This window comes from Mobula birostris, chromosome 19, assembly GCF_030028105.1.
Source record: "Mobula birostris isolate sMobBir1 chromosome 19, sMobBir1.hap1, whole genome shotgun sequence".
NCBI classification, from domain to species: domain Eukaryota; kingdom Metazoa; phylum Chordata; class Chondrichthyes; order Myliobatiformes; family Myliobatidae; genus Mobula; species Mobula birostris.
Genome location: NC_092388.1, coordinates 58148942 through 58221030, shown reverse-complemented (window position 1 = coordinate 58221030; position 72089 = coordinate 58148942).

Sequence of the window (72089 nt, the reverse complement as noted above, 5' to 3'; positions counted from 1 at the left end):
GAAGATACAAGTAAAGGAGCCGCCATTAGGTGCCATCGTTCTATAAGCTCCTCTTTCTCCCTTGGAAATAAATTTAACATTCTATTTCATCACAGTTGTCCTTTTCTGAGGGATTTTGTTTTCAGATTCTTCTGCAATTTTTCTGCTGAACCTATCTGGAAAAGAGCATCACATAATCCAAAGTAATTATAATCAGAACTCACATATTTTTGACATCTTAAACCTCACTTCTGTCCCATTTGTTTCTGCTTTCATGAAAGGTGCGGATGTGGGAATCAAAGTATGATAGGGTTGAGGTGGTAGATCGGTGAGGGAAGAGAGATTGGATGTCAGATTAGGAAAGGGGAGAAGTAGACAAACCAGAAGCCCTGGATGAACCAAGAGAGCCACAATCTGCTGAGGGACAGATCGATGGTGTTCAGGTCTGATGACCAAGTATAATATGAGAGGTCCAGGTCTGACCTCGGAAAGCCTCCTCGCATGTGAAGTGGCAATTCCAGACTAACCCTGGATCACTGAACGATGCCCAACAGCTATAGCCGGGCTTGAATGCTTTCAATCCTACAAAGTGAAACCAAGCAACATAGGTGACAACAAGGTTTCACTCCTAGATGAGTTTAATTACCTTTAATGCTCACTTTGACCATCAAAACATGAAGGCACCATGAACTTCCAGAGCACCCAAAGACCCTACGATTTTAAAATCAGAACCAAGTTTAATATCAAAACCACATGTCATGAAATTTGTCAACCTTATGGCAGCAGTACAATAAAAATATGATAAATAAATATAGAGAAAAAACTGATTTGCATTAAGTATATATATTCTAGTAAATAGATTATTAAAATAAGCAATGCAAAAACAGGAATAAAAATGTACTGGGGTAGAGTTCATGGGTTCAATGTCCATTTAGAAATCAGATGGCAGAGGGGAAGAAACTGTTCCTGAATCACTGAGTGTGTGTCTTCAGGCTTCTGTACCTTCTTCCCAGTGGGGGTGTGAAGAGGGCATGTCTGGGTAGTGGGGATCCTTAATGATTGACACCGTAAGGCACAGCTCCTTGAAGGCTATGGATACTATGGAGGCTAGTATCCATGATGGAGCTGACTAGTTTTACAAGTTTCTGCAACTTACTTCATCTTGTGCAACACACATCAAAGTTGCTGGTGAACGCAGCAGGCCAGGCAGCATCTGTAGGAAGAGGTGCAGTCGACATTTCAGGCCGAGACCCTTCGTCAGGACTAACTGAAGGAAGAGTGAGTAAGGGATTTGAAAGTTGGAGGGGGAGGGGGAGATCCAAAATGATAGGAGAAAACAAGAGGGGGAGGGATGGAGCCAAGAGCTGGACAGGTGATAGGCAAAAGGGATACGAGAGGATCATGGGACAGGAGGTCCGTGAAGAAAGGGGGGGGGAACCCAGAGGATGGGCAAGAGGTATATTCAGGGAGACAGAGGGAGAAAAAGGAGAGTGAGAGAAAGAATGTGTGTATAAAAATAAGTAACAGATGGGGTACGAGGGGGAGGTGGGGCCTAGCGGAAGTTAGAGAAGTCGATGTTCATGCCATCAGGTTGGAGGCTACCCAGACGGAATATAAGGTGTTGTTCCTCCAACCTGAGTGTGGCTTCATCTTTATAGTAGAGGAGGCTGTGGATAGACATGTGAGAATGGGAATGGGATGTGGAATTAAAATGTGTGGCCACTGGGAGATCCTGCTTTCTCTGGCGGACAGAGCGTAGATGTTCAGCAAAGCGGTCTCCCAGTCTGCGTCGGGTCTCGCCAATATATAAAAGGCCGCATCGGGAGCACCGGACGCAGTATATCACCCCAGTCGACTCACAGGTGAAGTGTTGCCTCACCTGGAAGGACTGTTTGGGGCCCTGAATGGTGGTAAGGGAGGAAGTGTAAGGGCATGTGTAGCACTTGTTCCGCTTACAGGGATAAGTGCCAGGAGGGAGATCAGTGGGGAGGGATGGGGGGGACGAATGGACAAGGGAGTTGCGTAGGGAGCGATCCCTGCGGAATGCAGAGAGAGGGGGTGAGGGAAAGATGTGCTTAGTGGTGGGATCCTGTAGGAGGTGGCGGAAGTTACGGAGAATAATATGTTGGACCCGGAGGTTGGTGGGGTGGTAGGTGAGGACCAGGGGAACCCTATTCCTAGTGGGGTGGCGGGAGGATGGAGTGAGAGCAGATGTACGTGAAATGGGGGAGATGCGTTTAAGAGCAGAGTTGATAGTGGAGGAAGGGAAGCCCCTTTCTTTAAAAAATGAAGACATCTCCCTCGTCCTAGAATGAAAAGCCTCATCCTGAGAGCAGATGCGGCGGAGACGGAGGAATTGCGAGAAGGGGATGGCGTTTTTGCAAGAGACAGGGTGAGAAGAGGAATAGTCCAGATAGCTGTGAGAGTCAGTAGGCATCAGTGGATAAGCTGTCTCCAGAGACAGAGACAGAAAGATCTAGAAAGGGGAAGGAAGTATCGGAAATGGACCAGGTAAACTTGAGGGCCGGGTGAAAGTTGGAGGCAAAGTTTATAAAGTCAACGAGTTCTGCATACGTGCAGGTAGCAGCGCCAATGCAGTCGTCGATGTAGCGATGTATACTCTTATTAAGAGTAAGGACTAATTCCGCTAGACGGAGCAGAGTGGTGGTAGAGGGTAACTGATTAGTTCTGGAATCCAAAAAGAAGCGTAGAGCTTTGAGACCTTCCTGATGGGGGATGGATATATATAAGGATTGGACATCCATGGTGAAAATAAAGCGGTGAGGGCCAGGGAACTTAAAATCATCGAAAAGTTTAAGAGCGTGAGAAGTGTCACGAACATAGGTCGGAAGGGATTGAACAAGGGGTGATAAAACAGTGTCGAGGTATGCAGAAATGATATTATTCTGGTATCTGTCCCCCACTTTTCCTTCGCTACATCGACGACTGCATTGGCGCTGCTTCCTGCACGCATGCTGAGCTCGTTGACTTTATAAACTTTGCCTCCAACTTTCACCCTGCCCTCAAGTTTACCTGGTCCATTTCCGACACCTCCCTCCCCTTTCTAGATCTTTCTGTCTCTGTCTCTGAAGACAGCTTATCCACTGATGTCTACTATAAGCCTACTGACTCTCACAGCTATCTGGACTATTCCTCTTCTCACCCTGTCTCTTGCAAAAACGCCATCCCCTTCTCGCAATTCCTCCGTCTCCACTGCATCTGCTCTCAGGATGAGGCTTTTCATTCTAAGACGAGGGAGATGTCTTCATTTTTTAAAGAAAGGGGCTTCCCTTCCTCCACTATCAACTCTGCTCTTAAACGCATCTCCCCCATTTCACGTACATCTGCTCTCACTCCATCCTCCTGCCACCCCACTAGGAATAGGGTTCCCCTGGTCCTCACCTACCACCCCACCAGCCTCCGGGTCCAACATATTATTCTCCGTAACTTCCGCCACCTCCAACGGGATCCCACCACTAAGCACATCTTTCCCTCCCCCTCTCTCTCTGCATTCCGCAGGGATCGCTCCCTACACAACTCCCTTGTCCATTCGTCCCCCCCATCCCTCCCCACTGATCTCCCTCCTGGCACTTATCCGTGTAAGCGGAACAAGTGCTATACATGCCCTTACACTTTCTCCCTTACCACCATTCAGGGCCCCAAACAGTCCTTCCAGGTGAGGCAACACTTCACCTGTGAGTCGACTGGGGTGATATACTGCATCCGGTGCTCCCTATGTGGCCTTTTATATATTGGCGAGACCCGACGCAGACTGGGAGACCGCTTTGCTGAACATCTACGCTTTGTCCGCCAGAGAAAGCAGGATCTTCCAGTGACCACACATTTTAATTCCACATCCCATTCCCATTCTGACATGTCTATCCACGGCCTCCTCTACTGTAAAGATGAAGCCACACCCAGGTTGGAGGAACAACACCTTATATTCCGTCTGGGTAGCCTCCAACCTGATGGCATGAACATCGACTTCTCAAACTTCCGCTAGGCCCCACCTCCCCCTCGTACCCCATCTGTTACTTATTTTTATACACACATTCTTTCTCTCAATCTCCTTTTTCTCCCTCCGTCCCCCTGAATATACCTCTTGCCCATCCTCTGGGTCCCCCCCCCTTGTCTTTCTTCCCGGACCTCCTGTCCCATGATCCTCTCGTATCCCCTTTTGCCAATCACCTGTCCAGCTCTTGGCTCCATCCCTCCTCCTCCTGTCTTCTCCTATCATTTTGGATCTCCCCCTCCCCCTCCAACTTTCAAATCCCTTACTCACTCTTCCTTCAGTTAGTCCTGACGAAGGGTCTCGGACTGAAACGTTACTGCACCTCTTCCTAGAGATGCTGCCTGGCCTGCTGCGCTCACCAGCAACTTTGATGTGTGTTGCTTGAATTTCCAGCATCTGCAGAATTCCTGTTGTTTGCGTTTAAATTCATCTTGTGCAGTTGCTGCACCCCGCCCCACATACCAAATGTTGTTGCAGTCAGTCAGATTGCTCTCTATTGAACATTTGAAGAAGTTTTTGAGTGTTTTAGCTGACAAATTTAATCTCCTCAAACTCAAAATGAAATATAGCCACTGTCTTGCCTGCTTTATAGCAGTATTGATTTGTTTCGTCCAGGTTAGGTCCTCAGAGATATTGACATCCAGGAATTTGAACTTGCTCACTCTCTCCACTTCTGATCCTTCTATAAGGATTGGTATGTGTTCCCTCATCTTACCTTTTCTGAAGTCCACAATCAGCTCTTTGGTCTTGCTGACATTGAGTGCAAGGTTGTTGCTACGATACCACTCAACTAGCTGGTACATCTCACTCCTGTACACCCTTTTGTCACCATCTAAAAATTCTGCCAACAATGGTTCTATCATTAACAAATTTATAGAAGGCATTTGAGCTATGCCTTGCCCCACATTTTTGGGTGTAGCAAGAGTATTGTCCAGGTGATCCAAGGCCGATTGGAGAGCCATTGAGATCAGGTCTGCTGTAGACCTATTGTGGTGATCGGCAAATTGCAGAGGTCCAGGTCCTTCGTCAGACAGGTGTTGATTCTAGGCATGACTGACCTCTCAAAGCATTTCATCAACAGAGGGGATAACTTCACGCAACTTCACTTACCCCAACATTGAACTGTTCCCACAACCTATGGACTCACTTTCAAGGACTCTTCATCTCATGCTCTCAATATTTATTTCTTCTTATTATTAGTTCTTTATTTTTCTTTTTGTATTTGCACAGTTTGTTTAGTTTTTTGTACATTGATTCTTTGTTAATTTTGTTGTGAGTGTTCTTTCATTGATTCTGTTGTATTTTTTATTTAGTGTAAATGTCCAAAAGTAAATGGATCTCAGGGTTGTATATGGTTACATATATGTACTTCGAATATAAATTTACTTTGAACTTTGAACCACTCCTTTGAACTAACACTTTCTAATCAGGCTATATCCTGGTGAACCTCTTTTGCACCATCTCCAAAGCCTTCACATCACTCCTGTAGTGTAGCAACCAGAACTATACACAATACTCCAAATGTGGCCTAACTCAAATTTTCTGCATCTGCAAACTGACTTCTCAACTTTTATATTCAATGCCCCAACCAATAAAGATAAGTTATGCTCTGTGCCATCTTTACCACCCTATCCACCCCTGCTGCACTTTCAGGAAGCTATAAACTTGCACCCCAAGATCCATCTGTACATCAATTCTCCTAACGCTCCTGCCATCTCATGTTAACTTATCAAAGTTAGCAAGATACAGTATGCAAAATGCTGGAGGAACTCAATAGGTCAGGCAGCATCTAAGGAAATGCATAAACAGTTGATGTTTCAGGCCAGGACCCTTATTTATCAAGGTGATAAAGAATCTTGCCGTTCCTTTAGCATTTTGTCTGTGTTTTACAAGGCCCAGTTGCTAGCTCGATGCTCAACTCAGCACAGATGGAAAGCATGGAAGAAGCCAGCTGGATTCAGAACTGGGACCACTCGCCTTGAAGTCTGGTGCTAATGCTACTACATTACTGGCCTGCTGTGTTTAAAGTAAGCAAGATGATATTTAAATTACTAGCACCCTTGGGTGCACATAGTCCTACAAGAGCGCAGTCCCTCCTCTCATGCATGGGTGGACTTTCAGTTTCTTGTTAGTTTGGACAGAAGTCAGCAGCAAGGAGTGTTTCAGATGGTGCTGGCAATTCCATGCCTTCCACAGACACTGTGTGGACAGAAATAACACATCTACAATGTAAAATTCAACTGACAAGTGCTATTGGATCACTAGATTAAATTAGATTTGATTCAACTTTATTGCCATTGTGCCGAGGACAGATACAAAGTCAATGAAATGTAGTTAGCATCTGACCAGAAATGCAAAGAATGGTGTTATTTACAAAATAACTGCGAATAAAAAGTAAGTGCTACAGCACACAAATATAGAAGTACTGAGACAGTACAATATGGATGCAATACTGCTTAGCGATGTGATGTCACTAATGATATCATTCGGTATACTTAGTTTATTTTTAGATGGGAAGTAACGGCCTAGAGATGCAACATGTAGCACAAAGGAATTTTATCAAAAGCCTACACTCTAAATGTGATTATTGTACAAAGCATCAGTGATGCACCAGCACTTTTGTTTCAGGTACACTTTGCTTAAAAATGAAGCCTAAGAGGAATCAAATGATAGGTTGACATCACTTTAACAATACTGTATTGCACAGCTTGGGTGCACAAAATGTGTATTCACCACACAGTGATGGATACCCTAACAATAGGGTTGAGTCTATTTCATCACAGTGAGGCAATGCTAAAATTATTTAAATATAAGCAGAGGCAGTAAGTATCAACTATATTAGTGGGCATAGGGTCAAAGAGAAACAAATCTTTAATGAATATCTACTATTTTGTAGGTATTGGTAATGACACTAAAATCACTTTTAAAAATCAGTATTCATTTAATTAACTTCCCCAGCAACTATAGTGGGACTAGAACATGACATTGCTGGATCAGACACTCAGAAGCATGCTGCTAATTCAGTAATGTATCCACGGTACTAACCCACTGACTTTGATCTAACATAAGGTTTTATTCTATATTCCCCAATATTACATTTTCTCTGAAATCCTCATACCAACTTAAGCAGCACAATTCTTCATCTTTTGAAATCTAAGGAGTGTAATTCAGGCCTAAACTCCACGGTATTGTGTTGTAGATGCCCACTGGATTCTTTGGATCCCAGTTCAGTCTTTCTGAGTTTTGGAACCCAGGAAGTTTCCTGCCTGATGTTTTTTTTTGCCCGTTGGTCCAGAACTTGGCTCAAGAATGCCTACACTGATATTCTGGGTGAAGTACAACCTTGGATCGATCTTGGATTGAAAACCTCAAACCTCAGGAGAAATTTTACCAGCAAAGGAAGCCGATTAACTTTGTGTTCATATAGTTTTGTTCAATTCCATCCTTTTCCAGAATTATTCATCTGGATCTTTTTTTTAAAATAACTAATGGAGATGAAATGACCTGGTTGTTGGCAGAGATCTCTACATCTGTCACTGTGTAAGTGCTGCTTTCAACAGCCTTGATGTTGTGAAAGTATGTTTGTACATTCATTTTGATCTATTTCTGTAATTGGGGATTGTTCAAAGAAATCTATATTTACATAGCTCAGGTATTTCAACAAAGTTCTTTTCTTCTTAAGGAGTTGTAGCTCTGAACTTTCTTCTTGCACAATCTGGCATGATGTTGTTCCAACTTGGCCTTTTTTCAGTAGTCCAACTCAACCATGTGCCTGTTTTAGTTATGGGGATGGGTAACATTTGAGCAACAGCTGTTTCTGGATTTAGCACTTCCACATCAGCAGAGTTCTGCTGTTTTGGCTTCACCTTGTAGAATGGCCTGTTACAAGTGACTAGGTATTTGCCAGTACAGCTGGGACTAATAAAATCACCATCCAAATGCTGGACTTTGAAGTTGAGGAACCGCAAACCGCAAATGACCGCTCTGACTTTTTCAATCCAGCCACAAAGCTCTTACCCTTCTTCTCCAGAGCTGTCTTGGCATTCCATTGTTTTCCAAGGCCAACGTAATCGATTGTGAGAAATTCAAATGTAAACAGTACATGTTCCATCAAACAACAGGAATTCTGCAGATGCTAGAAATTCAAGCAACACACAAAAAATGCTGGAGGAACTCAGCAGTCCAGGCAGCATCTATGTAAAAGAGTACAGTCAACGTTTCGGGCCGAAACCTGTCGTGCAGCATTTTGTATGTGTTGTTCATGCTAAATCCTGGCTGATTTCTATTCAACTGTATTTTCCAGCTTTGATTCCCTTAATTCTACTGATTAATTAAAATTTATCAGTCTCAACCTTCACAATCCTGGTTGACACAAAATTAACACCTTGATGGGAAGAGAACTCTGAATTCTTCCTGAAAGAATTTCCCTCTCTCTGAGTCACATTTCTAATTTTATGTCCTCTCACTTTGATTCCCTTCAGCAGAAGAAATTGCTTCTCTAATAGTGTTAACAAATAGGTACTTTTTAGAACAAGTACCACCAGGCTTAAGGACAGCTTCAACCCTGCTGTTATAGGATCCTTAAATGGACTTCTTATATAATAAAATCAAATTTTTAGAAAGCCTGCTAAAAAAAAACGCCGTCATTGACAGCATCCCAATGACTCCACTTGGAGTTAAGGGCTTTCTTCCTTCTTCTTTCCCTGTAAACTGTACCACTACGTTCTATCGTCTCTTTTTTTCCTGTGCACTACCTCAATATACTTATGTGAGGAATGATCTATTTGGATAGCATACAGACAAAAGCTATTCACAGTTCCTTGGTACATGTGACAATAATAAACCAATTACTAACATTTTAAACTGCTTGATCCTCTCAGCATCCACCTTCTCTCTGATTTAACATGGGAGTATAAACTTAGCATAACTTGCACTCTCAGCATAAATAACTAAAATTATGGGTTCCTTTGACAGACAGAAAGGTTGCCTCAAGTGATAGATAAGGCAATGAATCACAGTGAGATCAGAAGTCGAGGCTGACACTTGGGTTGTAAAGAAGATTGAAAACAGACAAAGAGAAGTTAAAAAATGGTTAATAAAATTGAGCAATGTCAGACAGGTAAAGGCTTTCTAATCCATTCAGTCTGTACCATAGTTCCTGTCGGAAAAAGAAGATACTACTTCTTTATCTGGTAGGAACTTCCCAGTGGCCAAAATTTTAATTGCGATTCCTATTCCTGTTCTGACATGTGCCGTGATGAGGCCACCCTCAGGGTGGAGGAGCAACACCTTATATTCATACTGGGTAGCCTCCAACCCTATGGCATTAATATCGATTTCTCTTTTCGGTTAAAAGATATTTTTTCTTCCTCCTTCCCTCTTCTAATCCCCACTCTGACCTTTTCTCACCTGCCTATCACTTCCCTGGATCCCTCCTCCTTCCCTTTCTCCTATGGTCTATTCTCCTCTCCTATCAGATCCCTTTACCTTTCTTGGCTTCACCTATCACCTTCTATTTATCCTCCTTCCCCTCCCCCCACCTTTTTATTCTGGCATCTTCCCTCTTCCATTTCAGTCCCGAAGAATGGTCTCAGCCCTAAATATTGAATGTTTATTCACCTCCAGCGATGCTGCCTGACCAACTGAGTTCCTCCAGCATTTTGTGTGTGATCCACTTGGTAATGTCAAGTGCAGTTGCATTCATTTATTCTGAGGATGGTGAGAGCAGGATTGGAAGTCAGACAGTCTCCTGGAGCTGTGAGGTAGGTACTACTGCTGGGGCCATATTGCAGATGAAACACTAGAAAACTCGGCCATCTTGGGAGGAGACAAATGAATGGCACAGAAAAAGGCTGAAATATCTGAATCTGGTGGAAACAATAACAGTACAATGAAGGACTTGAAATGAATCTGAACTCAAAATGGAAAATTTTAAACTCCATGTACAAATTTAATAGAAGTGGTTGGCTAGCAAGTTTAACCTTGGATACAGGCATTTGGATATGTTGGAGATAATGGTGGTCGAAGGATTGAAATCAAAATAACTGTAATATCGTAAATTTGAATATAAACAGGTACTGCTGGAAGTACTCAGCAGACCTGTCTGCATCTGCGGGAAGAAAGATATGGTTAACGATTATACAGGAGTGAAAAAGCACATCAGCTATCTGATCCCAGAGCTTTCCAGCTCATCTGCTGAATTTTCTGTTTGCTTTAGAATTATAAGTTCATATGAAGCACAGAAGGAAACCTTATATTTTTCATCTATGCAGCAGAGGGTTAGCCGCATTGGCAAGTGTGGAGTTACCTATTGACCGTAGTCCTGCACGATGAACCTTAGGTGAATCTCCTCGAAATAGCTTGCCAGGATCTTGGTGACCTTCTCCGGGATATGGTAGTGTTTCAGTGCTGTCTCGATGAGCTTGTGCGGCACTGTACCATAGTTCTGTTCGGCAGAAAGAAGGTAACACTAAGCTGAAGTTTACCTTAATGAGCATGACATGATCAGCTCTCCATCAAATCAAACATCCAACCAAAACTTCTCATGGACTGGTCCAGTCTGAGCATGTTACAGGATCAAAGATTACGATTAGAACCAAGCAGAATTTACAGAATGGACTAGAATGAAGTATTTAGTCTTCCCTGTGCCAGTGCCCAACAAGCAGTGGGACTGCCAGCATTTCAGTGTGTGGTACCATACGGGAAGAGGATCTGGTATCAGTGATGGAATCAATGGGAAACCAAACTGTGTGCATTCTTTCACAATGTTGTACTTAAATAAAGAACAATAAAAAGTAAATGGTGATCATTTAAAAGAAAACTTGCAAAATGATTGTGTTGGAGCAGGTGTGTGTACACATAAAAACAGCATGCCTTAGATCTTCTGCATATCTAAAATCACTCATAAACCTCAATGAGAACATGAAACTCTTACCCTTAAGATCATTAACCTCTGGCATCAAGCAATGAATGGAACTTGCAGTAGAGGCAGTGAACACACCTGCTCTATATAATTCACATCAGTCACATAAAGCCTCTTTGATGCAACCTTGTCAGAGTCGATGAATAAGGGATATAAGTTTCTTTTCTTTCCAGTAAACCTGAATATAATACTGTATCACTGAAACTCAACATCATTTCAATTCGCTTTAGATACAAATGCAGGTGTAACAACTTGTGTGTGTGTGATATGTTATTAAAAACTCACATCAAACAATAATCCACCCATTCACCCATGTTACGTAGCAGTTAGCACGATGCTGTTACTGCTTAGGGTGTCAGAACTTGGAGTTCAATCCCGGCATCTTCTGTAAGGACACATGAGATTTCCTCCCTATGGACTACCTGAGTTTTCACCAGGTCTTCCAATTTTCTCCCACATTCTAAAGGTGTACTGATTATTAGGTTAATTGGTCATTGTAAATTGTCACATAATTAAGTTAGGGTTAAATTAGGGGTGACTAGGCTGCACAGCTCAAAGGGCTAGAATGGCCTATTCCATACTGTATCTCTTAAACAAAAATAAATCATTGTACCCTGTACCTGCCTTGTTCCTGGGAACTGAAGATAATGCACACAGGCTCACTGAACTCAAATAATTTCTTAATATCTGCCCACTGATATACATTCAGCTCCCTGCTGCTACTGAGAAAAATTGTACAAGCTGTATCCATTTTTTTCAAAATTACTGACAAATGGCCTTCCAGCTGAAATGTTAACCCTGTTTCTCTTTCCACAGATGATGCCTGATCTGTTCAGTTGCCAGCATTTTCTGTCTTCCTCGTGACTCAGTAAATATGATCACAGCTCAGACTCTGATCATGAGAACCAACAGTCATCAGGTCATTCAGCATAGAAACAGGCCATTCATCTCATTGAATCCTTTCTGACCATCAACCACTCATTGTTATTTCCCCACCTGCACATCAACTCCTCCCAGATTCTGCCACTCATCTGCAACCATGGAGGAATTTACAGTGGCTGGATAATCTCCTGACCTGCACATCTTTGGGACTTGGGAGAAAGTGGAGCACCAGGAGAAAACCAATATAGTCACAGAATGAGTCACAGGATCACACAGTGACAGGGGGAATATGCAAACTCCCATGTAGACAATGACAGAGGTCAGGATTGCTAGGGCAGTGATCCAGCAGTTCTACGAGCTGTACCATGGTGCTGTCTATCTTTCAATATTAATACACTAATTTTAATGAAATTTCTTTCTCCACTATCTTTTGTTTTTTATTTGCTTTCTTTCAATATTAGTACTTTTACAATGGTTCCTTAAAGATGTCATAGCCATGGGAAGGGGTGGTAATGGGGATAAGCTCCCATTACCTATTAAATGCTCTCAGTGGCGTATGTCTCAAATAGTCTCTGATAACCAAGTCCAGATCCTGATCTTCACATATGACTTAACTACTTAGCTCAGTGAAACCATTTTTACTGACAGCAAAAGGGAAAAGGTTGGTTGCTGATGCCTCAAAACCAGTCACTTCAGGCAAATGGAGCTTGTTAGACGTGATTGGTAGCTCATCTAGGAGAAGAAAACTCTGATTTCAAACTCCTACTGTCTTGCAGCTATATCATTCATTGGGGAGGCTTCAGGAGTAAATCTTGTGGAAAACCCCAGAGCTGGAGTCCTAAAGGCAGTCCTACATTGAATTCAATGCCGACTGGCAATTCCTGTGGCTCCAATGGTGTCAAACTGTATCGGTCTCTGCCACTCCTTTGGATCCATCAGCTGCATAAAACAGGGGAGCCTGCTGTATGGGTAACAGTTTTCTTTGGTTTGCATATTGACTTCAACAAATAGGGTACAACAGATATGGTTGACTCTGACCAATGGAGGTCTGCCATCATCTCTTTTACAACATACCAGAAAATGGAGAATACATTTTTTGTTATTCCCCAGATATGAATGTTAATTTCAAGATCGTGAAATTGAATTTTCACAACTTAGATTGATAATGTGCCCACATCATTCTTAGGCTAACCTTTGAACTTGTAACATCAGTAATGTGGTGACACAATTTCCTTTTGCTTAACAGGATTAAATATTTCAGGAGTAAATCCACATAAATCACAGGAATTAAGTTTCCCTCTCCTGGACTTGTACTGGCAGAAAAATCAACAAGGCATTAGATATAAATTTTATTTTCTTACTGTTAACTATCCAAGCAGAGAGCTACCAGCCATCTCATTAATCCATTACCCAACCTACAATGCAGAGGGCCATGTATGATCTTAGGAATAAAAAAGCTTAATTTATGAGGAGCTTTTAAAGCTTCTGGACCTGTACTCAATGAATTTCGATGGATGAGGGGAGATCTCATTGAAAGCTACCAAATACTGAAAGGCCTAGGTAGAGCAGACTTAGAGAGGATGTTTCCATTATTAGGAGAGTTTAGGATTCAAGGTCACAGCCTCAGAATAAATGGGCTTCCCTTTAAAATTGAAATGAGGAGTGCCATCTTCATTTAGAGAATAGTGAATCTGTGGCATATGTTGCCTCAGGAACTGTGGAGAACACATCATTGGGTTTATTTAAGGCAGATTTTGACTAGCATGGAAATTGAGTGTAATAAGGAGAAGGCTGCAGAATGGGGTTGAAAAACAGTCATTCATAATGAAATGGCAGAGCAGACTCAGTGGGCTGAATAGCCTTATGGTCTAATGGTGCTTGCAGAATGAGCAGTCCATGCCCAACTTTCAATTCTGCTCTCTTGGTAGCTGAGGTTCTTACTGAAAAAGTGAAACAATGAGAAGGAGAGCACCTTTTTAGTATTTATTTAGGCCTGATCCCATGTTGAAATGTAGCCTCTTGGCAGATATTCACAAATTGTCACTCAGTGGTAGGCATTTTTTTAAAAGAACTTGTTACTTGACACACCCGGCAACCCTCTACTAACATGGGAATGGAGGGAAAAATACAGAGATAGAGAAATATCATCTTGTATAGGACTGTACGGTGTCTAGTATATGGAGAAAGTACATTTATCACGAAGTGAGTTAAATGTCATGCCATCTCACAATTTGTACAGGCGTGCTGGATGGATTTAGACAACAATGTATCCTTTACCAATTGGAAATAAGAGTGCTTGACCATTGTCAACAAGTCTAACTCAAGTTACACCCGCAATAAATCTCAGAAAACCATATGCAAGTCATAAATTCACCAAGAGGGTGAGCTAGGGAAAGAAACATTAAAACATTGTATTTCTTGCGTGGCTGTGGGGAAGAACTATGAGCTCAGATTCATGCAAGTGTCTCCTTTCATGGACACTCACATGATGTTCCCATTTGAAAGGAAGCAGCTGTGCCCTCCTTCAAAGTGAATGCAGGGCTAAGTGAGATTACAAAGAGACTGAGGATATGACAAGGAAAAACAGAGTGCACCCAAAATATTATTAGTCTTTACTACCTTAAATTAGTGCTTCAGGTGAGGGAGCTAATTAGAGGAGGCTTATTTTACAACCTTGTACATACTAGTAATTCTAGATTTAGTTTATGCTCCAAACTTTAGAAGTGTCCTTAGCATACACTTAAATGACTGGATGGAAGAGTGAAAGTCCATGAAGAATTAGATCTAGTTCTTCATGGACTTATGAAGTAACACAAACTTGGCCATGAAGACCATATATTGGGCATAAATTCCTTTAATATTCCAAACAAAACTTTTTCCTAAAGATCCTCTGAGTCAGAGTTGCTCTTTACTTTCATAGTAAGTTCTGCAAATGCCATCTTTGCATATAGTCAAACAAACTGGAGGTTTCAGTACTGGTCTCAGGTTTTACAGGTTTTAAATCTACAAGGAATCGTGTCATTGACAGAAAGGTTCCTGAATTGATTCATTTGTTTGTGCGTTTTATCCTAGTGATGTAATTAATATCTGGACAGCCCTCATTTAAACGGGAAGTATTTTTGACCTTACCTGCTCTCAAGGGGAAGGAAACTGTTATGTTTGTTCTTAATAAAGGCAAACAGCGTGGGTAAAACTAACACATATTTATTCACAGTAATGGCTCTAGCTCCACACAAGCCCCTGTGACCAGTTCATCAACATCACTTCTGGTTCTGGTGAGCTGCCTGCATTGCACACTGGGAACTGAAGATCTTTATAATGTACACACATAATAATACATAATAATAAATCCCCCTTTTAAGAAAAAAACAAGCTCAAAACTATACCTTCATAAACCTGCAAGAAATAATAATGCTTTCCATCTAAGATATTTACATTGAAGTAATTGTAATGAGTAAATACAGTCCTCTATTCATCAACTCTCAATCAGTCTCTGAGGTGATTTGATGATCCTTTTTTGTCTGCTATTTGTCTCCACAGATGAATTGTTTTCACTTGCTGTGTTAATATTAGTGACTTTCTGAGAATTCTCATCAACAGGTTTACTTTTCACCTCTGATCTCTTTGGTGTACTGTCAGGTTATCCATTTTGGGCTCTCACCTGAATCTCTCTTGGTGAATTCGGTGAACAATGACAGCTTCAGACACAATGTGCTCTCAGACTGCCAACTTCTCTCCATCGGAATCTAGTGTCTCTTTCTTAATCATGTCAACTTCTGTCACCATGTTATATTTATTCTTAATGAAGACAAAGAGCGTGGGTAAAACTAACACATATTTATTTACTATAATGGCTCTAGCTCCACACGAGCGTGTGCAACCAGCACACCAATGTCACTTTTGGTTCTGGAATCTGGGATGGACAGAAGAGGCACAGGTGAACAGCAGGTAACAAGAAAGTTTGTTTTAATAGTGGTTAAATAAAGTGACACTAAATAAAGTAGAGTTGCAGGTTCAGCTGATGTGTTGTAGCAGCAATATGTGGCAGGTGGTGGACCCCATTGTGTTCCCAGAGACACTGTCACAAGGATTGAGAATCCTGATGGTTGTGATGTCTGCTTTGATCTGGAGCATCTTGTCTGACCTGCAGAGGAACTTAGAGTGTGGAAGGGGTTGCAATCCAGCTGTAGTCCACATGGGTACCAATGATGTAGGAAGAAAAAGGAAAACAGTTCTGCAGAGGGCATTTGAACGGTCTAAATTAAAATGCAGAACTAAATAAGTAATAATCCTTGGATTGTTACCTATGCCATGTGCAAATTGGCACAGGGTTAATAAGCTCAGAGAGCAAAATATGTGAGTATGGGAGAAGTGAGTTTGAATTCATGGAACATTAGCACTGGTATTCAGGAAGGACAAAGCTGTTCCAATGGGATGGGCTCCACCTGAGCCATGCTGGGACCAGGGTTCTGGTGAATTACATAACTAAGGCTGTTGATAGGGCTTTAAACTAAATAGTTGGGGGGGGGTGGTTCAACAGCTTGGAAAATTACACTTAAGGTAAAAAGAAATAAGAGTGCAAGTAAGATCACTGGTCTTCAGAATAAAGAATTAGACAGAAAGTTTAGAAAAGGATAATAATTTAACTTCGGACAACATGGAGACAAAATTGAGAAGAAGGGTGGTGAATGCAGGACTGAGGATGTAATATTTAAGTGCATGCACTATATAAAGTAAGCTTGAGAGCTTGTCATGCAGCTAAAAATTAGCAGGTATGACTTTGTGGGCATCACAGAGTTGTGGTTGAAAAAATATCACAGATAGGAGCCAAACATGGTGACCTGTTATCTAATATTTTCATTTAATTTGATTTATTGCTCTTTCAATCTTTTTTTTTGAAGTTTTAGATGTGATCAGAAAGTCTTTCTTTCCTTTTTGGTCGTATCCTCAAAATGGACTGCCCAGTCCCTTTTTTTTGTTTTTTTTTATAGTGTTGTGGGTTTTTTTTTTCTTTTCATTTAAAACCCAATGTTTTTTTCCTTTCTCTTCATAAACTGGTAAGAGGAGAATTGTTATTTTCATTTTTTTATTATATATTTTATACTAGTTTAACAAAATCTATGATTTTGACAAGGTCTATCTTAATCTTGGTTTATATTATTACTGATATATATATATATATTTGAATTAACTCTCCTCTTGATTGTATTTATGCTTTTTTTAAATCATAAAAAGTTTAATAAAGAAAGATAGGAGCCAAAGATAGGAGCCAAGGATATATTCTGTCAAAAATACAGGCAAGTGGGTAGAGGGGTGGGAGTGGTTCTGTTGGTTAAAAAATAATCATATCCTTAGAAAGAAGTGACATAAGATCAGACAAAGTGGGTGGCTAGAGTTAAGAAACTGCAACTCCTATGATGGGAGCTATATACAGGCTTCTTAGCAGTAGCCAGGATGTGGGGTACGAATTACAACAGGAGATAGAATAGATATGGAAAAAGGACAAAATCAAAATGGCCATGGGAATTTCAATATGCAGGGAGATTGGAAAAATTAGGTTGGTACAGTATCCCAAGAGAACAATTTGTAGTGATACAGGATTCACTGGTTAGGGAAACAGAAGATTCTGTGGACGAGTACGAGATTCCTGGATGATATGTTGCCTCCCAGGTGCTGGTGTCAGGGACATTTCAGATCGAGTCCATAGTATTTTTAAGTGGGAGAGCAAGTAGCCAGGGGTTGGTCCATGTCAGTGTCAATGGACATTGATAGGAATGGTGATGAAATCCTGCAAAATGAGTTTAGAGAGGACTTTATACTTTATTGCCGCCAAACAATTGGTACTAGAACGTACAATCATCACAGCAATACTTGATTCTGCGTTTCCCACTCCCTGAATTACAAATATTAAATATTAAAAATAGTAAAAATTAGTAAATATTAAAAATTTAAATTATAAATCATAAATAGAACATAGAAAAATGGAAAGTAAGGTAGTGCAAAAAAACCGAGTGGCAGGTCCGGATATTTGGAGGGTACGGCCCAGATCCGGGTCAGGATCCATTCAGTACTCTTATCACAGTTGGAAAGAAGCTGTTCCCAAATCTGGCTGTACGAGTCTTCAAGCTCCTGAGCCTTCTCCCGGAGGGAAGAGGGACAAAAAGTGTGTTGGCTGGGTGGGTCGTGTCCTTGATTATCCTGGCAGTAAGGTGTTAAGTTAAAGGACAGAACATCAGGGTTGTGATCACAGGATTGCTGCCTGTGTCACATGTTAGTGATGCTAGAAATAAGAAGATTTTACAGTTTGTCACGTGACTAAGGAGGTGGTGCAGGAGAGAAGGCTTCAGATTTTGGATAATCGGACTCTTTCCCAGGGGACTGTACAGATGGAATGGTTTGCACCTGAACTAGAGCAGAATTAATATCCTTGTGGGAAGGTTTGGTAGTGCTACTCTGGGGGCTTAAACTAGAATTGCCAAGGGGCGGGAACAAGAGGACCAGAGCAGATAGTGGAGTGGTTGTAGGGAAAGATACAAAAAAGGGAATCACAAGTTTGAACATGCTGGGAATAATGTTCTGAGTTCCATCTATTTCAATGCAAGGAGTACAGTATTGTAGGGAAGGCAGATGAGCTTAGAGCATGTGGAATTATGACATTGTAGCCAATGGCGAGACTTGGTTGCAGGATTGGCCTTCTGGGGTTCCTTTGTTTCAAATGTGATAAGGTGGGAGGGATTAAATGAGGGCAAAGGCATTAGTAATCAGGGAAATGTCACAGGAGTGCTCAGACCGGACAGTCTGGAGAGCATACCTACTAAGGTGATATGGATGGTACTCAGCAATAAGAGAGGGATGACCATGTTAATGGGATCATATTATAGACTACCCAATAGTCAGCAGAATTCAGAAGAGCAAATTTGTGCAGAGATAGCAGATAGTTGCAAGAAACCTAAGACTTTGATAGCAGGTCATTTTAACTTTCCATGTATTGACTGGGACTTCTGTATTGTAAAAGGACTGGATGGGACAGAGTTTGTCAAATGTGTTCAGGAAAGTTTCCTTACTATATAGATGTTCCAACTAGAGAGAGAGTGCAATACTGGATTCCCTATTAGAAAACGAGACAGGGAAGATGACAAGCGTGTATGTAGGGGAACACTTTGGATCTAGTGATCATAATTCCATTAGTTTCATGATTACTAATGAGAAGGATTGGTCTGTCTTTTGGTTGAGATTCTAAATTGGAGAAGGCCAATTCTGATAGCATTAGAGAGAATCTTAATTGCGACAGGTTCTTTTCTGGCAAAGATGTGCTTGGTAAATGAGAGGCCATCAAAAGTGAAATATTGCAAGTACCAAGTTTGTATGCTCCTGTTAGAATAAAAGGCAAGGGTTAGGAAACCTTGCTTTTCGAGAAATATTGAGGCCACGGTTAAGAAGGAGGTGCATAGCGGGTATAGGCAGCAAGGAACAAATCAGGTACTTGAGAAGTATAAGAAATGCAAGAAAACACAAAAAGGAAATCAGAAGGACAAAGAGGAGGTATGGGGTTGCTCTAGCAGGCAAGATGAAAGAGAATCCCAAAGGATTCTGCAAATATACTAAGAGCAAAAGGATAACAAGGGACAAAATTGGTCCTCTGGAAGATTATCTATGCATGAAGCTGAAAGAGATGGGGAAGATCTTAAATAGATTTTTTGAATCTGTATTTATTCGGGAGATGGACACTGTCCATAGAAGTGAGGCAAAGTAGCAGTGAGGTCATGGACTGTGTGTTGATTACAGACGAGGAGATGTGCTGATGGAGATAGTGAGGGAGATATTGCCAATCTGAACTAATTTTATACCCTTCTTCAAGATCACCCCTCATTCTCCTTTGGTCTAGTTAATTAAGTCTCAACCTGCTCAACCTCCATAGCTTAGTCTCTTGAGTTCTGGCAACAAACTCGTAAATTTCCTTTCTACTCTTTCTAGTTTAATGGCATCTTTCTCAAGGTGACATAAATTGAACAAAATATTCCTAATACAACATAACCAAATATCTTCTAGCCTAATACTGTAAGTAATTGAAAAAATAAACAGCCTGCACAGAAACTACTTAATGAGATGAAGAAGAAAACAATCCAAATGATGCCATCACCCACCAGTCTAGACACATCATATTTCGTATATTCTGATGCTTGGCTGTTCAGTAAGGTCCTGCCAAGCGAATAGATGTTATGAAACAGGGGCAGCATCTTAAATACTTGGCACCAGATTTGAGAAGTATCACACACAGACCTTCTGAAAACTGTGCCGAGTGGCCAAGTAAAGAGCTGTGTACCTTCAATTCACAATATTCCCCTCGATCATAGATTAAACTATTATGCTGTGGCTTGAATCCAAGTCAGTGATACACACTTCCATCAATCAGAGCAGGGATACAACCAGCCACTATACTGGTTTTCATATTCATAGGGAAGTACTTTTTTCATGTAACTTGCCAGCAAAACCCAGACATCAACAATCTCCTGCAAGTTACTAAGAATGTAGAAAATGCTCAGAACTAGGTATGCTTTTTAATGGGATTGTCTGGCTGCAGTGAAATAGCGCCTTGTTATTTGGCTGTCTCATTTCACTGGTTTCATGGAGCTTTCCCAATAACTGGAAGTTAATCTACTAACTTTATTAAGTTAGCTGCTTCTAACATGGACACTCAGTCTGCAGGGCTTCCTGATCAATAAATCTCCATGATCCACCATTTGCAGAGAAGACAGTTTAGAAATTGGGCTCCTTTTACATCAACAATGCTCTGGCAATCTATAAATTCATTTATTTTAGAAAATCAACATTTAAAATTAAAGAATCATAGGGTGATACAGCATGGAAGTAGATCCTCAAGCCTACTATGTCCATAGTTGCCACTTATACTAATTCTAACTTACAGCTCTTAATCTGTATCTCATCGTGATTCAAAAGCTTAGGCACTTAAATATTGAGGTTCTCAATTTTAAGATGTGTCCTGTTTTTGGAAAAGCCTGAGGTTATTTTTCTGCAATATAAGCATTAAACAAATGTTAGCAATTATGTCTAGATATGACAGATGGCTGTTGCTTAAAAGGTGCGTACTTGCAAAGGTTAGTCCTACAAGGGTATCTCTGGAGTACAGCCTCACTGATCGGTATAACAATGATGAATCCTCAACACCACTCATCATAGAAACATAGAAAACCTACACCACAATACAGGCCCTTTTGCCCACAAAGTTGTGCCAACCACATCCTTACCGTAGAAATTATCTAGGGTTACCTGCAGGCCTCTATTTTTCTAAGCTCCATGTCCCTATCCAGGAGTCTACTAAAAGACCCTATTGTATCTGCCTCCACCACCGTCGCCGGCATCCCATTCTATGCACTCACCATTCCCTGCGTAAAAAACTTACCCCTGACATCTCCTCTATCCCTGCTTCCAAGCACCTTAAAACTGTGCCCTCTTATGCTAGCCATTTCAGCCCTGGGAAAAAGCCTCTGACTATCCACACGAACAATAAGAACATAATCTTATATACCTCTATCAGGTCACCTCTCATCCTCCATCGCTCCAAGGAGAAAAGGCCGTGTTCACTCAAGCTTTTATCATGAGGCATGCTCCACAATCCAGGCAACATCCTTGTAAATCTCCTCTGCACCCTTTCTATGGTTTCCACATCCTTCCTGTAGTGAGACAACCAGAAATGAGCACAGTACTCCAAGTGGGGTCTGACCAGGATCCTATATAGCTACAACATTACCTCTCGGCTCCTAAACTCAATCCCACGATTGATGAAGGCCAATGTACCGTATGCGTTCTTAACCACAGAGTCAACCTGTGCAGCTGCTTTGAGTGTCACATGGACTCAGACCCCAAGACCCCTCTGTTCTTCCACAGTGCCAAATCAGTTCATTTTAGTGGAAGGAAAATTATGGGCAGGGAATTTGTAGCTTCCCAAGGCAAACTCCTAGGAGGCAAGCAGTTGGAGTCTTGGAGCTGAGTTCTCAGTCATAGAGCATGAAAACAGGACCTTCTGTCCAATGCATCCTTGCCATCCAAGACGTGAATGTAAGCTAGTCCCATTTGCCTGCATTTGACCTATATCCCCCTGAACCTTTCCTATCTGTGTACATGTCTAAATGTCTTAAATTTCATTGAAGTACCCACATCAATCAGCTCCTCGGGCAATTCATTACATATACATACCATTCTTTGTGTGAAAACATTGCCCCTCAGGCTCCTATTAAAACTCACCCTGCTCACCTTAAACTTGTGTCCTCTAATTATTAATTCCCCAGCCCTGGGTAAAAGACAATGTGCTACCACTACCACCTTTCCAAAGCTATATTCAGAGTAATAATTTGGTAATTCACACTTATGCCTTAACCCAGATGAGTGGAATCAAGTTTAGGATTCTGGTTCTGGTTTGTGACAACCATAATTTATGGTACGATTTGATGAGTAACAATGAGGCTCGCTATTTTGTTCTGGTCAATAATGCCCCTTAACCACATTGATGTCTAAAAAAACGTAGGAACTATGGAGAAAGGAAGTGAATTAATGTTTCAGGTGTGACGAGACTACACATAAATTAAGATGTTAGCTGGCCTGGGCTAGCACCAGTGGCATCAGCAGTTGGTCTGCCACCTGTCCTCAGGAGAAGGAGAGACAAGGAACACAATGAAGCAGCATTTGGAGATGTTAATGAAGGAGCCATCAGTCTGGGTATTGTCAAGATCGGCTCCCCCTTTGAACCCTGAACTGTTTGAAGTGTGATGGACAGGCGATACGCCAGCAGGGGGATAAAAAGGGACAGGTTCACTAAGGCAAGACACACACGACACCCGAGGTAACGAGACCCTGGAAGCGGTGCCCCCCCGCAAGTCGGCGGGAGTTGTTTGGAAGGCTGGTTGCGCAACCAAGCCATAGACGCACAGGGTGGAAAGGTACGATCAGTGGGAACCCGGTGTGTGTCCACCCCTGCTTGGATGACAGGTTCACTGCACAGGATCGACCGCATCTGGAGGAGGTGTCACAGTCGGTGACCTCAGGTGACATCACAAAGGACTCGCCCGAAAGTTGCTTGTGAGCAATATCGCAGGTCTGTGTGTGGAAGCCGTTTTGAATGATCATTCGTTCTTGTTCTCTCTCTCCTCCCCCCCCTCCACTGTCCATCGCCATGGCAACGATTACTGCGAACTGAACTAAATTGAACTGGACTTTGTGTCACTTTGAAACTGGTCATTTACCCCTAGACAACGATAGAGCTTGATTAATCTTGTTATCTTAATTCTGTGTACATGTGTGTTTATCATTGCTGAACTGTTGCATTTATTATCTTTTTTGATTAGAGTACTGTGTTGCTTGTTTCTTTAATAAAACTTTCTTAGTTCTAGTAATCCAGACTCCAACTGAGTGATCCATTTCTGCTGGTTTGGAAACCCAGTTACGGGGTACGTAACACAGGTCAGTGGCCTTACATCGGAGATGGATATAGTCAGATATACAGGTTTCAAGGGGAGGGGAGGAGAGAATGAAAGGAAGTGACGATAGGAGAGACTGCATAACAAAATTGTTAATGTGCTGACGCATGTTGAGCTTAAGAAATAGGTGGTGTTGGAGCTTCTGTAAAACATTAGAACAGGTAGGTCCTTGGGGCCAGATGGGATACAACCTAGATTACCACAGAAAGCAAAGGGAGAAATTGCTGGGGTGTTGATGATAATCTTTGTATCTTTCCTGACCACAGGATTGGTACTGGGGGTTTGCAGTATTTCAAATGGTGTTCAAGGAGGGTTAAAGGGATAGAATATTGTTATATGGTTATATGAATGCAGGTCGGTGGGACTAGGTGAGAGTAAGAGTTCGGCACGGACTAGAAGGGCCGAGATGGCCTGTTTCCATGCTGTAATTGTTATATGGTTAATATTACAGCCTAGTGCATGTCCTTCAGCCCATGATATTGTGCCATCCTGTTGGACTACTGTCAGGTCAATCTACTTTACTTTACTTTACTTCATTGTCACCAAACAATTGATACTAGAACGTACAATCATCACAGCGATATTTGATTCTGCGCTTCCCACTCCCTGGATTACAAATATTAAATATTAAAAATATTAAAAATACTAAAAATTAACAAATATTAAACATTTATATTATAAATCATAAATAGGAAATAGAAAAATGGGAAGTAAGGTAGTGCAAAAAAAAACTGAGAGGCAGGTCCGGATATTTGGAGGGTACGGCCCAGATCCGGGTCAGGATCCGTTCAGCAGTCTTATCACAGTTGGAAAGAAGCTGTTCCCAAATCTGGCCGTATGAGTCTTCAAGCTCCTGAGCCTTCTCCCAGAGGGAAGAGGGACAAAAAGTGTGTTGGCTGGGTGGGTCATGTCCTTTATTATCTTGGCAGCACTGCTCCGACAGTGTGCGGTGTAGAGTGAGTCCAAGGACGGAAGGTTGGTTTGTGTGATGTGCTATGCCATGTTCACGATCATCTGCAGCTTCTTTCAGTCTAGGACAGGACAACTTCCATACCAGGTTGTGATGCACCCTAGAAGAATGCTTTCTACAGTGCATCAATAGAAATTAGTGAGGGTTTTAGGAGACAGGCCAAATTTCTTTAGTTTTCTCAGGAAGTAAAGGTGCTGGTGGGCCTTCTTGGCAGTGAACTCTGCTTGGTTGGACCAAGTCAGGTCATTTGTGATATTGACCCCAAGGAACTTAAAGCTTTTGACCTGTTCCACTTGCGCACCACCGATGTAAATTGGGTCGTGCAGTCCGCTTCTCCTTCTGAAGTCAACAACCAATTCCTTCGTCTTGCTGACGTTGAGGGATAGGTTATTGTCTTTGCACCCTGCCACCAGGTTCTTAATTTCCTCTCTATACTAAAACTCATCATTACCTCATCTAACCATTCTCTCTCACAGAGCCTTCGATTCTTCTATCCCAGAATTATTTCCAGATTAATCCTGGGAATTAGAAACTAGTGGGTCTTTTGCTAGTGGTAAGTATGCTGTTGTAGAGGGGGTCCTAGGGACAGGATTTACAATTATTTGGAGAAACATAGTTTTATTAGGGTTAGTCAGTATGGATTTGTGAAGGGCAAGCCTTGCCTCACAAGCCTAATTAATTTTTTGAGGAAGTGACAAAATAAGTTGATGATGGTGTGAAGAATATGGATTTTAGTAAAGGTGTTTGACAAGGCTTCCCATGGTAGGCTCATTCAGAAAGTCCTGAAGAATAGGATCCTTGGAAACTTAGGTGCATGATTCGGAATTAGTTCACCTCAGAAGGGTAGTAGTGGATTGAGCGTATTCCGCCTGGAGGTGACTGGTGGTGTTCTGCAATGATCTGTTCTGGGACCCCTACTCTTGTAATTTTTATAAGTGACCTGGATGAGAACGTGTAAAGATGGGTTAGTAAGTTTGCGGATGACATGGATGTTGGAGGTGTTGTGGATATTGTGGTGGTTGTTGTAGGCTTCAATAGAATATAGAGAGGATTCAGTTAGACAGGGAAGGGCCGGATGGAGTTCAGTCAGAAAAGTGTGAAGTGATGCACTTTGGGAGATAAAATTTGAAGGCGAAGTACAAGGTTAATGGTAGGATTCTTAGAAGTGTGCAGAAACAGAGAGATCTTGGAATCCAGATCCACAAAACCCTCAAAGTTGCTGCACAAGTTAATAAAGGTGGTTAAGAAGGCATATAGTATTAGTAGGAAGAAATCAGTTCAGGAGCCTTGAGACAATGTTGCAACTCTGTAAAACTTTTGCTAGACCACACTCAGTCATCTCACCGGAAGGATGTGGAAGCTTTAGAGACTAAGTAGAGATTTACCAGTATACTTCCTGCATTAGAAGATGTCTTATAAGGAAAAGTTGATCAAGCTAGGGATTTTCTCCTTGGAGCAAAGGAAGATGAGAGGTATATACGATTATGAGAGGCATATATAGAGTGATCAGCCAGCAACTTCTCCTGGGCAGCAATGGCCAATACCAGAGGGCATCCATTTGAATTGAGTGGAGGAACGTTGTGGGAGATGTCAAAGGTAGGTATTATTGCAGAGTGGTGGGTGTTTGGAACACAGTGATGGGGGTGGTCGCTGGCACAATAGGGACATATAAAAGACTGTTCATGGATGTAAGAAAAATAGAAAGTTATGAGCTTCATAGGAGGGAAGAGTTAGACCGATCATGGAGTAGGTTTAAATAGGTCAGCACAACAGTGTGGGGCAAAGGACCTGTACTCTGCTCTGCTGATCTAGATTCTAAAGATGGTGTTAGCATAATATAACAGCAGTTTAAAGGAGGTGAGAATGTACAACAATTGTTTGAAATTATCAAATAATGCAGAACATGGGATAAAAATGGAAAAAGGACCGAGTTTGTTTGTGTCTTCGGAAACAGCTCTATTTCTGTCTTTAGATCTCTTTTTACATTTTCAGGGTTCTTTTGAAGACCCTGACCTGGAGTTACATGCTGACTTTGGTTCTTTGAGGGAATGGGACCCACTCTCGGGGTCTCATGACTGGCCACTATTCGATATACCAAGGATGCTGCCTGGAAGACTAGCGTGTCATCAGGGTGCCAGTTTTTTGTGGCTCCGGAGGTGGGTGGATTCGAGGCTGATGCTGCTTCCTGGTGCGTTATGGGCATACACTGAAGATCGAAAGCATTGAGCTGGCTACTGGCTGTGCATCCAGAGACCCGGTTCTTTGGGATCAGAGCTCAGAAGAAGCAACACAACTGACTTTTAACACCATAAATCTATGAGTTGTTTGTTATGTCTCCCCTCTCGCTGTGAAATGGGGACACCTCTTTTTCCCTTATTAGGGAGAAAGAGAGAGCCTGTGGTATGTCGAATTACCGGGTGAACAAGTAGTCTTTAGGGTATTGCAAGTCTGTGTCTTTATCGATGCCTTGCTGCACGCTTGAGTTCTCTGGGGAGAGCGCTGATTCTTTTTTGCTGGTGGGGGGGGGGTTGTTGCCTTGCTGCTGCTTATGCGTGGGGGGAGCTAGGGGGCTTTGGGGTTCTAACATTTAACTGCCATTCATTCTTTGGGGCACTCTATTTTTGTGGATGTTTGTGAAGAAAAAGAATTTCAGGATGTATATTGTATCATTTCTCTGATATTAAACGTACTGATTATCAGGAATTGTTGAATAATCTGCAATTCAGCATGACTGTTAATGCCTGAATGTTAAGGCAAGGTCATCCGACTTAAGTTTGCTTTAAGCCTCCGAGATAATAAAGGAGGCCAGAATGGGAGTGAGAGACAGAAAAATAAGGTGAAATATTATATTTTATAACTTAGTTTCGAAACATTAAACTAATTCAAAGGAAGACAAAAGAGTCCAAAATGTGGGTCGAAGATCTAGTTTAAGGTGTGCACATATCATGTGGTACAACCAGAATCAGAATCAGTTTCAGGTTTATTATCACCGGCATGTGACACGAAATTTGTTAGCTTAGCAGCAGCAGTTCAATGCAATATATAATCTAGCAGAGAAATAATAATAATAAAAATAAAAATAATAATAGTAATAAATAAGTAAATCAATTACAGTATACGTATATTGAACAGATTTTTTAAAAACATGCAAAAACAGGAATACTGTATATTAAAAAAAGTGAGGTAATGTCTAAAGATTCAGTGTCCATTTAGGAATCGGATGGCAGGGGAAGAAGCTGTTCCTGAATCGCTGAGTGTGTGCCTTCAGGCTACTGTACCACCTACCTGATGGAAACAGTGAGAAAAGGAAGCAGAGGAAGCTGCCTTTCTGAGACACCGCTCCCTGAAGATGTCCTGGGTACTTTGTAGGCTGGTACCCAAGATAGAGCTGACTAGATTTACAACCTTCTGCAGCTTCTTTCGGTCCTGTACAGTAGCTCCTCCATACCAGACAGTGATGCAGCCTTTCAGAATGCTCTCCATGGTACAACTATAGAAGTTTTTGAGTGTATTTGTTGACATACCAAATCTCTTCAAACTCCTAATAAAGTATAGCTGCTGTCTTGCCTTCTTTATAACTACATCGATATGTTGGGAAGTTAGATCCTCAGAGATCTTGACACTCAAGAGCTTGAAACTGCTCACTCTCCACTTCTGATCCCTCTATGAAGATTAGTATGTGTTCCTTCGTCTTACCCTTCCTGAAGTCCACAAACAGCTCTTTCGTCTTACTGACGTTGAGTGCCAGGTTGTTGCTGCAGCACCACTCCATTATTTGGCATATCTCACTCCTGTACACCCTCTCGTCACCACCTGAGATTCTACCAACAATGGTTGTATCAAGGGGGATGAATGATTTCAGGAACCATGAAGGTGATGGAGGTGAGTTCCTGTACAAAAATAAACCTTCTTTAGCAATGGAACATGATCGATCATCTAATGCACTACCATAGCCTGGTCTTCAACAGTGTCTTTGCTTTTCTCTTGCATTAATGTCTTGCATTTGCACAGTCTTTTTCCACTGTATGCAATAATTTTATGTACAATTTATGTACAATTTATATGAGACCATTGGACACAGTAGTAGAATTAGGGCGATTGGCTCATCAAGTCTGCTCCACCATTTCTCTGGATAGTCAGAGGCTTTTCCCCAGGGCTGAAATAGTTAGCATGAGAGGCCATAGTTTTAAGGTGTTTGGAAGTAGGTACAGAGGAGATGTCGGGGTAAGTTTTTTACACAGAGAGAGGTGAGTGCGTGGAATGGGCTGCCAGCAGTGGTGGTGGAGGCAGAAACGATAGGGTCTTTTAAGAGACTCCTGGACGGCTACATGGAGCTTAGAAAAATAGAGGGCTATGGGTAAAGCCTAGGTAATTCTAAGGTAGGGACATGTTCGGCATAGCTTTGTGGGCCGAATGGCCTGTATTGTGCTGTAGGTTTTCTATGTTCTATGTTTCTATGTATCTACTTGAGCATGGCTGTTTTATTTTCCCCTTTAACCTCATTCTCCTGCCTTCTGCCCCACAACCTTTCACTCCTTTCCTAATCAAGAACCTATCAATATCTGCTTTAAGTATGCCCAATGACTTGGTCTCCACAACCATATATGGCAATGAATTCCACAGATGCACTTCCCACTGGCTAAAGGAATTCCTTCTCATCTCTGTTCTATAGGGACTCCCTTCTATTCTCTCAAACTATTGAACTATTGAAAATAACCTCTCGTAGTGCAAGCTATCTGGAGCTTTTAATATTTGGTAGATTTCAATGAGATTCCCCCCCCCCCCCCCCCACCATTCTTCTCAGCTCCAGAGAGAATGTAGGCCCAGAGCATCAAATTCACCTTATACATTAACCCTATCATTTCCAGGATCTTCTTGTGCCTTGTCTATATTTACATGCAAATGATGCTGCTGGAAGCAAGGATTTCATTGCAGCCCTACCTCACTGTACCTATGTTCATCACAATCAACTTGGCTTTAATTGAGTTGATCTGCGGTTGAGAGAAGCGGAAGACCTGCTGGAGGATGTGGCTTGGAAAGTGTAGAGCAGATGCAGCAGAAAATAGAGTGGAGTCCCTACAGGAGCAAGATGACAGGAAGTGTACTCAGGCCAGCTGTGGGACTTGGTTTGCTTGACATCCCTTAAAATCTACATGTGGTCCCAGGCTTCCTGTTATTTCATTCTCCATTGCTTCCCACTCTAACTTCTCTATCTTTGCAAACAACAATTCATGAGAGTAGATTACATTGATATTAGTTAATCATAAGTAAGTTTTGACACAGGTTTCTGATCAATTAAGAAAATTGTTCTTAGACCAATGGAGTGATAGTCTTTGCAATTGATGGAGATTGCCAACATCAAAACCCGAGATGTCTACTATTTACTGAATCTTTAGGAAGCTTACAATCTTCATAAACAGATGTATTTCAACAATCAGTTTCTGTGCAAGGCAATGAAGTCTCTGCTTCTTGAATAAAGAATCATTGTTGATGTCTCAAATTCCACAATGACATCAAACTGAAACATATTGCCATAGCCTGGGATAATTCAGAAGCTAAAGAGCTTAGGATGACAGAGTTCCTTCAGTCTTGACCATGCTGGAGCCGTATCTACAGAAGTTGAGGTATCTGTCTCACCACACTTTTGGGAAGAACCTTTACATTCATCATGTTTTAGAGGCTGGAGTCTGGCTCCCTTAATGCACTTAGAGGTTTGAATCTGCACATATAACCTCTGTAGCCTTTAGGGATTTGTGAGGCATAATGCCCTGCAAACCAGGTTTGGCAACTCAGGCTCCCATCCTGTGATCAGCAGATTCAAACTCCTGTGCAACACCTGGCATTTCTATGTGAGGACTGTCTGAGCAGACCTTAAAGTGTGCAACTTCTAAGAAGGAGCATGATGTAAAACTCCTTCCTGCTAGGTAACGTGTGACATTTCCTCATCAGGCACGTGTGATCTAATGTTAGCAGGGGCCACTGGAGAAGTAGGTTTGGTTCCACGTGCACTCTCCCTTGAGTATGCATAACGAACACAGAGGTGCCAAGTGCAATCATTGCATACTTGGTGTATCACACAGTCTGTGCAGATTATATTTGCAAGCGCACTGCCAATTCATGCACCACAACATTGAGCTATGCAAAAGAACTTCCAATCCAGTTCTCCCTTTTCTCTCAATGTCCTCTCCTCAAGGCTGATTATAGTTAAAAGACCTGATATGATATTTTATTTACAGAGGTAGAATGTACTGTTCGATATACAGAAGAGTATGGGAATAGGCACATCTACGTACTCTGGCTGTGCAATGTTCAAGGAAATGGTTTATTGTCTAAAAAGGTCCTCAACTTTGCTTTAAACTTTTGATGTAGACACTAGGCAGTTTGGATGCCTCTTTGATTCTTTTGTACTCATCAAAACATAAATATTAAAAATACTTGAGCATCTTCGGAAGCCACACTTACAGTCGAGACTTAACCTCAATTCTGCAACCACATTATTGCTTAGAATCGCAGTTGCTAGTATGATCCATTGTAAAACCTAATTCTATTTCTCATTATCTGTTAAACTGTTGAGGGAGTCTACTCCAGGCAATTCTAAATAAGCTGTAGTTTCAAAAATGGAATTAATCCATAAAATCAATGCAAAGGGGGCAATAATAATAAACAATAATAATAATAAACAACAAATGGAATCCTTGCAATAACCACGATCTGGGATTTTTAAACCTGTTTTCCACTTGTGTTGGAAGCAGGGACCTTCAGTGGGTGTCAAGCCAATTTTGTTGTCATGTGCACACAGCGTACAGTGAGCAGGGGCAATAAAAAAAACTTACTTGCATCAGCATCACAGGCACATAAATTCAGGCAACACCCAGAGCATAAATTGAACGGAAGTTATACAAGACTGTGAAAGAAAAGAAGGCATTAGTGTAAAAACAAGTCCATGGGAATACAAGAGACAGTCTGTAGTATTCCATTGCTGAGGTAGGGTTGTGCAGGTCAGTTCAAAAACCTAATGGCTATAGAAAGTAGTTGTTCAAAGCAGCTGTTTATTGTTGAGGATTCAGAATGATACATTGCGCCTGTGCAGAGTGGTGAAGTTAATGCAGGAATGGATGGTTACCTGGCTCATGACTTTGGCTGCAGGGTACCAACACAGCTATGCCAAGTCATGGGGCCACCTGCCTGCGGTTGCTGGTAGCAGGGCCACTAACTGTCTGAGCACAGGGTATGTGCCCTCTCGGGTGGCTGTCAAGAAAAGCTGAATGCACAGCTGGAAACTCATTTTAAAAGTACCCCATGCAACGTCTGATGTTTCCACCATTAGCTGTCACTTCCTTTCCAAAGGCTAATTTGTATCTTTAGTCCTGAGTAGTCCCTAAGTATGATCCAATTATGTTTTGATTGTGTGAGGGAAGATGGGGTGGGGTGTAGGCTGGGACTGGGTTCACTTCAGCTGATTGCCTAAACAGACAGAGGAAAAGTTTAGGTGCCCCATTGCATTCAGCATTGGACAGTATAGAATCTAGAACATCTGGTTTATTTAATGCAGAGGGCTGGAAGAGCAAGTTATTAAGACCGTAAGACCGTAAGACCATAAGATATAGGAGCAGAATTGGGCCATTTGACCTATCGAGTCTGCTCTGCTATTTCATCATGGCTGATCCAATTTTCCTCTCAGCCCCAGTCTCCTGCTTCCTCCCAGTATCTCTTCATGTCCTGACAATCAATAATCTATCAATCTCTGCCTTAAAAATACATGAAGCTTTGGCCTCCACAGCTGCCTGTGGCAAAGAATTGCACAGATTCACCACTCTTTGGTTAAAGAAATTCCTCCTCACCTCCATTCCGAAAGGACATCCCTCTATTCTGAGATAGTGTACTCTGGTCTTAGACTCTCCCACCACAGAAGATATCTTCTCCGCATCCATTCTATTAAGGCCTTTCAACATTCAATAGGTTTCAATGAGGTCACACCTCATTCTCCTAAACTTTAGTGAATACAGGCCCAAAGCCATCAAACACCCTTCATATAACAAGCCATTCAATCCTAGAAACATTTTTGTGAACCTCCTTTGAACCCTCTTTCAACGGGAGGTTCGATTGAGAGAAGTGCACAGATGCAGCAGTTTTTCATCGCGCAATCCCAATGAGAAGATTTAAAAAGCGAAGACACGAGGAAATCTGCAGATACTGGAAACTCAAGCAACACACACAAGATGCTGGTGGAACGCAGCAGGCCAGGCAGCATCTATTGGAAGAGGTACAGTCGACGTTTTGGGCTGAGACCCTTCATCAGGACTAACTGAAAGAAGGGATAGTAAGAGATTTGAAAGTGGGTGGGGGAGGGGGAGATCGGAAATGATAGGAGAAGATAGGAGGGGGAGGGATGGAGCTAAGAGCTGGAAAGTTGATTGGCAAAAGGGACATGAGGCTGAAGAAGGGAGAGATCATGGGACGGGAAGCCTAGGGAGAAAGAAAGGGGGAGGGGAGCCCAGAGGAAGATGGAGAGCAGGCAAGGAATTATAGTGAGAGGGACAGAGGGAGAAAAAAGAGAGAGAAAAAAAGGGAAAAATAATAAATAATAAATAAATAAATAAGGGATGAGGTAAAAAGGGGCATTAATGGAAGTTAGAGAAGTCAATATTCATGCCGTCAGGTTGGAGGCTACGCAGACGGAATATAAGGTGTTGTTCCTCCAACCTGAGTGTGGCTTCATCTTTACAGTAGAGGAGGCCATGGATAGACATATCAGAATGGGAATGGGATGTGGAATTAAAATGTGTGGCCACTAGGATATCCTGCTTTCTTTCTTTCTCCCTAGGCCTCCTGTCCCCTGATCCTCTCCCTTCTCCAGCCTTGCATCCCTTTTGCCAATCAACTTCCCAGCTCTTAACTCCATCCCTCCCCCTCCTGTCTTCTCCTGTCATTTCGGATCTCCCCCTCCCCCTCCCACTTTCAAATCTCTTACTATCTCTTCTTTTAGTTAGTCCTATCGTAAGGTTTTGGCCTGAAACGTCAACTGTACCTCTTCCAATAAATGCTGCCTGGCCTGCTGCGTTCCACCAGCATTTTGTGTGTGTTGCTTAAAAAGCGAGTTTTTTTCAGCAGGAGATTCAATTAGGAGAAGTGTGAAGAAGTAGCTCATCATTGTGCAAGGCCACTGAGAAGGTTCTGGAATAAAAAGGAGACACTGCCCAGTGGAGCTGTTTTCAAAGGAGCGTGAGTCAGAGTAGTAGGGCTTTGGCTCATTGGGGCTTCACTGAGGATGGGCCTGGGCAAGGTAAGTTACTTTCATATCTCTTTTTTCCTCTAACTTAAGAATAGTGGGTATGACTGCAAGGCCAGTTTGCTGCTCTGTGTGTCAGAGATGTCGGATATCTGGGAGACTTCCAGCCTCCCCGACGGCCACATTGGTGCCAGGTGCATCAAGCTGCAGCTCCTCAGAGACCAAGTTAGGGAACTGGAGCTGCAGGTCGATAACCTTTGGCGTGTTAGGGAAAACGAGGAGGTATCGGTAGGAGCTACAGGCACGTAGTCATACTGAGGCCACAGGAGACACATAACTGGATGACCATCAGGAGATGGAAAGAAGGGCATCAGGTAGTGGAGAGCATCCCGATGGCCATTCCCCTTAACAATAAGTACTCCATTTTGAGTACTGTTGTTGGAGGGGGATCTACCTGGGGGAAGCAACAGTGGCCGTGCCTCTGGCACTAAGTCTAGCCCTGTGGCTCAGAAGAGTGGGAATGGAAGAGGAGGACAGCAATAATAGGGGACTCTTATAGTCAGGGAGACAGAGAGGCTATTCTGTGGACATGAAAAAGAAACACGGATGGTAGTTTGCATCCCAGGTGCCAGGGTTCGTGATGTTTCTGAACGTGTCCACAATATCCTGAAATGGGAGGGTGAGCAGCCAGAGGTCATGGTACATGTTGGTACCAATGACATAGGTAGAAAAAGGGAGGAATCCTGAAAGCAGACCACTGGGAGTTAGGAAGGGAGTTGAGAAGTGGGATCTCAAAGGTAGTAATCTCAGGATTGTTGCCTGTGCCATGCGACAGTGAGTATAGGAATAGAATGAGGTGGAGGATAAATGTGTGGTTGAGGGATTGGAACGGGGATAGGGATTCAGATTTCTGGATCATTGGGACCTCTTCCGGTGCAGGTGTGATCTGTACAAAAAGGACGGGTTGCAGTTGAATCCGAGGGGGACCAATATCCTGGCGGGGAAGTTTTCTCATGCTATTGTGGAGGGTTAAACTAGATTTGCAGGGGGGTGGGAACTGAAGTGAAGAGGCAGAGGATGGGACAGTTGGCACACAAGTAGAGGCAGCTTGTAGGAAGTTTGTGAGGAAGGATAGGTAAATGATAGAGCAAAGATGTACTCAGCCTGATAGTTTGAGATGAGTCTATTTTAATGCAAGGAGTATCATAAATAGGCAGATGAACTTCGAGCGTGGATCAATATATGGACCTATGACGCTGTGGCCATCACAGAGACTTGGATGACTCAGGGCCAGGAAAGGCTGCTGAAGTGTGTCAGGCTTTAGATGTTTCAAAAAGGACAAGGAGGGAGGCAAAAGAGGTGGGGGCATAGCATTGCTAATCAGGGATAGTGTCACGGCTGCAGAAAAGGAGGGAGTCATGGAGGGATTGTCTACTGAGTCAGTGTGGATGGAAGTCAGAAACAGGAAGGGAGCAATAACTCTTACTGGGTGCTTTATATATATCACCCAATGGTAACAGGGATATCAAGGAGCAGATAGTGAGGCAGATTCTGGAAAGGTGCAATAATAATAGGGTTGTTGTGATGGGAGATTTTTACTTTCCTAATATTGACTGACATCTCCTTAGAGCAAGGGGTTTAGATGGGGTGAAATTTGTGAGATGTGTTCAGGAAGGTTTGATAAGCCAACTAGAGCAGAGGCTGTACTTGATCTGGTATTGGAAATGAACCTTGTCTGGTGTAAGATCTCTCAGTGAGAGAGCATTTTGGAAGCAGTGATCACAGCTCTGTTTCCTTTACCATTGCACTGCAGAGGGATTGGTGCAGACAATTTGGGAAAACATTTAATTGGAGAAGGGGGAAATATGCTGCTATTAGGCAGGAACTTGGGAGCAGATGCTCTCAGAGAAATGCATGGCAGAAATGTGACAAATGTTCAGGGAACATTTACATGGCATTCTGCATAGGTATGTTCCATTGAGGCTAGGAAAGGATAGTAGCGTAAAAGAACCATGGTGTACAAATCATGTGGAAAATCTAGTTAAGAAAGAAAGCAAAGCTTGTGAAAAGTTCATGAAACTAGGTACTAATAGAGTTCTAGAAAATTACAGGCTTGCCAGGAAAGAGCTTGAGAATGAAATTGGGAGAGCTAGAAGGCGCCATGAGAAAGCAGGATTAAGGAAAACCCCAAGGCATTCTGTAAGTATGTGAAGAGCAAGAGGATGAGCCCTGTGAGAATAGGACCAATCAGGTGCAATACTGGAAATGTGTGCATGTAGTCAGAGGAGGTAACAGTGGTACATAATGAATACTTAGCTTCAGTATTCACCAAGGAAATGGACCTTCGCAATTGTGGGATAACTTACAGTGGACTGAAATGCTTGAATATATAGACATTAAGAAAGAGGATAGGCTGGAGCTTTTGAAAAGCATTAAGTTAGATAAGGCACTGGGACCAGACGAGATATACCCCAGGCTACTGTGGGAAGCAAGGGAGGAGATTTCTGAGCCTCCGGCAATGATCTTTGCGTTATCAATAGGGATGGGAGAAGCACCAGTGGATTGGATGGTTGCAAATGTTCCCTTGTTCAAGAAAGGGAGTAGAAATAACCCAGGAAATTGTAGACCAGTGAGTTGGACTTCAGTGGTGGGCAAGTTATTGGAGAAGATCCTGAGAGGCAAGATTTATGAGCATTTGGAGAGACATAATCTGATTAGGGATAGTTAGCATGGCTTAATCAAGGGCAGTTTGTGAATTGAATTCTTTGAGGATGTAGCAAAACACATTGAAGGTAGAGTAGTAGATGTAGTGTTTATGGATTTAAGTAAGGGATTTGATAAGGTTCCCCATGCAAGGCTCCTTCAGAAAGTAAGGAGGCATGGGATGCAAGGAGACATTGCTTTATGGATCCAGAATTGGCATGCCTACAGAAGCCAAAGGGTGGTTATAGATGGTTTGTGTTCTGCATGGAAGTCAGTGACCAGTGGTGTTCCGCAGGGATCTGTTCTGGGACCAGTCCTCTTTGTGATTTTTATAAATGACCTGGATGAAGAAGTAGTGGGTGGGTTAGTAAGTTTGCTGATGACACAAAGGTTTGGGGTGTTATGGATATTCTGGAGGGTTGTCAGAGGTTACAGCGGGACATCGATAGAATGCAGAACTGGGCTGTGAAGTGGCAGATGGAGTTCAGCCCAGATAAGTGTGAAGTGCTTCATTCTGGTAGGTCAAATTTGAAGACAGAATATAATATTAATGGTAAGATTCTTGGCAGTGTGGAGGGCTGAAATGGCTAACACAAGGGTGGATAGTTTTAAGGTTCTTGGAAGTAGGTACAAAGGGGATGTCAGGGGTAAGTTTTTCACACAGAGAGTGGTGGGTGTGTGGATGCACTGTCAGTGATGGTGGTGGAGGCAAATACAACAAGATATTTTAAGCAACTCCTAGACAGGTATATGGAGCTTAGAAAAATAGAGGGCTGTGTGGTAGGGTAATTCTAGGCCATTTCTCGAGTAAGTTACATGGTCGACACAACATTGTGGGCCGAAGGGCCTGTAATGTGCTGTAGATTTCTATGTTCTAAGTTCTATCCTTTCTAAGATAAGGAGCCCAAACCTGCTCACAATACTCAGTGAGGCCTCACCAGTGTTTTATAAAGTTTCAACATCACATCCTTTGTTTCATATTCTATCCCTCTTGAAATGAATGCCAACATCGTATTTGCCTTCCTCACCATGGGCTCAACCTGCAATTTAACCTTTAGGGAATCCTGCACGAGGATTCCCAAATCCCTTCGTGCCCCAGTTTTTCGTATTTTCTCTCCAATTGTAAAATAGTCAACCCTTCCATTTCTTCTACCGAAGTGCATGAGCATACACTTCCCGACACTACATTCCATCTGCCATTTCTTTGCCCATTCTTCTAATCTGTCGAAGTCCTCTGTAGCCCCTCTACTCCCTCAAATCTACCTGCCCCACACCCATCTTCATATCATCTGCAAGCTTTGCAACAAAAACATCAATTCCATTGTCCAAATCATTGCCATATAACATAAAAAGAACTGGTCCCAACACAGACCCCTGAGGAATACCACTAGTCACCAGCAGCCAGCCAGAAAAGGCTCCCTTTATTCTCACTCTTTGCCTCCTGCCAATCAACCACTGCTTTATCTGTGCTGGAATCTTCCCTGTAATACCATGGATTTGTTGCGTGTTAAGCCTCATGTGCGGCACCTGAAAATCCAAGTACACAATATCAACCAATTCTCCCTTGTCTATCCTGCATGTTATTTCTTCAAAGAATTCCAACAGATTTGTCAGGCAAGATTTTCCTTTGAGGAAACCATTCTGACTACAGCCTATGTTATCATGTGCCTCCAAGTACCCTGAGACTCATCCTTAATAATCAACTCCAACATCTTCCCAACAACTGAGGTCAGACTAACTGGCCTATAGTTTCCTTTCTTCTGCCTCTCTCCCTTCGTGAAGAGTAGAGTGACATTTGCAATTTCCCAGTCTTTCAGAATCATTCCAAAATCTAGTGATTCTTGAAAGACCATTATGAATGCCTCCACAATCTCTTCAGCCACCTCTGGTCCAGGTGACTCAGTTTCCCAAGAACCTTCTCTCTAGTTATGATAACTTCACACACTTAATGACCCCTGACTCCTGGAACTTCCAGAATACTGCTAGTGTCTACCACAGTGAAGACTGATGGAAAATACTTATGCACTTTGTTCACCATTCCGTTAACCTCCATGACTACCTCTCCAAATTCATTATCCAGCGGTCTGATATCCACTCTCACTTCTCTTTTACACTTTAGGTATCTGAAGAAACTTTTGGTATCTTCTTTACTATTATTGACAAACTTACCTTCATATTCCATCCTCACCTTCTTCATTTTAAAATCTTTTTATTAATTGTTGTTGAAAAGCACCAACAAAAAAAATACATTGAAGTAATCAAGTCAACATATCAATATGTAACAATAAGAGTTAAGCTATCAACCAAGTTAAACAATATATCAATAATAAGAAAAAACAAAATATTAAAGCTTTGTTTTTGGAAAAATGAAAGAAGGAAAAAGAACCTCTACTAACTAAAACAAAAAAAACTCATTTGGAGCACAAACCTGGAGCCATATGCCATACAAGCTTCCATAAAAGAAAGACATCAATCCACCAACCAAATCCATTTACCCAACAATCAGAAGGGGATCATCTTAATTAACTCAAATCAAATGATAGTAGCAGACAAAAGAGCCCCACCTTTTCTCAAAGTCAAATGGAGGATCAAAAGTTCGACTTCTGATTTTTTCCAAACTAAGACATAACATCACCTGGGAAAACCATTATATCAAAGTGGGAACAGAAGTACCTTTCCATTTTAATAAAATAGCCCTTCTGGCTAATAGTGTGACAAATGCAATCACATATCGGTCTGATATAGAAACACTGTGAATATATTGAGGGAATTATGCTGAACAAAAGTTATTAGGTTGTAAATTAATTTTTAAAGCTTTAGAAAGGATGGAGGTCTTGCTTTGCCTAATTTAAGAATATACTATTGGGCAGTTAATATATATTATGCGTGTTCTTGGTTATATTGGACTGATAAAAATGAACGACCACCATAGGTTGATCTGGAATTGAAAGCTGTGAAATAATTTTACTTAACTTCGTTATTAGGAGCTTCTTTACCTGTACAACTAGCCAAAATTTCTATTGTAAATATATACCCTATGATTAAGCAGTCATTACGAATTTGGTATCAGTTTCATAAGTTTTTTAATCTTAAAAAATTTAACCTTCTTAGTTTAATTTATCGAAGTTATTTATTTAAACCTTCACTTAGTGATCCTACCTTTTCTCTTTGGAGGAATAAAGGAATTTATTCCTTTATGGATCTGTTTCAAGAAGGCTGATTGATGTCCTTTGAGAAATTAGTAACTAAATATTCTCTCTCATACTCACACGTTTTGCAATATCTTCAGGTCAGACGTTTGTTACAAGAATATTTAAGTAATTTTCCATATATACAAGGTTCTGAGCTGTTAGTGTCATAAGGGGGTGGCTGGGAACAGACCCAAGTGCAAGACACAGACACTGACGTACTAGGGACAGGACTAGGATACAGGGTGAGGGCTAGGACATGGACACAAAAACTGGGAACCCGGAACAGGACTGGACAAGAGAGCTAGCAGCCAGGACTGGGACGCTGAGCCAGAGGCTGGCCAAAGACCCAGATCCTGGGTCTTGCCTCTGGCTCGGACCCCAGAACTAGACAAGGATATGACTTGGCTGGCAGGCAGGACGAGGCTGGAGTCTTCAGGCTTGAGACTTGAGGCGAGGCTGGAGACCAGAGTCTTGAGGCGAGACTGGAGACCATGGACTTGAGGCGAGGCTGGAGACCAGAGACTTGAGGCTACAAGCTTGAGGCAAGGTTCAGCTAGAGACTTGGGTCTTGAAGCTTGGCTTGGGGCGTGGCTCAAGGCTTGGGGTCTTGAAGCTCCTCCTGGGCAGGGCGTGGACAGAGGCAAGAGACAGGAAGGGACAGAATCCACCGCAGGGTAACGGCAATCTGGCCTGGCTTACCCGACGGAGGCAAGGGATGGGAAGGGGCATAGATACAGGGTGGTTCCAAGACAAGACTTCAGGCAAGGCGAGGTGAGAGTTACCAGCAAGACAAGGCAAGGCTTCCGGCAATGCAAGGCGATACAAGAACTTCAGACGAGGCAAGGCGAGAGTTACCGGCAAGACAAGGCAAGGCTTCAGGCAAGGAAACAAAAGGCAGGGGAGGGGATACAACAAGTAAGGACAAGAACAATCCAGTAGCCACGCCCTGGTCTCTGGAGGTATTTATGCAGCCTGCCCCAACGAGAATCAGCTGCCTCAATTAGTGCTCAACAGGAACAGAAACAGGGTAGACAGGAAAACCTGCAGCAAGGGTCGATGGACCGGACCGTGAACCAGAATGCGGACTTCATGGACTGGACCATGACAGAACCCCCCCCCCCGCCCCACGGGAGCCTCCTGGCGACCAAACAGGCTATCCAGACAATGGATGACCCAGGCAGGTGGGAGGGTATTTAACAGAAGGAAAACCCGGGAGGCAAGAGGAAAATGACAGTGTCCATGTTGCTGGGTCCATGGTTGGCTGGATTGTTCTGTCATAAGGAGATGGCTGGGAACGGACCCAAGTGCAAGACACAGACACTGAAGTACTAGGGACAGGACCAGGATACAGGGTGAGGGCTAGGACATGGACACGAAAACCGGGAACCCGGAACAGGACTGGACAACAGAGCTAGGAGCCAGGGCTGGGACTCCAAACCAGAGACTGAACAAGGACCCAGAATCTGGGTCTTGCCTCTGGCTCAGACCCCAGAACTAGGCAAAGACGTGACTTGGCTGGCAGGCAGGATGAGGCTACAGCCTTCAGGCTTGAGACTTGAGACGAGGTTAGAGACTTGAGGCAAGGCTGGATACCAGAGACTTGAGGCTAGAAGCTTGAGGTGAGGCTCAGCTAGAGACTTGGGTCTTGAAGCTTGGCTTGGGGCACGGCTCGAGGATTGGGGTCTTGAAGCTCCTCCTGGGCAGGGCGCAGTGCTCCTGGGCAGGGCGTGGATCACCTGGGCAGGGCGCGAAGCTCCACCCGACAGAGGCAAGAGACAGGAAGGGACAGAACCAACTGCAGGGTAATGGCAATCTGGCCTGGCTTACCTGACCGCAGCAAGGGACAGCAAGGGACAGAACCAACTGCAGGGTAATGGCAATCTGGCTTGGCTTACCCGACGGAGGCAAGGGACAGGAAGGGACATAGATACAGGGTGGCTCCAAGACAAGACTTCAGGCAAGGCGAGGCGAGAGTTACCAGCAAGACAAAGTAAGGCTTTCGGCAATGCAAGGCGAGACAAGAACTTCAGGCAAGGTGAGAGTTACCAGCAAGACAAGGCAAGGCTTCTGGCAATGCAAGGTAAGACAAGAACTTCAAGTGAGACGAGGCAAGAGTTACCAGCAAGACAAGGCAAGGCTTCAGGCAACAAAACAGAAGGCAGGGGAAGGTATACAACAAGTAAGGACAAGAACAATCCAGCAGCCACGCCCTGGTCTCTGGAGATATTTATGCAGCCAGCCCCAACGAGAATCAGCTGCCTCAATTAGTGCTCAACAGGAACAGAAACAGGGTAGACAGGAAAACCTGCAGCAAGGGTCAATGGACCAGACCGTGAACCGGAATGCGGACTTCACGGACCGGACCATGACAGTCAGACATTATTTTAAAAATGAACCGTTTATTGAAAGATTTCATTGCGAAAATTTATAATTTACTATTACAACAGGATAATTATCCATTACTTAAGATTAAGCAAGATTGGGAAAGAGAGCTTAACATGACCTTGATAACAGAGGATTGGTTACGAATTTTGAAGTTGGTTAATTCTTCTTCGATTTTTGCCAGTCATTCTCTAATTCAATTTAAAATTGTACATCGTTTTTCTTTGACAAAGGAGAGACTGTCTAAAATATTTCCTAATGTTAATAGTCAGTGTGATAGATGTAAAACTGAGACAGCTACATTGACACATATGTTTTGGTGATGTTCTGTATTGAAACAGTTTTGGAAAGCTATTTTTTCTACAATTTCACCTTTTACCTTCTTAATGACTTTTTTATTTGTGTTCTGTTGGTTTTTAAAAGTTTCCCAATCCTCTAACTTCCCACAAATTTTGCTCTATTATATGTCCTCTTTGGCTTTTATGTTGGCTTTGACTTCTCTTGTTAACCATGGTTGTGTCATCTTGCATTTAGAATACTTTTTCCTCCTTGGGAGATATATATCCTTCCAAATTGCTTCCAGAAATTCTAGCCATTGCTAATCTGTCTCAAAATTAGCATTTCTCAAAATTCAAGGTGAATTCGGTCATATTATGATCACCTTTGCCCCTAAGGATTCTTTTGTCTTCAGGTCTCTAATCAATTCTGGTTCATTGCACAACACCCAATCCAGAATAGCTGATCCTCATGATGGGCTCAACCATGAGCTGATCTAAAAAGCCATCTCATAGCCACTCTAGAAATTCCCTATCCTGGAATCCAGCACCAACCTGATTTTTCCAATCTACCCACATGTTGAAATCCCTCATGAGTATTGTAACATTGCACTTTTGGCATGACTTTCTATCTCCCATTGTAATTTGTAGGCCACATTCTTACTACTGTTTGGAGGGGGGGGGGGGGCGGGGTGGAGTCTGTATACAACTCCCACCACGGTTTTTTTACCCTTACAGTTCCTTAGTTCTATCCACAATGATTCAACACCTTTCTAATGATTTCATTTCATTTTTTACCAACAGAACAATGCTGATCCCTCTGCCTTCCTGCCTATCTTTTTGATACAATGTATATTCTTGGACTATCTCCAATGATAACACATTCTTTCTGAGATACGGGGCCCAAAACTGTTGACAGTGCTCCAAGTGTGGCTTGACTAGTGTCTTATAAAGGCTTTTATATCCTATTCCCCTTGACATAAATGGCAACATTGCATTTGCCTTCTTTTCCACAGACTCAACCTGTAAATTAACCTTCTGGGAGTCTTGGACGAGGACTTCAAAGTTTCTGATGTTTGAACCTTCTCCCCATTTAGATAATTGTCCACACTGTTGTTCCTTTTACCAAAAAGCATTATCATATATTTATCAACACTGTATTCCACCTGCCACTTTTTTGCCCAATCTTCCAGTTTGTTTAAGTCCTGCTGTAATCGCATTGCTTCCTCAGCACTATCAACCCTGCTACCTATCTTCGTATCATCCGCAAACTTTGCCACAAATCCATCAATTCCATTATCCAAATCATTGACAAACAATATGAAAAGTATCAGTCCCAATACTGACCACTGAAGAACACCGCTAGTCACTGGCAGCCAACCAGAAAAGGCCCCCTTTATCCACACTTGCCGCCTCCTGCCTGTCAGCCATTCCTCTATCCATGCCAGTATCTTTCCTGAAACACCATAGGATTTTATCTTGTTAAGCAGCCTCATGTGTGGTTCTTTATCAATCGCCTTTTGATATCCACTGTCTCTCCTTTGTCCACCTTGCTTGTTTCTTCCTTGAAAAACTCTAATAGATTTGTCAGACAAGATTTCCCTTTACAGAAACCATGCTGAGTTTGACTTTTTTTTAACAATAGTCCCCAAATTTCCCCAAACCTCATCCTTATTAATAGACTCCATGTCATAAGGTGGTGGCTGGGAACGGACCCAAGTGCAAGACCCAGACACTGAAGGGACAGGACTAGGATACAGGGCGATGGCAAGGACATGGACAGGAAAACCAGGAACCTGGAACAAGACTGGACAAAAGAGCTAGGAGCCCAGGCTTGGACTCTGAGACAGAGACTGGACAAGGACCCAGTACCTGGGTCTTGCCTCTGGCTTGGACCCCAGAACTAGGCAAGGATGAGGCTTGGCTGGCAGGCAGGATGAGGCTGGGGTCTTAGAGACTTGAGACGAGGCTTGGCAGGAGGCAGGAGGCTGAAGTCTTCAGGCTTGAGGCTAGAGGCAAGGCTTGGCAGGAGGCAGGAGGCTGGAGTCAAGCTAGAGGCTAGAGGCTAGAGACTTGGCTTGGCAGGAGGCTGGAGTCTTCAGGCTAGAGGTTAGGGACTTGGCTTGGCAGGAGACAGGAGGCTGGAGGCTGGAGTCTTCAGGCTAGAGGCCAGAGACATGGCTTGGCAGGAGGCAGGAGACTGGAGTCTTCAGGCTTGAGGCTAGAGACTTGAGGCGAGGCTTGGCAGGAGGCAGGAGGCTGGAGTCTTCAGGCTTGAGGCTAGGCAGGCTCCTCCTGTGCAGGGCGCAGTTCACCTGGGCAGGGCGCGGTACACCTGGGCAGGGTGCAGTACTCCTGGGCAGGGCGCGGATCACCACCCGACAGAGGCAAGGGACAGGAAGGGACAGAACCAACTGCAGGTAATGGCAAGACGGCCTGGCTTACCTGGGCGGAGGCAAGGGACAGGAAGGGAGCTAGGTACAGAGTGGCTCCAGGACAAGACTGCAGGCGAGACGAGGCGAGAGTTACCAGCAAGACAAGGCAAGGCTTCAGGCAATGCAAGGCGAGACGAGAACTTCAGGTGAGGCGAGAGTTACCGGCAAGACAAGGCAAGGCTTCTGGTAAAACAAGGCGAGACAAGAACTTCAGGCGAGGCGAGAGTTACCGGCAAGACAAGGCAGGGCTTCAGGCAAGGAAACAGAAGGCAGAGCAAGGGATAAAAGGAGTAAGGACAAGAACAATCCAGCAGCCACACCTGGGTCTCTGAAGGTATTTATGCAGCCAGCCCCAATGAGCATCAGCTGCCTCAAATAGCTCAATAAGAACAGAAACAGGGTAGATAGGAAAACCTGGAGCAAGGGTCAATGGACCAGGCTGTGAACTAGAATACAGACTTCATGGCCCGGACCATGACAGTATCCCCCCCTCTACGGGAGCATCCTGGCAACCAAACAGGGTATCCAGACTATGGACAACCTGGGCGGGTGGGAGGGTATGTAACAGAAAGGAACCCCGGGTGGCAAGAGGAAAATGACAGTGTCTGTGTCTCTGGGTCCAAGGTTGGCTGGATCGTTCTGTCATAAGGTGGTGGCTGGGAGCAGACACAAGTGCAAGACACAGACACTGAAGTACCAGGGACAGGACTAGGATACAGGACAATGGCAAGGACATGGATAGGAAAACCAGGAGCCTGGGACAAAAGAGCTAGGAGCCCAGGCTTGGACTCCTAGCCAGAGACTGGACAAGGACCCAGTACCTGGGTCTTGCCTCTGGTTTGGACCCCAGAACTAGGCAAGGATGAGGCTTGCCTGGCAGGCGGGATGAGGTTCGAGTCTGAGAGACTTGAGGCAAGGCTTGGCAGGAGGCAGGAGACAGGAGGCTGTGGTTTTCAGGCTTGAGGCTAGTGGCTAGAGACGAGGCTTGGCAGGAGGTAGGAGGCTGGGGTCTTCAGGCTTGAGGCTAGAGGCTAGAGACTTGAGGCAAGGCTTGGCAGGAGACAGGAGGCTGGAGTCTTCAGGCTAGAGACTTGGCTTGGCAGGAGGCAGGGGGCTGGAGACTTGAGGTGAGGCTTGGCAGGAGGCAGGAGGCTGGAGACTTGAGGCAAGGCTTGGCAGGAGGCAGGAGGCTGGAGACTTGAGGTGAGGCTTGGCAGGAGGATGGAGTCTTCAGGCTTGAGTCTAGGCAGGAAGCTGGAGTCTTCAGGTTTGAGGCTAGGCAGGCTCCTCCTGGGCAGGGTGCGGATCACCACCCGACAGAGGCAAGGGACAGGAAGGGACAGAACCAACCCCAGGTGACGGCAAGATGGCCTGGCTTACCTGGCGGAGGCAAGGGACAGGAAAGGACAGGACCAACCCCAGGTAACAGCAAAACGGCCTGGTTTACCTAGGTGGAAGCAAGGGACAGGAAGGGAGCTAGGTACAGGGTGGCTCCAGGACAAGACTGCAGGCAAGACGAGGAGAGAGTTACCAGCAAGACAAGGCAAGGCTTCAGGCAATGCAAGGCGAGACGAGAACTTCAGGTGAGGCAAGAGTTACCGGCAAGACAAGGCAGGGCTTCAGGCGAGGAAACAGAAGGCAGAGCAAAGGATACAAGGTGTGAGGACAAGAACAATCCAGCAGCCACGCCTGGGTCTCCGAAGGTATTTATGCAGCCAGCACCAGTGAGCATCAGCTGCTTCAATTAGCTCAACAAGAACAGAAACAGGGTAGACAGGAAAACCTGGAGCAAGGGTCGATGGACCGGACCGTGAACCAGAATACGGACTTCACGGACCGGACCGTGACACTCCAACACTTTCCCAACTCAATTAGACTAAATGGTCTATAATTTTCTTTCTTTTGCCTTCCTCCCTTTTTAAAGTGTGGAGTGACATTTGCAATCTTCCAGTCCTCTGGTTCCATGCCAGTATCAAGTGATTCTTGAAAGACCATGACAAGTGCATCTATTCTCTCTTCAGCAAACTCTCTCAGGACTCTGGGATGTAGTCCATCTAGCCCAGGTGACTTATCCACCTTTAGATTTTTCAGTTTGCCTAATAAATTTTCCTTTGTAATTGCAATGGCACTCACTCCTGCTCTTTGACACTCATGGATCTGGCAGATAGCTAGTATCTTCCAGAGCAATGGCACATCTGCCATTTTTTCTGGCCAGGTGTCAGATCTCTCAATGGGATATAGAATTGAGATAGTGATCACAATTCTCTCTCCTTTACCATAGCATTGGAGAGAGACAGGAACAAACAAGTTAGGAAAGCGTTTAATTGGAGTAAGAGGAAATATGAGGCTATCAGGCAGGAACTTGGAAGCATAAATTGGGAACGGATGTTCTCAGGGAAATGTACAGAAGAAATGCGGCAAATGCTCAGGGGATATTTGCATGGAATTCTGCATAAGTACATTCCAATGAGACAGGGAGAGGATGGTAGGGTACAGAAACGGTGGTGCACAAAGGCTGTTGTAAATCTAGTCATGAAGAGGAAACGAGCTTACAAAAGGTTCAAAATGCTAGGTAATGATAGAGATCTAGAAGATTATAAGGCAAGCAGGAAGGAGCTTAAGAATGGAATTAGGAGAGCCAGAAGGGGCCATGAGAAGGCCTTGGCGGGCAGGATTCAGGAAAACCCCAAGGCCTTCTAGAAGAATGTGAAGAGTAAGAGGATAAGATATGAGAGAATAGGACCAATCAAGTGTGACATTGGAAAACTATGTACAGAACCAAAGGAGATAGCAGAGGTACTTAATGAATATTTTGCTTCAGTATTCACTATGGAAAAGGATCTTGGTGATTGTAGGGATGACTTACAGCAGACTGAAAAGCTTGAGCATGTAGATATTAAGGAAGAGGACGGTGAAAGCATCAAGTTGGATAAGTCACTGGGACCAGACGAGATGTATCCCAGGCTGCTGTGGGCGGTGAGGGAGGAGATTTCTGAACCTCTGCCAATGATCTTTGCATCAACAGTGGGGGTGGGAGAGGTTCCAAAGGATTGGAAGTTTGCAGATGTTTTTCCCTTATTCAAGAAAGGGAGTAGAGATAGCCCAGGAAATTATAGACCAGTGAGTCTTACCTCAGTGGTTGGTAAGTTGATGGAGAAGATCCTGAGAGGCAAGATTTTTGAACATTTGGAGAGGTATAATATGATTAGGAGTAGTCAGCATGGCTTTGTCAAGGGAAGGTCATGCCTTACGAGCCTGATTGAATTTCTTGAGGATGTGACTAAACACATTGATGAAGGAAGAGCAGTAGATGTAGTGTATATGGATTTCAGCAAGGCATTTGATAAGGTACCCCATACAAGGCTTATTGAGAAAGTAAGGAAGCATAGGATCCAAGGGGACATTGCTTTGTGGATCCAGAACTGGCTTGCCCACAGAAGGCAAAGAGTGGTTGTAGACGGGTCATATTCTGCATGGAGGTCGGTCACCAGTGGAGTGCCTTAGGGATCTGTTCCGGGACACCTACTCTTCGTGATTTTTATAAATGACCTGGATGAGGAAGTGGAGGGATGGGTTAGTAAGTTTGCTGATGACACAAAGGTTGGAGGTGTTGTGGATAGTGTGGAGGGCTTACAGCGGGACATTGATAGAATGCAAAACTGGGCTGAGAAGTGGCAGGTGGATTTCAACCCAGATAAGTGTGAAGTGGTTCATTTTGGAAGGTCAAATATGATGGCAGAGAATAGAATTAATGGTAAGACTCTTGGCAGTGTGGAGGATCAGAGGGGTCTTGGGGTCTGAGTCCATGTGACACTCAAAGTAGCTGCGCAGGCTGACTCTGTGGTTAAGAAGGCATACAGTGTATTGACCTTCATCAATGGTGGAATTGAATTTAGGAGCCGAGAGGTAATGTTGCAGCTATATAGGACACTGGTCAGACCCCACTTAGAGTACTGTACTCAGTTCTGGTCGCCTCACTGCAGGAAGGAAGTGGAAGCCATAGAAAGGGTGCAGAAGAGATTTACAAGGATGTTGTCTGGATTGGGGAGCATGCCTTATGAGAATAGGTTGGCCTTTTCTCCTTGGAGCGATGGAGGATGAGGTGACCTGATAGAGGTGTATAAGATGATGAGAGGCATTGATCATCTGGATAGTCAGAGGCTTTTTCCCAGGGCTGAAATGGTTGCCACAAGAGGACACAGGTTTAAGGTGCTGGGGAGTAGGTACAGAACAGATCTCAGGGGTAAGTTTTTTACTCAGAGAGTGGTGAGTGCATGGAATGGGCTGTCAGCAACGGTGGTAGAGGCGGATACGATAGGGTCTTTTAAGAGACTTTTAGATAGGTACATGGAGCTTAGAAAAATAGAGGGCTATCTGTAAGCCTAGTAATTTCTAAGGTAAGGACTTGTTTGGCACAGCTTTGTGGGCCGAAATGCTTGTATTGTTCTGTAAGCTTTCTATGTTTCTATGTTTTTGTCTGTTATTATTACCTCACCAGCATTATTTTCCAGTGGTCCAATATCAACTCTCACCTCCCTTTTACTCTTTATATAACTAAAAATTATTTTAGTATCCTTCTTTATATTATCAGATAATTTGCCCTCATAGTTTATCTTTTCCCTTCTTTTAGCTTTTTAAGTTGTCTTTTGTTGGATTTTCAAAGCTTCCCAGTCACCCAACTTCCCACTTACTTTTGCTACCTTATATGCCCTTTTTCTTGGCTTTTATGCAGTCGTTGACCTCTTTTGTCAGCGACAGTTGCCTACACCTGCCATTTGCAAACTTCTTCCTCTGTGGGACTATCTATCCTGCGCCTTGTAAACTGTTCTTAGAAATTTCAGCCACCTCTGTTCCGCTGTCATCCCTGCCAGTATCCTCCTCTAACCTACCTGGGCAAGCTCCTCTCCCTTGTCTCTCTAATTTCCTTTATTCCATTGTGATGCTGATACATGTGACTTATGCTTCTCCCTCTCAAATTGCAGTATGAATTCAATCATATAATGATAACTACCTCCTGACATTAAGCTCCCTAATAAGATATGGGTTATTACACAACACCCAATCTAAGTTTGCCTTTCCCCGAGTAGGCTCAAACACAAGCTGCTCTAAAAAGCCATCTTGTAGGCATTCAACAAATTCTCTGTCTTGCGATCTGACACCAACCAGATTTTCCCAATCCCTTTGCATATTGAAGACACCATAACAATTGTAACATTACCCTTATTTTTCTGCCTTTTCCAGCTCCCTTTGCAATCTCAACCCTGCATCTTGGCTACTATTTGGAGGCTACTATATGATTCACATAATCCACCACCTATGCCATCCTGCCTGTCCTTTTGATACAAAGTGTATCCTTTGATGTTAAGCTCCCAACTATGGCCTTCTTTCAGCCATGACTCTGGATGCCCACAATGTCATACCAACCAATCTCTAATTGCGCCATGAGTTTGTGCATCTTATTCTGAGCGTTATGTGTATTTAAATATTGTACCTTTAGTCTTGCATTCTTCGCCCTTTTGAATTTTTCGTCTGTAGTACAACTTAAGTCTTTACTCTGTCTGCATTTGTACTCAATTGTTGGCTTGTCTTTCCTTCCATTCATGTTACATCCATCATCTACCTGTAAACCTGCTGGCTCATCATCAGCTCTATCATAATGGTTCCAATCCCCTTGCCGTATTAGTTTAAACCAGTCCCAACAACTCTATTAAACCTGCCCGCAAGGATATTGCTCCCCTTTGGATTCAAGTGCAACACATTCCTTTTGTACAGGTCCTACCTGCCCCAGAACAGGTCCCAATTATCCAGAAATCTGAAATCCTGCCCCCTGCTCACATTCTTCAGCCACACATTTATCTGCCACCTCATTCCATTCCTATCCTCACTGTTGTGTGGCACAGGCAGCAATCCTGAGATTACTACCCTTGAGGTCCTGCTTCTCCGCTTCCTTCCAACTACCTGTATCCTGCTGTCAGGACCTCCTCCCTTTCTCTACTTATATCATTGGTACCAATATGTATCACAACTTCCAGCAGCTCACCCTCCCTTTACAGGATATTGTGGACGCATTCAGAAACATCACGGATCTTGGCACCTGGGAGGCAAAGTACCATTCGTGTTTCTTTTTCACATCCACAGAATCACCTATCTGTCCCCGTTACTATAAAGTTCCCTAATACTGCTGCCATCATCTTCAGTTCCCTATCCTTCTGAGCCACAGAGCCAGACTCAGTGCCAGAGGCACAGCCATTGTTGCTTCCCCCAGGTAGGTCCCCCCTCCAACAGTACTCAAAATGGAGCACTTATTGTTGAGGGGCAGCCACAGGGTTGTTCTCCACTATCTGACGTTACCCCTTCCCTCTCCTGGCGGTCACCCATTTATCCGTCCCCTCTAGCCTTGGGGTGACCACCTCCCTCTATCAGGGCCGTGGACCTGATTAAAGTCCCCTCCTCTCCAAACTTCCAATGTCCAGTTTGCTCGCTGGTCAAAGCTCTTTTTCTGAAAACTCAACCTGTGCTGCTAAATTGGTTTGCAATATAAGGGTCCACTGCAGCAAATCCAAACATTTTTTATTTGATTTTATTTCCTTTTGCATTAAAAGACGATCAAAATAATGAACTTATGGTGCCAGGTATGATTGATGAGCCAATGATCTCACTTGCACTGTGAAATTAGATCAGCACCTTGAAATCATTGTCTCATATCTATTATTTATAAAGCATACAGTTCTCATTTTGTGCATCTTTTGTTTTACTGTTTCTAGCTGATCATAGTGTCAGCAGGCACCTGTCAGTAGGTCTGTGATCTATAGCAACATTCCCACTGGAGGGTGAATGACTGTAACAGACTTGAATAGATCTGTAAGGGATAATTTGCAGTTGATTATGGAGGAATTTAATATCCAGAATGTATTATAACAAGAAAAGTAAATGCCAATCTTAAACTTTAGCAACTGCTTTTTGTATAAAAGGAATTAAATTATGCTGGAAAACATGCACTTGGTTCCCAATGAGAAAGTGATGAGTACTGTCAGGACAGGAGCTCGGAAATTAAATTCATACATGCATTTCATTAACATGATTACTGTGTCCATACTCTGCTAACTGCACTCTTTAGTGCATATTCATATGGTCTCATTTTACCAGTTGCAACTAACTGGCACTTAAATGGCTGTAATGCTTCCAATGGTCTTGGTAATACAACTTTCGCAATGACTGAGAGCAATAGAGTCCAGCTATACCAAAACCATGGCGAAAGTTGTATCACCAGATAAGAAACAACAGTGTTCGAGCTCCTAGCTGGTGTGCTGCAAGGAGACACTCTGGCACCTTACATCTTTATAATCGTCCTTGATTACATTCTACATTAAGCTACCAAAGATCATGACAAGCTTGGTTTTACCATAAAACCAGGATGAACCAAAAGGGTCAGACCAGTTACGCTCACAAATCTCGATTTTGTAGATGACACAGTCCTGCTCTCTGTCCAGATGGAGGAAGCACAGCACCTATTGAGGAAAGTGGAAATTGAGTGCAATAAAGTTGGACTGCACCTAAATGCTAAAAAGAGTACATGGCGTTTAACTGCGACGAAGGTACTCTCAAGACCGTAAAGAATGATACCATTAAGAAAGTCTTTGACTACAAGTACCTCAGGTCAAGAATGATGAGTTCGGAGAAGGACATAAAGATATGGAAGGTGTTGGTATGGAGGGCAATGAACGACATAAAGGAAATCTGGAAGTCGAACCTGACCAGAGGGCTTAAAAAGAGGATCTTCATAGCAGTCATAGAGTCCATTATCACATACGGATCCGAGACATGGACACTCACCAAGACTATGCGAAAGTCTCTAGATGGTTGCTATACACGAATGCTCTGGATGGCTCTTGACATGAGTTGGCAACAGCACATGACGAACGTCGAGCTCTGTGACAACCTACCGATGATTACCACTGAAATCGAGGCAAGAAGACTGCAACTAGTGGGGCACTGTCTACGCCACCCCAAGCTACCTGTCAGCCTAATCATCATATGGGAGCCCAAGCACGAGAAGATGAACCCTGGACTCCCTCCCAAGACTATGGTCAACATGCTCCTAGAAGACAGCAGTGCAGCTATATAGATGAACTGAACTCACTGATGAGGGAGAAGGAGAAGTGGAGAGTCTGTCATCATGCCTGATGCCAGCCCCCTTGGCCTGAGTCGACGTAGTAGTAGTAGTAGTAGTAATGCTTTCAATCCTTAAAGGGGAGATGCTCAATATTCACACCCACTGCTGGAAGGTATCACCAAGCTCTGAAAAGGTTTTCCCATGTACTTTAATCATCTACTTCTGCATGCATTAGCAGCAGAGGCAGAGAGGAAAGATGTCTTCTTCATCCATGTAACCCTGGTAAATGATAACGAAGCAATACTGGGTGGAACATGTCCAAGAAGACAAGCACCAGTGCTGGAAGTTTTAATAAATTTTGAGTGTCCTCATCAATCTTGATCTATCTAGCTCTAGCTCCACCACCTGTCCAACAATGAGCATTATGAATCTCCGTCCACACTTAAACTCATATGCTTCATCTGAAAGGCCTTAAGGTGGACGTCACCTGGACCAGGTGGAGCACATCCCAAAGTCATTAAAGAGGTTGCTGAAGCAATAACGAATGTATTGGTCATGGACTTTCAAGATTCACTTGATTCAGGCATGGTCCCAGAGGACTGGAAAATTGCAAATGTCAATCCACTCCTTAAGAAGAGAGGAAATTATAGGCCAGTTAGTCTAACCTCAGTGGTTGGGCAAGTGTTGGAGTCCATTATTAAGAACGAGGATAGAAATTTCTCAGATTGTGATAGGTATAGATCTTTTTTCCAGGGTTGAAATGGCTAAAACCATTTAAGGCAGCATCCATTATTAAGGACCACCAGCACCCAGGGCATGCCCTTTCCTCACTTTTACCATTGGATAGGAGATACAGAAGCCTGAAGGCACACACTTAGCAATTCAGGAACAGCTTCTTCCCCCCTGCCATTCAATTCCTAAATGGACATTGAAGCTTTGGACACTACCTCACTTTTTTAATATACAGTATGTCTGTTTTTTCACATTAAAAAAAATTATTCAATATACGTAATTGATTTACTTATTATGTTCTTTTTCTCTCTCTCTGCTAAATTATGTATTGCATTGAACTGCCTCTGCTAAGTTAGCAAATTTCACGTCACATGCCGGTGATGATAAACCTGATTCTGAGGTGAGTGGGGGTGGGGTTGAAGTTTAAAGGAAATATGCAGGGTAAGTCTTTTATCCAGAGACTGGAATGCACTGCCTGGGCTGATTGAGGAGGCAAATATGATAGAAACATTCAAGGCTTTCTAGGATAGGCAGATGAATGTGCAGAAAATGGAAAGATATGGCCATTATGTAGGTAGGAGGAATTAGTTTAGTTCGGCATTTGACTACTAATTTAATTAGTTTGCCATAACATTGTGGGTCCAAGGCCTTGTTCCTGTGTTGCGTTGCTCTATGTTCTATGTTCTAATTTCTTTATTTTTAACCTCCATTTTATTCTTGGCATGTTTGCAACCCCCATGAAATTTATTTATTAGAGCCTGCAGATTGTCTATTCAATTTTTGACAACTAACTTTTGCAGACAGCATCCACTTATCTATTTTCAGGTTTCATTCAGATATTTGTCTTCCATTCAGCTTGTAGTAAAGGGGGCCCCTCATTCCTAAAATAGGGGAGTAGCCAGACAGGATTAAAAGCAGAAAGTGTTTGAAACACGCACCAACTGTGGTTCTCTCTCTGCAGATGCTGCTTGGCCACCTGAGTGTTCCCATATATTGTAGATATATTTTAGATATCTGGCATCTTTTCAAAAACTTGGATTTCCTTCTCTCTCTCGATAAACATTGAGCTCCCTCTAGCCTTCAACAATTTCTGATTACTTAATGTTCAATTATTTTGTCTGATCAAGGCAGAATTAGATTTTAAGCAAACAAGCCAATTTTTTGGGAAATAGTTATGGCCATAGCAGGTGAAAATGTAGCAGATTAAAGTAATTAATTAAATATGTCTGCTTCTCTTTTAATGCAGAAATTGACTGATTATCATACAACGACAGAATGGCATTGTGCTCACACAAAATGCTAGAGGAACTCGGAAGATCAGGCAGCATTCTTGGAAAGGATGCTTCAGATGGAGTCTCGGCCCAAAGAATCCTTTCCATAGATGTTGCCTGCCCTACTGAGTTCCTCCAGCATATTGTGTGCGCTTCTATGGATTTCCAGCATCTGCAGAATCTCGTGTTACTGGAATAGTGTTCTGTGGCATTAAAATTTCACATGAGCTTTTCTTCTACTTCCTCCTGTTGTCTCCTGTTGAGGACATTGGCGGAATGAATTATTAGGAGCTACCTTAAGTGTGGCGCATGGACAAATGGTTAGGGTGTTGGGCTCACGATCTGAAGGTCGTGGGTTCGAGTCTCAGCCAAGGCAGTGTGTCGTGTCTTTGAGCAAGGCACTTAGCCACGCACTGCTCCAGTCCACCCAGCTGAAAATGGGTATCGGCAAAATGCTGGGGGTTAACCTCGCGATAGACCGGCATCCTATCCGGGGGGGGGGGGGGGGGTGTCTCGTACTCTCAGTCGCCTCACGCCACAGAAACCAGCATAAGCACCGGCCTGATGGGCCACAAAGGCTCGGGAAAGACTTTAACTTTTTAACCTTAAGATTTACCTGCTTAGCAAGGCCCTCCATCTTGCACTGCCCCCACTCCATCCAGCATGGGTGGCCAGTTGTTCAATTTAATCTTCCACTTGCACGTTGGCTGAAGTTAAACAACTCTGATAATCCTGCTATAATTGAAGACACAGAGAATGCCAAGGATTATGCTGGAGCATCTGCAATGTCTGCTTGTTGGATTTAGACAGAAACCTTCATGTTACATTTAACAACAGCAGGTTTAATTGGCCATCTGCAAAACAAAACAAATAGGTAAACAACTTGACAATTGAACACACCTCATTATTCAGTCAGACATTTGGACAACAATTTGCCTACAAGGCTTCAGTCAAACAGGCACTCACTGTAATATAAATGTATAGAGAAGTAAGATTCAGACAATCCTTTGACTCCTGTCTAAGCTCTTAATCAGCCACCCACACAAAGTGTTCTAAGTAATTGGAGAACTGGGAGTAGCTAAGTGAGAGGCTAGTAGCAGATCAGATAGGCAGAATAACTTAAAGGGATATTTCCCAACTAAAAGAAAAGTCAAGGAGTGAAGTTTTGGGAATGAATGTGGGAGCCCTGAAAGAGAAACTGAACAGCTGTTAAAATAATGAACATTGCAAGCCACCAGTGCACCAGAGGACATTGTGAAGAAGCTGCCTGTGATGCACCAATAGATTTTCTCATGTTTATGTTTTCCATTGACTGCTTTATATAAATTAATCTCTTATTTTGAGAAAAAGAATAACATTTACATTAAAGAGAAACAAAATTATAAAAAAACTCCAGTGATTTATAGAACCTGTACTCCATAAATACAACCAACAAATCTGCAGATGGAATTCATCTAAAGCTATATGACTGCAAACCCCCATCTTCATTGTGAATGAAAATGCATACATCATTAAACTGCTTTAGCATTCTGCCAGCCTAAGTAAACTTGGAATGTGAAAGCTATACAGAGTATTTAACTCTGCATTGTTACATTCTCGAGCACTTCAGTCAAATGTTCTTTGTGTCATGACTGACGCAATTTACATTCAGTGTAAAGACATTTTTTAAGGGAACTTAAAGGAATCAAAGTACAATATCCAACCAAACCTGAAATATTTTGGCACTACATCACTTCAACAGTTTAGCTGCTTTGACAGTGAGAACAAATGAACTATGGTGTTAGGACAAGTTCCTATTTATATATAGACCAGAGCGCGTAATGCACACAAAGTAAGCAGAACACACAAGAAATGAAAGCTGCTTTTATATCATTCTTTTTTAATGACTTCTGTTATCCATCTCTTACATTCATCCTGCTCAGTCAGGTTTCTACAAATACAGTCAGGTTGATGCTTTTGCTGCTGCTTGTATGTGGGAGGAGGGAAGAGGGGCTTTGGGACAGAAAACATTTTTCTGTCATTCATTCTTTGGTACTATTTTTTCTCCCTGTTTCGTGGATGTCTGCAAAAAGTAAGGATTTGAGGTTGTATACTGTATCCATTCTCTAGTACTAATTGGACTCTCTCAAGGTGGTGTCTGAAAAGAGGATGCTGTCTAAGTTGCATGCTATCTTGGTCAATGTTTCCCATCCACTACATAACGTACTGGGTGGGCACAGGAGTACATTCAGCCAGAGACTCATTCCACCGAGATGCAACACAGAGCGTCATAGGAAGTCATTCCTGCCTGTGGCCATCAAACTTTACAAATCCTCCCTCAGACACCCTGAACCAATAGGCTGGTCCTGGACTTATTTCATAATTTACTGGCATAATTTACATATTACTATTTAACTATTTATGGTTCTATTACTATTTATTATTTATGGTGCAACTGTAACGAAAACCAATTTCCCCCGGGATCAATAAAGTATGACTATGACTATGACTATAATGGAACCATTGAAATTGAATGGAATGTCAGTCTCCCAACTATAACAGTTGCCTACTTGAATGATGCATTCATTGCATGTGCTGATTGTCACACGTTCTGGAACCAAGATCGCTTGGTCTATGCCAGAAATATCCAACTTATGTAAAAGATTGTCATCTCTGGCAAGAAGGTGAAGTTGTACAGTACAATGGAAAACTTACTGTGGTCAGAGAAGAGGCTTGTTGGGGAGTGCTGGTGAGAAATTCGGTAGAGGTGAGATGGTCAGGTAGATGCTGGGGCAGTTTCACCAGTGATAAGCTTATAACAAATAGAATTTAAGGAGCTAGGGTGTAAACTATTAATCTTAACTCCTTAAATGCCTTGTCTTAAAGACATGTGGGCAGAGAACAAACCTAGAAATGGATATGCAATAAGAAAGGGAAAATTTTGCTTAGGGACAACACTCTTTGCCCTTCTGGCCTTCAGTTATTAAGAATAGACATGCAATACCACCTGTAAGAATGACATCTCAGGTGAAAGTCATTGTTAAAGTCTCCAAGCCAAGATTGTCCATGCAGCCAGTGAATTACCATTAGATGATGGTATTAGAGGACATGTACTGTAACGAGAATGAAGAGTATACTGACCAACACTAAACTAGGCATGACAACATGTTATATGGCTCAGAATGTTGGACAATATCTAGTAACATGAGGAAACGAATTGAAGCAGCAGAGATGTGGGTTTTGAGGAGGATGCAAAGAATATCATGGACAAAATGAATATCTAACGAGGATATCATGAACAGAGCAAGCATAAAAAGAGAAATAAGAATGCATGAGATCACGAAGAGGCAACGTAACTTCATTGGATATGTGATTAGGAAAGATGAGTTAGAATGCACGGTAATTATGGGAAAGATTGAAGCGAAGAAAGAAGAAGGAAGGCAAAGACAAATGATGATGGAGACAGCAGCCAGAGAACTGGAAATGAATACCAATGAATTGATCCACTTGGTCCAAGACAGGAGTGTGTGGGCCATGGCAGTCAAAGCTCAAACTGGGCATGGCACCTGATGATGATGATGATGATGATGATGATGACTGTAACAAGAGGTTGGACAAACTTGGGTTGAGCAGTGGAGGCTGAAGGGAAATCTGATAGAGGTTTATAAGACTATGAGAGGCACAGATAGAGTAGACAGTATCTTTTCCCAAGGTTGAGATGTCTAATACCTGAGACTATTCAGTTAAGATGAGCGGGGGTAAGATCAAAATGGCAAGTTTTTTTACAGAGGGTGGTGTGTGCCTGAAATGAGCTGCTTGGGCTGGTGGAAGCAGATACATTAGGAACTTTTAAGTAAGGTTTAGATAGGAACCCTAATGTGAGACGAATGGAAAGATATGAACATTGTTTAGCCAGAAAGGATTAGTTTAGTTGGCCATTTGATTATAATTTGGCACAACATTATGGGCTGAAGGGCCTGTTCTGTGTTGTATTGTTCTATGTTCTATAATTCAGGCCAGGTATGTGCTTAAACTAAGTATTCTCTCTTGTGCAGTACAGAGTGAAAGGATAAAAGATAAAATTACTGGCTTGATATGATCTATCCTTTTGAAATCAATCAGAAGGATAGATTGCAATGATTCATCTGCTTACTTTGATGAAGAACTTCACTGAATATATAACTGACTTGGAGAAAGCTTGCCACTGCATCCCAGTAATGCAAATAATGAAAGGTGGCATCCGCTCTGACAGAAGAGCAGCATAACATAAAACATAGCACACCATCAGGCTCTTCCACCCACAATATCTGTGCCATACCTCCGGCGTGCCTGGGCGCGATTCGAGTAGCAGCAGTACTCTCAATGGATACGATTAAATATTCCCGTTTCAGCCTGATACAACTAAAAAAGCACAACTGCTTCCAAGGTCAGTACAGTCAACAAAGATGTTTTATTGTGTTTAAATGAACTACTGCTGCTTAAAACTGACAGAAACAACACCGATTGTGGTCAGAAATGCCCACGTAGGATACCACAGAGGAAGTGAGGGTGCAGAGCGGAGTTACAAACGCATATAAGGAAATGGGGTTTTAAACTCCCTATTCTATCTTGCTGGCAAACGTGCAGTCTCTGGTGAATAAAATCAATAATCTCAGAGCTAGGGTGCTGAATCAGAGGGGTGTGTGTCCTTTGTTTACAGAATCTTGGTTAACCCCTTCTGTACCAGATGCAGCGATTCAGATTGACAGGTTCACTATACGCCATCAGGATAGATCTACAGAGTCTCTCAAAAGCAGAGGTGGAGGATTATACCTCATGATCAACTCTTCTTGGTGCACAAATATGTCAGTGCTGTCCCAATTTTGCTCACCAGACCTGGAATATCTAGCAGTTAAGTGTCATCCTTTTTACCTACCATGAGAGTTCTGCAGAGTCACTTTGGTAGCAGTATACATTCCACCTCAGGCCAATGTCAAGCAGGCATTAGATGATCTGAGCAATGGGATCAACGTGCACGAAACAGCGCACCCTAATGCCTTCACCATCACCAGGCTAGTCTGAAAAAATCACTAAGCATTTATTACCATCAACAGATCACTTGCAATACCAGAGGAAACAACACACTGGACCATTGCTACACAGCCATCAAGAATGCCTACCATGCTATTCCACATCCTCACTTTGGGCAGTCTGATCACCTGGCCCACTTTGAAGGGGAGAACATAACTACAGATGTGAAGATCCCTGCTGCACCTGATGATCCTGTGATCTTTCTCTCAGAGGCCAATGTTAGGCTGTCTTTAAAGAGCGTGAACCCTCGGAAGGCAAAAGGTTCTGATGAAGATCCTTGGTAAGTCTCTGAAAACCTGTGCCAACCAACTGGCGGGAGTACTCAAGGACATTTTCAACCTTTCACTGCTACGGGTGGAAATTCCCACTTGCTTCAAAAAGGCAACAATTATACCAGTGTCTAGGAAGGATAATGTGAGCTGCCTTAATGACTATTACCCTGGAGCACTCACATCAACAGTGATGATATGCTTTGAGAGGTTGGTCATGACTAGACTGAACTCCTGTCTCAGCAGGGATCTGGACACATTGCAATTTGCCTATCGCGACAATAGGTCAATGGGGGACACAATCTCAATGGCTCTCCACACGGCTTTGGACCACCTGGACAACACAAACTCCTATGTCAGGATGCTGTTCATCAACTAGATTTCCGCATTAATACTATCATTCCCACAATCCTGATCGAGAACTGCAGAACCTGGGCCTCTGTACCTCCCTCTGCAACTAGATCCTCGACTTCCTAACCGGAAGACCACAATCTGTGTGGATTGGTGTCAATATATCCTCCTCGCTGATGATCAACACTGGTGCACCTTAGGGGTGTGTGCTTAGCCCACTGCTCTACTCTCTATACACACTTGACTGTGTGGGTAGGCATAGCCTAAATACCATCTATAAATTTGATGACAATACAACCATTGTTGGTAGAATCTCAGGTGGTGACGAGAGAGCATACAGGAGTGAAGTATGCCAACTAGTGGAGTGGTGCCACAGCAACAACTTGGCACTCAACATCAGTAAGCCGAAAGAGCTGATTGCGGACTTCAAGAAGGATAAGACGAAGGAACACATACCAACCCTCATAAAGGGATCAGAAGTGGAGATAGTGAGCAGTTTCAAGTTCCTGAGTGTCAAGATCCCTGAGGATTTAACCTGGTCCCAACATATTGATGTCGTTATAAAGAAGGCAAGACAGTGGCTGTACTTCATTAGGCGTTTGAGGAGATTTGGCATGTCAACAAATACACTCAAATGATGTATAGGTGTACCATGGAGAGCATTCTGACAGGCTGTATCACTGCCTGGTATGCGGCGGGGGTGGGGGGGTGCTACTGCACAGGACTGAAAGAAGCTGCAGAAGGTTGTAAACCTAGTTAGCTCCATCCTGGGTACCAGCCTACAAAGTATCCAGGATATTTTCAGGGAGTGGTGTCTTAGAAAGGCAGCGTCAATTATTTCGGACCTCCAGTACCCAGGGCATGTCTTTTTCTCACTGTTACAATCAGGTAGGAGGTAAAAAAAACCTGAAGCCACACACTCAGCGATTCAGGAACAGCTTCTTCTCCTCTGCCATCCGATTCCTAAATGGATATTGAACTCTTGGACACTACCTCACTTTTTTAATATACAGTATTTCTGTTTTTTGCTCTTTTTTAAAATCTACTCAATATATGTATACTGTAATTGATTTACTTAATTATTATTTCTTTTTCTTCTGTATTATGTATTGCATTGAACTGCTGCCGCTAAATTAACAAATTTCACAACACAAGCTGGTGATAATAAACTTGATCCTGATTCTGAACTGTAATGTCAAACGAAATCAATCCTCTCTGTCTGCAACACACACAAAATGCTGAGGTTCTCAGCAGGCCAGGCTGCATCCTATCCACCTGCATTTGGTCTTCCATCTCTCCACTTCCTGCTGGTCATGCACTTGCCTCAAAAGCCTCTTAAACATTTTACAATATCTGCCACAGTTGCAAACCTTAAAAATGTGTCTACCTAACAAGTTGAGTCTGATCAGTTCAGGTGCCTGTGAGACAGGCTTTTTCAGTATGAATGACTTTCTGTAATCACTAGCTTTTCAAAGTTCAATGTAAGTTTACTATCAAAAGTCATATACATCTCTACATACAACCCTGAGATTCATTTTCTGGCAGGCATACTCAACAAATCCATAATAGAATAATAACTATAATAGAATCAATGATAGACTGCACCAACTGTGTATTCAACCATTGTGTAAAAGACATCATACTGAGTAAATACAAATAGAAAGAAATAATAATAATAAGTAAATAAACAATAAATATTGAGAACCTGAGATGAAGAGTTCTTGAAAGTGTTGTGGAAACATTTCAGTGATAGGTCAAGTGAAATTGTGTGAAATTATCTCTTTTGGTTCAAAAGCCTGATGACTGAGGGGTAATATCTGTTCCTCAACCTGGTGGTGTGAGTCCTGAAGTTCCTGTACCTTCTTCCTGATGGCAACAGTGAGAAAAAAGCATGATGTGGCTGGTTCGGGTCCCTGACTGTGGATGCTACTTTCCTGCAAAAACGCTCCATGTAGATGTGCTCAATGGTGGGGAGGGCTTTACCCATGATGGACCAAGCCTTATCCACTACTTTTTGTAGGATTTTATGCTCAAGGGTATTGGTATTTCCATACCGGACTATGATGCAGCCAGTTAATACTATACTATTCACTACACAGCTAGTAAAGTCTGTCAAGGTTTTAGATGTCATGCCAAATCTTTGCAAACTACTAAGTAGAAGATCTGTAATGCTTTCTTCATAATTGCAGTTATGTGCTGGACTCAGTTCAGGTCCTCAGAAATGATAACCACTACTGTTCCTCTGATGAGAACTGTCTCATGGATGTCTGTTTTTTTCCTCCAAAAGTCAATAATCAGCTCATTAGTCTTGCTGACATTGAGTAAGGGGTTTTGAACTACTTCTGATGACAGTGCACGTGGGACCACATTAAGATATCCATAAAATAATGGAACAAAATTAGATCATTCTGCCCATCAACTTTGCAGCACCATTCAATCATGGCTGACTTTTTAAACTCCATTGTTTGCTTTCATTCCTTAATTATTAATCCTCTTACCAATCAAGAGTCTATCATTCTCTGCCTTAAATACATGCAATGACAGCCTCCACAGCCTTCTGTGGCAAAAAATTCCACAAGTTTGCTACCCTTTGGATGAAGAAAATTCTCCTCATCTCAGTTCTAAAGGGACACCCCCTTTATTCTGAGCTGTGGCCTCAGATCCCAGTCTTCACTGCTCAGTATCTAATTCATTTCAAAGGTGTACCCTATTCAGCCTTCTGAACTCCATCATGTATTCAAACTTTAAACAATCCTCAAATGCTAATTTTTTTTCATTTCTGGGATCATCCGTGTGAACATCTTCTAGACCAGGGGTTCCCCACCTGGAGTCCATGGACTCCTCTGTTAATAGTCGGGATCCATCGGGAACCGCCATTCTAGGCCCTCTCCAGAGCCAGTGCATTAATTACCCTGCACTAAAACATCACCTCTTTGTGTCCTTCTACAGGTAAATTCACTCTGAATGCAAGATGCAGGCTCTATTATTTTGACATTAGCTTTTTTGCAAACATTTCCAAAATCCACAGGAACATAGTTGAACAAGGCTTCCATAAGACCATAAGGTATAGGAGTAGAATTTGGCCATTTGGCTCCGGCATTTCATCATGGCCAATCCAATTTTCCTCTCAGCCACAATCTCCTTCCTTCTCTCTGTATCCCTTCATGCCCTGACCAATCAAGAATCTATCAACCTCTGCCTTATATATACATAAATACTTGGCCTCCACAGCTGCTTGTTTCAGAGAATTCCACAGATTCACCACCTAAAGAAATTCCTCCTCATCTCTGTCCTTAAAGGACACCCCTCTATTCTGAGACTGTGTCCTTTGGTCTTAAACTCTCCCACCATAAGAAACATCCTCTCCGCATCCACTCTATCACTATTCGATGGGTTTCAATGAGGTCATCCGTCATTTTTCTGAATTCTAGTGAATACAGGCCCAGAGCCATCAAACACTCTTCATATGACAAGCAATTGAATCCTGGAACCATTTTCGTGAACCTCCTTTGAACCCACTCCAGTTTTAACATATGCTTTCTAAGATAAGGGCCCAAAGCTTAGAATACTCCAAGAGAGGCCTCACCACTGCTCTATAAAGTTTCAACATTACATCCTTGCTTTCATAATCTAGTCCTCTTGAAATGAATGCTAACATTGCATTTGCCTTCCTCACCACAGATTCAACCAGCAAATTAACCTTCAGGGAATCCTGCACAAAGACTCCAAAGTCCCTTTGCAACTCGGTTTGTTTGTATTTTCTCTCCATTTAGAAAATAGTCCACCCTTTCATTTCTTCTACCAAAGTGCATGAACATACACTTCCTAACACTGTATTCCATCTGCCATTTTTTTGTCCATTCTTCTAATCTATGAGTCCTTCTGTTGCCTCTCTATTTCCTCAAAACTACCTGCCCCTCCACCTATCTTCATATCTTCTGCAAACTTGGCAACAAAGCCATCAATTCCATCATCCAAATCATTGACGTATAACATAAAAAGAATTTGTCCCACACAGACCACTGTGGAACACCACTAGTCAGCGACAGCCAGTCAGAAAAACTCCTTTTATTCCCACACTTTACCTCCTGCCAATCAGCCATTGCTTTATCCATGCTAGAATCTTTCCTGTAATAGCATGGGCTCATAGCTTGGTAAGCAGCCTCACGTGTGGTACCTTGTCAAAGGTCTTCTGACAATCCAAGTACACAACATCAGTTGATTCTCCCTTGTGTATAATGGTTGTTACTTATGCAAAGAATTCCAATAGATTTGTCAGGCAAGATTTTCCCTTGAGGAAACCATGCTAACTACAACCTATTTTACCATGAGCCTCCAAGTACCCTGAGACCTCATCCTTAATAATTGACTCCATCATCTTCCCAACCACTGAGGTCAGAGTAACTGGTCTATAGCTTCCTTTCTTCTGCCTCTCTCCCATCTTAAAGAGTGGAGAGATATTTGCAATTTTCCAGTCTTCTGAAACCATTCCAGAATCTACTGATGCTTACTAGTGCCTCCACAATCTCTTCAGCCACCTCTTCAAGAAGTACACACAGGGTCTGCTGAGTTAATACAGGATAGTGTGTGTACTGTAGCATCGCCAGTCACTTCCAGACGTAGTCCGATGAAGAAGGCAGCCAATAAAAGATTATGAAGTCTTATGGTATATGAAAAGCAATCATAGCTAAAGGAATATTTTTGGTGATGAATTATTCATTGGATTCTTTCTTGCTTATCATCACTAAACATACGAGGTTACAGATGAACACCTGCGAGCTGCAGACTGCAGATATCATACATTATATACATATTTGCAAAAATAGCTTAAGGCAAGGCTTTTTGTGGGAATTTTCTTTAGACCCTCCCTACTCTGTTGGTGCTCACTAACAGGAGGACATTCAGCCTATCAAGTGTATGCCGGCTCTCAGAATCTCATTATTCCCATTCGCTAAGTTATTTCCCTACAAACGTTACACATGCCCATCATGATTTTCCTGTCACCCAGATACACTGGAGTAATGTGCTGTACCACCACCAATTAACATACTGGCCAGCACAACTTTAGAAACCAAGGCCAATGAGGAAATCTACACAGGCACAGCAATGTGCAAACTCCACCCGGACAGCTCCAGACAGGATTGTATTGTGGCCAACAGGGCAGTGAGAATACTAGCTGTGCCACTGTGCCACCGTGCCACCCACATTAGATGTGAGCATGTGTTGTGGATTAATTGAAATACAATGAAAATCATATAAAGATAGATTCTTGAAAAATCACAGAACTCATTTGGATAGTCCGAGAAATGGCTGTGGGTTCACAATGGTCTCACTAGTTCAATGGCATCACCCTCAGATTTCTTCGACCATAACAACTCAGTCACTGACCGATACAGTGTATTTTCTCTTCTGCTTCCCCCTCCTTCCTTACCCTCCTCCTGCTCCTGCTCCTCAGAACTTTTCCCTCATGCGGATGATTTGGTGCAGCAAGGAAGCGTAAGACCAGAAGACACCAGGCCCAGAAAGTTGGGTGTAGCAGGCTCCTGGACCTGGCAGAGTGCGTTCTTGTGGCAGTGTGAGGCTCGGTTTATGGATGATGTGCCCTTGTACGTTGGTATATCATCAGCAGGAAGCCCGCTGACACCTTTTCATTTGGCTGTGTTTACAATTGACATGGCTGGCTGCCACAGAAGTGCCAGGATATTGGCCATTTGCTGCCTCTCATAAACCCGTTGCTCAGTGTTAACTGGTAGGCAGCATTGTAAACCAGCAAGCAGATGATCAGGTGAGTGTACAGACATGTGGTCTCTCTACCTGAAGAGATAAAAGGAAAGATGGTATCGCCTTCTAATGTGACATGTAACTGATAACAATGAGATGTTGCTAATTCCACAAGTTACAGCCTGGAAGGACTTGGACAGGTAAACTTAGTTGTCTTTTCACATTTTCTTGGCCATTCCAAGAGGAAGCTACAGTTTTTCTTAACCTTATCCCACCTACTTCCTGTCTTCACTCTTTTAGTGAAAACTCATAGGTCCCACATTTCACCACTTTGTGGACTAATTTGCTTCTCTCTTTCTCACGTGTGATGAAGTGTCCTTCATCTGTTTCTCTTTTCACAGAGGCTGCCTGATCCACTTAGTTTTTCCAGCATTTTCTACTTTCCGTGCTTTTAAATCATGTGGTCACAATTTTTCTTATCCTACTCATTGTAATCGAGTCAGCCAGGCAAGTCCCACTATCCTACCATAAGCAACACATTACACAGACCAAGAAGCTTAATATGCTGGTAGCACTCTTGTCAACCCATTTTGACCAGTCTTATCACAGATACTCTTTTCATTCTATGCACCCATCCTCCACCTTATCTCTTACTGAAAACTAACCTGCATCTCCTTTTTCCCCAGTTCTGATAGAGGGTTACAAAGCTGAAACACGGATTGTCTCTCTTTCTACAGACACTGGCTGACCTGCTGAATTTTTCAAGCACTCTGTTTTTGTTTCAGATTTCCAATGTCAGTTTTTTAATCTTCATTTAGCATCTTGGCCTGCCAGCCCTGCACACATCTGGCAGATGTTAAGCATCTGTTTGACAACTCCCTCCCCCCCCCCATCCCTTTGCAAGCTACTGTAACCACACAGAACAGCTTGGTCATTCTTAGTGTCTAAAAATAATGGCAACCAAGCCTTAATGTGGTTCTAGTTTTTTAACAGAGACAAATTAGTGAAGGCAAATCCATCCATTCACCCCCGGCAACATGTGCCCATTACAGTCTTAAGCACATATTTGTAGCTAGGATGCCTAAGACTTTTGCACAGTACTGCATTTGTCAACATGGAGCAGCGAGTGATTTTGTATAAGTGGCCGGAGCAAAGGATGTTGGGAATTGTGAGGGTGGAGCATTGCAGGAGGGGTGTCGTACAGGTGGCAGAGAAGGAGTCCCACAGTGGAGGGTGGGAAGTGGGGATAGCGCAGGTGCAGACACACCAGGCAAGGTCATTTGATTCCAAACGATTGGTTATTGATCATTACAGTATGTCTCTCTGGTGTTTCCCACTCCCTCCCCCCTCCCTTCCCCTTTTCCCAACCACGATTCTCCTCTCCCTGCCCCTTCCCACTCTGTTCACAATAGAAACCCGTATCAGAAACAGGTTTATCTTCACTTACATGTGATATAAAATTTGTTATTTTGCAGTGGCAGCAGTACAGTAAAATACATAAAATTAATACATTACCACATAAAAGTCTTCAGCACTCTAGCTACTGTATATCTATGTGTACTTTTGTACAATAATGTACAAATGTTTGTAAATGTCTTGGATGAAAATGTAGATGGTTTGAATAATAAGCTTGCAAATGACACAGAAACTGGTGGAGCTGTGGACAGTGAAGAAGATCATCCAAGGATACAGGAAAACATTGATCAGATGCAGATATGGGCAGAGAAGTGTCAATAGACAATAGGTGCAGGAGTAGGCCATTCAGCCCTTTGAGCCAGCACCGCCATTCACTGTGATCATGGCTGATCATCCACAATCAATATCCAATTCCTGCCTTTTCCCCATAACCTTTGATTCCACTATCTTTGAGAGCTCTATCCATCTCTTTTTTGTCAGATGGAGTTAATTTGTGCAAGTGTGAGGTGTTGTACTTCGAGGTGTAAAATGTAAGGGAAGACTATAAATTAATAGTAAGACCTTTAACAACAGTGATGTACAGAGGAATCATGGGGTCCTTGTCCGTACCTCACTGAAAGAGGCAATGAGAAGTGGATAGAGCAGTAAAGAAGACATGTGGTTCATTTGCCTTCATCACTGCATATAGGGTATAGGAGTCAGGAAGTCGTGATGCAGTTGTATAAAATTTTGATTCAACTACATTTGGAGTATTACATCCACAAATGTATGGAGATTTTTGGAGAGGGCACAAAAGAGGATTACTTGGATGTTGCCTGGATTAGAGGTTATTAGCTATAAAGACAGGTTTGTCAAATATCAGCATCAGAGGCTGAGGAGAGGTCCCATTGATGCATATCAAATCATTTGAGTCATAGATGAGGTAGACTGTCAGAATCTTTTTCCTAGGATATAAATATTGAGTAATAGAAATCATAGAAAACTACAGCACAGAAACAGGCCTTTTGGCCCTTCTTGGCTGTGCCGAACCATTTTCTGCCGAGTCCCACTGACCTGCACACGGACCATATCCCTCCATACACCTCCCATCCATGTATCTGTCCAACTTATTCTTAAATGTTAAAAAAGAACCCGCATTTACCACCTCATCTGGCAGCTCACTCCATACTCCCACCACTCTCTGTGTGAAGAAGCCCCCCCTAATGTTCCCTTTAAACTTTTCCCCCCTCACCCTTAACTCATGTCCTCTGGTTTTTTTCTCCCCTTGCCTCAGTGGAAAAAGCCTGCTTGCATTCACTCTATCTATACCCATCATAATTTTATATACCTCTATCAAATCTCCCCTCATTCTTCTACGCTCCAGGGAATAAAGTCCTAACCTATTCAACCTTTCTCTGTAACTGAATTTCTCAAGTCCCGGCAACATCCTTGTAAACCTTCTCTGCACTCTTTCAACCTTATTTATATCCTTCCTGTAATTTGGTGACCAAAACTGAACACAATACTTCAGATTTGGCCTCACCAATGCCTTATACAACCTCATCATAACATTCCAGCTCTTATACTCAATACTTTGATTAATAAAGGCCAATGTACCAAAAGCTCTCTTTACGACCCTATCTACTTGTGATGCCACTTTTAGGGAATTTTGTATCTGTATTCCCAGATCCCTCTGTTCTACTGCACTCCTCAGTGCCTTACCATTAACCCTGTATGTTCTACCTTGGTTTGTCCTTCCAACGTGCAATACCTCACACTTGTCTGTATTAAACTCCATCTGCCATTTTTCAGCCCATTTTTCCAGCTGGTCCAAGTCCCTCTGCAGGCTCTGAAAACCTTCCTCACTGTCTACTACACCTCCAGTCTTTGTATCATCAGCAAATTTGCTGATCCAATCATCCAGATCATTGATATAGATGACAAATAACAATGGACCCAGCACTGATCCCTGTGGCACACCACTAGTCACAGGACTGATCCCTATGCCACACCACTAGTCACAGGATGGCATGTGATAATAGAGGGCATAGCTTAAGTTGAAGAGGGGGGAAGTTTTATAAACCAAGAGAGGTGGGTGCCTGAAACTTGCTGCCAGGAGTATGGAGGAAGCAGATTGCCCCACTATAGGAAGGATACTGAGGCTTTGGAGAGGGTGCAGAAGAGGTTTACCAGGATGCTGCCTGGTTTCGAGGGCATGTGCTATCATGAGAGACTGGAAAAAGGAGGGTTGTTTTCTCTAGAGCGATAGAGGCTGAGGGGAGATCTGATTGAGGTTTATAAGATCTTGAGAAGCATAGATAGAGTAGACAGGGAGCATCTTAGACCATAAGATATAGGAACAGAAGTAGGCCACTCGGCCCATCAAGTTTGCTCCGCCATTCAATCATGAGCGGCTGATCCAACTCTTCCAGTCATTCCCACTCCCCTACATTCACCCTATATCCTTTGATGCCCTGGCTAATCAAGAACTTATCTATCTTTGCCTTAAATACACCCAATGACTTGGCCTCCACAGCATCTCGTGGCAACAAATTCCATAGATTTACTAAAGTAATCTCTCCGCATCTCAGTTCTAAATGGACGTCCTTCAATTCTGAAGTCGTGCCCTCTTGTCCTAGAATCCCCTACCATCCTACCAGGGGAAATAACTTTGCATATCTAATCTGTTCAGGCCTTTTAACATTCGGAATGTTTCTATGAGATCCCCCCTCATTCTCCTGAACTCCAGGGAATACAGTCCCAGAGCTGCCAGACGTTCCTCATACAGTAACCCTTTCATTCCTGGAATCATCCTTGTGAATCTTCTCTGAACCCTCTTCAATGTCAGTAGTAGTCAGTCAGTCAGTGGGTGCCGTCCCGAATCCGGTGTTGGCAGCTAGGCACCTCCATCTTCTTCGATCTTGTGCTCTTTTTCTGGCCTCAGCATAACTCAACCCAGTCCATTGCCTCACATTATCGTACCAAGTGGTTCGCTGCCTTCCTCTTTCCCTCTTTCCTTCTATCATCCCTTCCAATAACAATTTCTGCGGTCCACCACCTATTAACAAGTGCCTGGCATATTCCAGCTTCCTTTTCTGCACATTCTTCAGCAACTCCTTTTCTCTCCTCGCTCTCTTCAACCCTTCCATATTACTGACCTCCATCACCCATCTAATTTTCTGCATTCTCCTTAAACACCACATTTCAAATGCCTCCAGTCGTCGTTGTGCTTCCTTGCATAAGGTCCACAATTCGACTCCATACAACAGACTGCTCCAGACGTAGCATTTCCAAATTCTAAGATAAATGCTGAAGGAGAACGATTTGGAATGAAAATAAATGCTGCAAAGACGAAGATGATGGAAGTATCACAGAAGAAAGAAGTCCCCAAAATCAGTATCAAAATTAACGGCGTAGGCATAGAGCAAGTCAAGAAGTTTGTCTACTTGGGACAGATGGTCACAGAGGATGGGAAATGTGATACAGAAATTAGACGAAGAATTGAGATTGCAAGATCAAGGTTCTGGAGCCTGAGTGACGTGGTGTGTGGCAAGAGGTTGGACTTGGGCTGCGTTGTAGAACAATGTCAGTATATCCTTTCTAAAATAAGGAGCCCAAAACTGCACACAATACTCCAAGTGGGGTCTCATGAGTGCCTTATTGAGCCTCAACATCACATCCCTGCTCTTATGTTCTATTCCTTTAGAAATGAATGCCAACATTGCATTCAGCTATATAGGACCATGGTCAGACCCCACTTGGAGTAATGTGCTCAGTTCTGGTTGCCTCACTACAGGAAGGACATGAAAACCATAGAGAGGGTGCAGAGGAGATTTACAAGAATGTTGCCTGGATTGGGGAGCATGCCGTATAAGAATAGGTTGAGTGAACTGGGCCTTTTCTCCTTGGAGCGACAGAGGATAAGAGGTGACCTGATAGACGTGTATAAGATGATGAGAGGCATTGATCGTGTGGTTAATCAGAGGCTTTTTCCCAGGGCTGAAATGGCTAGCATGAGAGGGCACAGTTTTAAGGTGCTTGTTTTTATGCAGAGAGTGGTGAGTGCGTGGAATGGGCTGCTGGTGACAGTGGTGGAGGCAGATATGATAGGGTCTTTTAAGAGATTCCTGGATAGGTACACGGAGCTTAGAAAAATAGAGGGCTATGGGTAACCCTAGGTAATTTCTAAGGTAAGGACATGGTCAGCACAGCTTTGTGGGCTGAAGGGCCTGTATGGTAACATAGGTTTTTTATGTTTTCTACGTTTCTAACTCCCCAGCTACTGATGTCAGGCTAACAGGTCTATAGTTTCCTTTCTGCTGCCTTCCACCCTTCATAAATAGTGGAGTAACATTTGCAATTTTCCAGTTATCTGGTACAATGCCAGAAACTATCGATTCTTGAAAGATCATCGTTAATGCCTCTGCAATCTCTCCAGCTACTTCCTTCAGAACCCGAGGGTGCATTCCATCAGGTCCAGAAGATTTATCCACCCTTAGACCATTAAGCTTCCTGAGCACCTTCTCGGTCGTAATTTTTACTGCACAAACTTCTGTTCCCTGACACTCTTGAATGTCTGGTATACTGCAGACATCTTCCACTGTGGAGAATGATGAAAAATATGCAATCAGTTCCTCTGCCATCTCTGCATCTTCCATTACGATATCTCCAGCGTCATTTTGTAATTGTTCTATATCTACCTTCAACTCTCCTTCA